Consider the following 57,596-nt stretch of genomic DNA (forward strand, 5'->3'; position numbering starts at 1 on the left):
TTTCAAACTCTGTCCAGTGTGGTGAAGTGGTTAAGAGTGGTAGACTCGTAATCTGGTGAACAGGGTTCGCGTCTCCACTCCTCCACATGCAGCTGCTGGGTGACCTTGGGCCAGTCACACTTCTTTGAAGTCTCTCAGCCCCACTCACCTCACAGAGTGTTTGTTGTGGGGGAGGAAGGGAAAGGAGAATGTTAGCCTCTTTGAGACGCCTTTGGGTGGTGATAAAGCAGGATATCAAATCCAAACTCTTCTTCTTCTTCCTGCCATGTGATGCCCAAAATGTTCCTGACGTAGCACATGTGGAAGGAGTTGAGGCATTGCTCCTGGCAGTTGTAAGCTGCCCATGACTCACTTCCATAAACCAGGGGGCTCAACACGCAAGTCTGGTAGACCTTATACAACAGGTGAAAGCGAAAAGATGAAATACAAAGCTATAAAATAGGCACATAGAATGAATACAGTTTATTAATATTAATTATTAATAATTGTGATGCTTTTATATTCCAACTTTCCCTCCAAGGAGCTCAAAGTGACAAGTCCATTGTTCTCCCCCTTCACATTTAATCTCCACAATAACCCTAGGCTGAAAGGCAATGACTGGCCCCCATTGTCACACCCAATGAACTTTGTGTCCAAATGGGGATCCAAACCCTGTTTTGACATTCTAACCACTATGCTGCACTGTATAGTTACATATGAGAGGAAGCAACAAAATCCAAGCAAATATGATCAGCATTATCTGATTATTCCAGATTTGCCAGGCTTGTGACAAGGGTTGTCTTGAAAATGATGTTCGGCTGCATTATATGCCAAAAAGGAATGCCAAATCATATGAAAAGTGTCTGGAGGTTTTAGTCCTCACTGAAATCTCAAATTATGTGTCATTTTCCCCCACCACAGCTCTGTTCTAGAGCAAGTGGTACCAAGTGTCCAGTGTAATATTTCCCATTGTTGCAATGGCTCTTTGAGGTACCCAGACGTCATATAAGACCTGTTCTTTTGACACAGGCATCATAACTAATATTCGGTTACATTAATTTTGGACAGCTATAGTTCAGGAATATTTATCATTCCCATCAATATTAAATCCCCCAAATCTTGCACACGTGTATGTCCCTACCATAAATTAGAATACCCACCAAGTTTATTGCATCCCCTCTGGCAATTAAGTGATATAGAAGAGAACATTTTGGACATTTTCAAAGAAGGGTGATGCCATCTGTATAGTAAGAACACCCACATCGATGGCTTGATCTCAGGCACCGTTGTGCCTGGCTAATCTTGGTGCTTGAGCCTGCTTCCTCAATCCCTGTAATCGTCTTCCCAAAGAAAACGTATTTATAGCCCACTCTGTTACTCAACCAGAGTCCCCTTAACTAATAGTCTAATAGGATTCTGGCCTCAAAAATAAGCACACACATTACACCCCCAATGAATGGAGGAGGGACCACAATGGGGTTATAAAAAGCCCTGGTGCAATAGTCAGAAGCCTTCCAGGATTGGTGCAAAGAGGTGTGTGGACCTCGAGAGACTCTCCTGATTTCAGGTAAGGCATCTTGGATGGACCTTCTTTTTCTTTTACTCCAGTGACCAGCAGAGCACAGAGGAATTTAGGGGGTGCCTCTCTCTGAGTACTAAAAGCTAAACTAGATGAATATATCTGGCACCAGAAAATTATTTTTTAAAAAAGTTTGATTGTTTCATTTTATAATGTCTATAAACAGAGAGAATAATTGTAACAATAGATGACAAATAAAAGATTAAATGGTAAAAGTTGAGAAAGGTAAAGGACCCCTGGACAGTCAAGTCCAGTCAAAGGTGACCCTGGGGTGCGGTGCTCATCTCGCTTTTCAGCTGGCATATAGGCACCAGAAGGTGATTGATTGATTCCTTGACTGATAGATAGATAGATAGATAGATGATAGATAGATAGATAGATAGATAGATAGATAGATAGATAGATAGATGATAGATAGAGGAAGATGATAAATGATAGATGATAGATAGATAGATTAGATAGATAGATAGATAGATAGATAGATAGATAGATAGATAGATACATGATAGATAGATGATTAATAGCTAGACTAGCTGACCAATAGACCAATAGATAGAAAGTGAGACAAATAGATAGACGAACAGGTGATAGATAGACTGACAAGATAGATACATAGAATGTCTGACAAATATGTATAGACAAACAGACATGCCTAACAGACAGTAGAGATAGATGATAGATAATGATAGATGATAGATGATAGATAGATAGATAGATAGATGATAGATAGATAGATAGATAGATAGATAGATAGATAGATAGATAGATACATGATAGATAGATAGATATAGATAGATAGATGATAGATGATAGATAGATGATAGATAGATAGATAGATAGATAGATAGATAGATATAGATGATAGATAGATGATGATAGATAGATAGATAGATAGATAGATAGATAGATAGATATAGATAGATAGATGATATAGATAGATAGATAGATAGATAGATAGATAGATAGATGATAGATAGATAGATAGATAGATAGATAGATAGATAGATAGCTATAGATAGATAGATAGATAGATAGATAGATAGATAGATAGATAGATAGATAGATGATAGATAGATATAGACTGACAGATAGATGATTGATTGGCAGACCGACAGACAGCCAGACAGCCAGACAGCCAGACAAAGGCTTATGAAAGTTTCTTTGTGAAAAGAAAATGAAAGTTCATTTGCACTCCAAGTCGCTGACATACTTTGGTCTATATTAAAGTTAGAAATATTTTTAAAAATCATTATTACTTTAGAGTTTTAAGGTTGATAGTATCCAAGCCCCTTGTGAGATGGTAGGACTGCCTTCTATAAAATAATGCTCACTATACCATCAATAACCGCATTGTAAGCTATTCATTTTTTCAGAGTTCGGAATTTCAGCGCAGACTACATTGAAATGGTCAATGGCAATGCACAGCTGCTTTGCCAGTGTTGAGGGATGTCTTTGTTGTAGCTGCATAAATGGGCCCCTCGTTGTGACACCTGCTAGTAGGCTCCCAGCTCGTTAGGATTGACCTGCTTAAAGAGCTGGGCTCATCCCTGTTAATCTTGCAGAAACTCTACTGATTAAAGATATATACTTACTCTTTAATTCCCAGGTTAAAGTTGGGCACCTCAAATACAGACACAACAGTCCATGTGAAAAGGATCTCAGGGTCTTAGCAGACTATAAACTTAGCATGAGCCAACCATGTGATGTAACCGTGCTAATGCAGTTCAAGGCTACATCAGCAGAACATTCTACACTTTGGCAGGAATAACCAAATGTGCAGCCAAATGTTAAGGGGCACCCCATAGGAAGAGATGAGTAAAGGATCTAGGGGTCTGAGTAGGCAGCAAGCTTAGCTTGAGGCAACAGTGTTGTGCAGCAGCAAAAAAAAAGTTAATGCCATTCTAGGCAGCATCAAGAAAAGTTGAGTGTCCAAATCAAGGGAAGTAATAGACCTGCTTTGCCTTGGTCAGACCTCAAATGAAGACCTGTGTCCAGTTTTGGGCACCACAATTTAAGAAGGATATTGGCCAGCTAGAGGGTGTGCAAAGGAGGGTGACCAAGATGATCAAGGGTCTGGAAACCAAACCTTGTGAGGAACGGTGAAGGGAATTGAGTATGTTTGGCCTGGAGAAGAGAAGACGGAGAGGAGATATGATACTCACCTTCAAATATCTGAAGGGCTTTCACATGGAAGATGGAGCAAACTTGTTTCCTTTTGGTCCAGAGGGAAGGACCCAAACCAATGGCTTCGAAGGACAAGAAAAGTGATTCCGGCTAAAACTTAGGAAGAACTTTCTGGTGGTAAGAACTTTTCAACAGTGGAATGAACAACCTCTGAAGGTGGCAGACTCTTCTTCACTGGAGATTTTAAAGCAGAGGTTGGATGGCCATCTCTAAGGGACTATTGAGCTGTGATTCCTGCATTGCAGTGGGTTGAACTAGATGACCCTTGGGGTCCCTTCCAACTCTACATTTCTATGATTCTATAACATAGGACTTTGCGGACAGGGAAGCAGGATGCAAGTGGAGGAGGCAAATCCCATTTTTTGTCCTGTGGCACTAAAAAGGCTAAGGGCAATCCTTCCTTTGCCATACAGCTAACTTAGCCTTTCAATTTCTTCCACAGTTCTGCTTCTGCTGCTTCTGCTACACTAATTGGATATGGCTGATGGGTCAAAGTAAGTCAACTTTTGCCTGCTAGATGTGAAAAGACCAAGCTCATTTGGGCTCATTTTCACCCCATCAGACTCACCTTGGACCCAGTAGGATGGTGGAGGGGGTGCCCCAACTTGGATCTCACCTATGTTTAGCTTTTCACTCAGGAGAAGATCCCAGGCTCAGTCCCTACCGGCATTTCCAGGTGGGGCTAGGCATTTCCAGGTGGGACTACCCCCCCCTGAAGCCCTGAATTGCTCCTGCCAGTCAATGTAGACAACACTAAGGTACATGTAGCGATGGGTGTTACTCACAGAAAGAAAGCAGCTTCTGATGTTGCTCTTTCAGTCAGGCCTTTTACACAGAGCCACAAGGACTGGAATCCTATGGCACTTTGAAGGAGAGGACTGTCGCTCAGTGGGAAAGAGAAACCCCAGGCAGGCCTAGGAAAATCCTTGGCCTGAAACTTTGGAGAGCCATTGCTGCCAGTCAGTGCAGACAATACTGAACCGGGTGGAGCAATAGTCTGAATCACTATAAGTCAGCTTCCCAGGGGCCCTTGCATGCAGAAGGCCTGAGGTTCAATCCCTGAAGGCATCTCCAGGGAGGGTTGGGATAGAGCCCTGCCTGAAACCCTGGAGAGGAGCTGCCGGTCAGTGTAGACAATAGTGAGCTAGATGGACCAATGGTGTAAGGCAGCGCCCTATGTTCTTTTTCCAAACAAAAAAACCAACAACCATTAATTTATTTATGCTATTCATCTTGAGCAGACATTTCTCAAGAAATCCCATGCAAACATACACACGCATACACACTCAGAGTATGTATTTCGGCAGCCTCCAAACAAAAGCACCCTATTGCACTTGCTCACATTCTTCTGGCCACAGAACCTTAGGGTTGCAAGGACTCCAGAGGGCCGTCTAGTCCAACCTCTGTTTGCTAGGTTTCATTTAAAATCAGGCAGACAAAAATGGTGTTGCGGGGGGGGTTGAGCTAGATGACCCCTTCGAACTCTATACTTCTAGGACTTCTAGAACTGTTGTTCTACCAAGGAAGTTGGTCTTCTGCTGTCTCCTTTCTGTTCATTAGCCTTAGAGAAATATATGCAGCACAGTATTTAATGGAATACTTTATTTTTAAAAAATGGTTTGAGTTCATTCCCTTCCCTATACTTTTGTTGGCAGAGTGTACAAGAAGACCTGCCCCAATGGAAAGGTAAGACCACCGTGCAAATATGTATTATTTTATTCTTGCATTGCAGGGGGTTGGGTCTTTTCCAACCAGGGGTGTCAACTTGAATAAAATATTGTGGGGGCCCAGGTGAGCCCCACCCCACCCTGCATAATCGATCACATGACACAGTGCCCACACACCATTTGAATGGGAATGCCCATCAACTTTGCGGGAGCCTGGCCCTCTCAAACATTTTATAGTGGGGGCTGACACCCCCATGGCCCCTAGGAGTTGGCTCCTATGCTTCCAACTCTCTGATTCACTGATTCTGAAATCGATGTGCCATAAACAAATATTTGAGCTTTGGAAGTCTTGGTAGGGGCCCTCTTGGTACCATCTCCACCCTCAGAGGCTGGGGGGGGGCCTTCTCTGTGTAGCCCCTGAGTCTCCTTCCCCCCAAGGGTACATCAGGCATCTTCATTGCGCAGCTTCTGGAGGATGCTAAAGACACACTTATTTGCCGTTGAGGTGTATGTTTTTAGGACCTGCCTTATTTTGATGGCTGTAAGATGCCATAAGACTAAATTTGCTAGCAGATCAAACACTTTCCCCCCTCCTCCTGCCCATCTAGCTATCCATCTACCTGGGGAAAAGAGATTTTGTGGACCATGTGGATTCTGTAGAACCTGTCGGTGAGTGGTTTTCTTTCTATCCCCTTGAGTCAGCTGGATTTCAGCTGGAAAGATGGTGGGGGTTGATGACATTGCCTGTCTACCTGATGACTGGGGGGGGGCATTAAGCTCCAACTTGAGTACCCATCTGTCAGGGCTTTTTTAGCTGTGATTCCTGCATTGCAGGCATGTACATGGCCCTTGGTTCCCTTCCCAATCTACAATTCTATTGCCTGTAGATCATAGAATTCTTGCCTTGTACAAGGTTGGGCTAAGGGACGCGGGTGGCGCTGTGGGTTAAACCACAGAGCCTAGGACTTGTCGATCAGAAGGTCGGCGGTTCAAATCCCCATGACGGGGTGAGCTCCCATTGCTTGGTCCCTGCTCCTGCCAATCTAGCAGTTTGAAAACACGTCAAGTGCAAGTAGATAAATAGGTACCACTCTGGCGGGAAGGTAAACGGTGTTTCCGTGCACTGCTCTGGTTCTCCAGAAGCGGCTCCCTCGGCCAATAAAGCAAGATGAGCGCTGCAACCCCAGAGTTGGCCACGACTGGACCTAATGGTCAGGGGTCCCTTTACCTTTACAAGGTTGGGCTAGACAACCCCTGGGGTCCCTTCCAACTCTACAATTCTATGATTCTATGAGGCTACAATCTACCTCTCCCTCCTTGTTGATCCGATTCTCTTTTACATGTATTTGCAGATGGGATTGTCTTGGTTGACCCAGAGTACCTGAAAGACCGGAAAGGTAATTTTCTCATTGTCTTGTTTTTCCAGTTTTATTTTTGGGGGATGGAGACAAAAATTTTGTAACAATTTTCATTGCAAACAAATGAATATTTGGGAAAGACTTTATTCCAGAAATCGCTGGCTTAGTTCAAGGCAACTCTGCTCAGCCATGAAACCACCTCTTCCTCCCTCTCACGCTTATTGCCTCTGCTGCTATTTAGAAGCTTAAAGCGGGCAAAATGATACAGATATCAGGCTTGTCTGCTGCTCCAGTAGGAAGGACCCAAATCAATAGCTTCAAGTGCCAGGAAAGGAGATTCCAACTAAACATCAGGAAAAGCTTTCTGACAGTAAGAGCCATTTGACAGTGGAACAGACTCCCCTTTATGGTGGTGGACTCTCCCTTCATTGGAGGTTTTAAACTGAGGTTGGATGCCCATTGGATGCCAGAGATTCTTGTAGCTCTGATTCCTGCATTGCATGAGGTTGGACTAGATGACTCTTGGGGTTCCTTCCAACTCTACATTTCTGTGGTTCTTCCTTTGTTAGATTGTATAGTTAATCTTCAAACGAAAACACACATACACATAGCACATTAGACCTGCTCATGTACGAATCCTGTTCTAGATTTAATTTACAATCTGAATTCAGAAACTTTCTCTAAACTAACCATCATCTCTCTTCCCTCTGCCCCTGCTGTCCTTTCTCAACTCCCATCTCCCCATGTCTTCCTTCTCTTTTCCTCTCTCCATCCTGCTGCCCCCTCCCCCACAGTGTACGTGACACTGACCTGTGCATTCCGCTATGGCCGCGATGATCTGGACGTTATTGGGCTCACCTTCCGGAAGGACATCTATGTCCTCACTGCCCAGATGTACCCACCTGTGCCTGACCAGGCCCCCAAGACACTTACTCCTTTGCAGGAAAAGCTGATGAAAAAGCTGGGGGAACATGCTTACCCCTTCACCTTTGAGGTACACCTTTGACGCATCTTCCTCTTCCCTGTGCAAGACCCCCATCTTTCCCCCCTCAATGGAGTCATTGTTTTTATATCCTAAAAACATGATTATATGTATACATAAATACATAAGAAGAGCACTGCTGGATCAGGCCAAAAGGGGCCCACCTGGTCTATCAACCTGTTGTCACATTGGTCTCTTTTGGGAAACCAGCACTGCCTCTTAGGCTAACAAACTTCACCTCACAGGGTTGTTGTGAGAAAGGTGGAGAACCATATATGCCAACATGGGTTCCTTGGGAGGAAAGGTGAATGTGGGAAAAGCCCTGCTGGGTCAGGCCAGGGGCCCACCTAGACTCCAGCCTCCTCTTCTCACAGTGGCCAACCAGGTGCCCCAAAGGGAATACCTCAAGCAGGATTTGAGCACAAGAGCCCTCTCCCCTCCTAGGGTTTCCAGCAACTGGCATTCAGAAGCATTGCTGCCTCCAACTGTGGTGGCAAAGCATAGCCATCGTGGCTAATTGCCATCAATAGCGCTCCATGAATTTGTCCAATTCAGGTTGGTGGCCATTGCTGTCACCTGCAGGAGGAAATTCCTTCCTTTAATCTGTCCTGAAACTTCCAACATTCAGCTTCATTGGATGCTCACGACTTCTAGCATTATGAGAGAGGGAGAAGAACTTTTCTCTATCCACTTTCTCCATGTCATGTACCAGTTTATAAAGTTCAATTATGTCCCCTATTACTTGCCTTTTTTTCTCCAAACTGAAAGGTCCCAAACACTGCAACCTTCCCTCATAAGGGAGTCACTCCACCCCCTTGATCAGCTGAGGTACCCTCTTTTGCACCTTTTTCAACTCTACGACCTCCTTTTTGAGGAGAGGCAACCAGGGTTGTACACAGTATATTCCAAATGTGGAATATTCCAAATGTTGATGGTAATCCTCGTACTGACTCCTACCCCAGCCAGCCCAACATGTCATTTGGGACAAGCAGCTCCAGAAGAAAAACTGCTTTTTAGAAAAGCGTAGACATTAAAAGGGAATAAAATATTATTTATTTTCTCTCTAGATGGCAACCAACCTCCCCTGCTCTGTCACCCTCCAGCCAGGACCAGATGATGCTGGAAAGGTGAGCTGTGTGTGAAAGCATCCAAGAAACCTGGAAAGCAAATGGAAATTAAAGCATATCTCAATTTAGCTGTGATACCTGCACTTCAGGGGGTTGGACTAGATGACCCTCAGGGATCCCTTCCAACTGTACGATCCTATGGTTGTACGAACCCTTTTCTATGAACCCCGATGGGATGGCTTTCTGTCCTCAAACCACGAGCCTTTTAAGGCACTTCAGGACTTGGTTGTGTTTGTATCAAGAATTGCAATTAGTAGTCCAGAGGAATGACCCACCCTTAATCTCTAACCAACTTTCTTCTGCATTTTCCTCAGTCTTGTGGGGTCGACTTTGAGGTCAAAGGATTCTGTGCTGAAAACCTGGAGGAGAAAATTCACAAGAGGTAACCCCAGCATAAGCTTCAACAGTTACTCATTTATTCAAAGCATTTTTAGTTTGCTCTTCAGCTGAAAATAAATGATGCAAAGAACAGAATGACTGGCTGGAGGGCCATTTAGCTAGGGGTTCCTGCATTGCAGGGGGCTGGATCAGAGGACCCTTGGTGTCCCTTCCAACATTGCAGTTCTATGATTCTAGGAAAAGGCTCTGGGATCCACTTATGTAAAACCAACAAGGAAAATAAGACAGTTTGCAATCTATTATTATTATTCACTGCATTTATATCCCAACTTTTTCTTCAGGGAGCTCAAGGTTGTGTCCATAGTTCTCCTCCCCGTCGCTCCCCTCCCCATTTTTATGCTCACAACAGCCCTATGAGGTAGATGAAGCTGAAAGACAGTGGCTGACTCCCAAGGTCACCCAGTGAGCTTCCTGGCCAAGTGGTGGGGGATTTGAACCTGGCTCTCCCAGGTCCTTATCCAACACACTAACCACTCCACCACACTGATTCTCTAGCAATATAGATAATATATATTTATATGTTTTGTGGGCAGGGAGCTGTGGGTTAAACCACAGAGCCTAGGACTTGCTGATCAGAAGGTCGGCGGTTTGAATCCCCACGACGGGGTGAGCTCCCGTTGCTCGGTCCCTGCTCCTGCCAGCCTAGCAGTTCAAAAGCAAGTCAAAGTGCAAGTAGATAAATAGGTACCACTCTGGCGGGAAGGTAAAAGGCGTTTCCGTGCGCTGCTCTGGTTCACCAGAAGCGGCTTAGTCATGCTGGCCACATGACCCGGAAGCTGTATGCTGGCTCCCTCGGCCAATAAAGCGAGATGAGCGCCGCAACCCCAGAGTCGGCCACGACTGGACCTGATGGTCAGGGGTCCCTTTACCCTTTACATATGTTAGGAACCCTTGCTGGAAGCCACAGGAAGGGAGAATTGCTCTTGTGCCTGGATCCTGTTTGGAGGCTTCCCACTGGGGCATCTGGTCAACCCCTGTGATGACAGGATACTGGGCCCCTTTTGGCCTGATCTTTGGCCTCTTCTTAATTTCTACTGAACTTGGAGGGAGGATTTCTGGAATTGATGAAAGCACCTGCCTCCCACTAGCTTCTCCTTGGAAGAGCTGGATGCAATTTCTGCATTGCAGAGAGTTGGCTTAGATGACCCTTGGAGTCTCTTCCAGCTCTGCAGTTCTATGGAAGAGGTAAATGCCTCTCTCAAATAACACACGTCTTCTCTGTGCAGAAATTCGGTGAGGCTGGTGATTCGGAAGGTCCAGTTTGCACCTGCCCAGACAGGCCCAGCCCCAAAGTCGGAGACAACCAGGCAGTTCATGATGTCGGATAAGCCTTTGCACCTGGAGGCCTCTCTGGATAAGGAGGTGCGTGTTGCGTGTTGGTCTTTTGAGGCATTCTCTCCCCTCCACCAAGTCTCTGTGCTCCGGGGGGCCCCACGCTTAGTGAGACATTATTGACCCTTTAAGTGAGCCAAAAATGTGAAGCAGCTGCAAAAACAAAACAAAAACAAAACCTAATGCAGTTCTAAGCTGCATCAACAGAAGTCTAAACCAAGGGAAGTCATAGTACCTTCCACTTCTACAAGTCCATTGCTTAACCACACCTTGATTTGCAGTCAGTTAATTTGGCCAAATGTGTGGCCTTTCTGCTCAATTTCGTCATTTATTTATTTATTTCAAAAAAAATTATACACCTCTGGGATGTTTTTTTTAAAAAACAACAACAGCACACCCTTCAGAGCAGTTCATGAAAAAGATAAAACAATAAATTTTAATCAGTAAAAGCAACTCTATAAAACATTCAGAAGATAAAACCAGCAATTAAGTAAAAACAGATTAAAGCAGACATCAACATTCTAAACATGTGGACAGGCTTGCCTAAGCAAAACGGTTTTTAGCAGGTGCTGAAAAGGGTACAGTGAAGGTGCTTTCATGATGTCAATAGGCAGGAAGTTCCAGAGTTAAAGTGCTGCCACACTAAAAGACCAATGTCTTACAAATGAAGAACAGGAATTAGGTGGCAACTCTAACAGTGTCAATTATGCAGACAGAAGCAGTTGAGTGGGCATATACATGAGGTAAAGTAGGCATCCCCAACCTTTGGCCCTCCAGATGTTTTGGACTACAGTTCCCATCATCCCGGACCACTGGTCCTGTTCATGGGAGTTGTAGGCCAAAACATCTGGAGGGCCACAGGCTGGGGATGCCTGAGGTAAAGTGATATTGCAGGTAAACTGGTTCCATGCTGTTAAGGGTTTTGCACATTAATAGCAACACCTTGAACTTGGCCCCATAGCAAATGAGCAGCCAGTGCAGATCTCTGAGCACAGGGGTTATATTCTGACAAGGCCTTGCTCTCATAAGCAATTGTATTGCATCATTCCACAATGACTTTAGCAATAATCCAGTCATCGCAAGATGTAATACACAAAATGGTGCAGGAGATAGTTGTGGAAATAGTTGTGGGTCCAGGAGAAGATTAGGATTTCCTTCCCTTTCCCCCCCTCTATCTTCAGCAACAACCCCCTGTCGTTTCAGATTTATTATCATGGAGATCCAATTGGCGTTAATGTCAACATCAACAACACCACCAACAAGATTGTGAAGAAGATCAAAATAACAGGTAAGGGCACCAATAGAACCCTGCTTTGCAGGGGGTTGGAAGGGTCATATTCCAGCTCTACAATTCTGTGAATCTGTTATCACCTCAGTAATTTCTTTCTCTCTCTCTCCGTTTAGTTGAGCAAGTCACAGATGTGGTTCTATATTCGCTGGACAAATACACCAAGGCTGTCTGTTCAGAGGAGTTCGTGTAAGCACACAGATCTCTAACCAGACCAGTGTGTCTTTGCACAGATGTCTTCAACTTGTGCAAGGCCTTGGGTCTTCGTGAGAAAAATCTGGATCAGTGCCCCCCCCCCCAAAAAAAAAGAATTGATGATGAGGCACAGAGGAAGTCAGTCTCTTCTTTTGTTTTAATTCTGTCCCAGGACCATTTTCACACCCATTGTGAAAATGCTAACTTCTCTCAGAAATGTTTGAGGAGTTCAACTTTTCCTGTGTTTAATTTGTGTACTTACACATGGATATGAGTCTAACACTTCACTCCACATAATGACGTTCCTTTTCACTGGAGGGGTGGGGTGGGAAGACAGATGAGCCTACCTTGCAAGAGGGTTGTACTAGAGCTGTGTGCAAAATGAGCTCTTGAAATTCTCCACCCTAATTCTTATTATTTTTGTGAGGGGAGAGAAAAATTCTTCTACAACTTCTTGGGGATGGGTCTCATTGTTCAGAATGTGGGATGGAAGGACACACCAATTTCAATTTTCCCCAACTCTCATCTTTTTCAATCTGAAATCTGACTTTCTGTATTTAAATACAGCGGTACCTCGGTTTAAGAACAGTCCTGTTTACGAACTGTTCAGTTTACGAACTCTGCAAAACCGAAAGTAGTGTCGCGGTTTGCGAACTTTACCTCGGTCTAAGAATGGAATCCGAATGGTGGAAGGGCACTGGCGGCAGGAGGCCTCATTAGGGAAAGCGCGCCTCTGTTTAAGAACGGATTCAGATCAAGAACGGACTTCTGGAAAGGATTAAGTTTGTAAACCACTGTAACAACAAAAAATCCTTAGATGTGATTCCTCCATTGGACTAGATGAGCCTTAGGGATCCTTTCCAACTCTACAGTTCTATGATTCCATGATTCTAAGTTTTTTGAGGTGTGGTGTGTGGTTTTAAATTGAGGAAAGGTAGGCTCCTTTAACCTCCTCCATTGCTCTCCTTCTGCAGGGAGAACGTGGCTGCCAACTCCACCTTCTCCAAAAAATACAGCATCACCCCCAGCTTGAACAACAACCGGGAGAAGCGGGGTCTGGCCCTGGATGGGAAGCTCAAGCATGAGGACACCAACCTGGCCTCTACCACCGTGTAAGTCTGGACCCTGAGGAGCATACTGGAAGCCAGAGAGGGGCAGGGAATTGAGAGAGAAACTGATTCCTTTTCTGTGTTGCCCATTCTCTGCAGTGTGAGGCTGTCACCAACCTTTTGGGGCCCAGAGAAACACTTGTGTGGTGGTTAGAGTGCCTGACAGGGGCCTGGGAGACCAGAGTTCAAATCCTCACTTGGCCATGCAGCTCACTGTGCGTCCTTAGGGAGGGGCAGTCACTACCTCTAAGCCCAGCTTCCCTCACAGGGTTGTTGGAGGGGGAATTAAATGAAAACGGGGAGAACTATGGTTGCCACCTTGAGTTCCTTAGAGAAAAAGGCAGAATAGAAATGCAACAGATAAATAAATAAATACAAAATATTGGTCAAAAAAGGCTTCTTCCAAGCCACATTTTAGCAGAGTGGCAGGGCCCTGAGAGCACCTTGAAAGGCCTCTGCAGATGCACCCGTGGGTGCCACATTGACAAACCATGCTCTTGATGACCACTAACCTGGGCAGCTTCAAAAGAGGAGTGTACAAATTCATGGGGAAAGGGCTACTGATGTTACTAGCCACAATGGCTATGTTCTACCTCTATAGTTGGAGGAAGAAATTTTTCTGGATTCGAGTTGTGGGAAGCCACAGGAGGGGAGAATTGCTCTTGTGCCCGGATCCTGCTTGTGGGTTTCCCATAGTGGACATCTGTTCCCCACTGTGAGAAGACAATGCTGGATTAGATGGGCCACTGGCCTGATCCTCCAGGCTCTTCTTATGTTCTGATATTCTTGTCTATGGTGACTCTTGTTTGAATGTCTCCTGTTTTTTCTCCCTTAGTCTGAGACCCGGGATGGACAAGGAGGTTCTCGGGATCCTGGTTTCCTACACAGTGAAAGTCAACCTGATGGTATCCAGAGGAGGGTGAGGATGTTTTCTATGGGAGAAACTATCATTTCTGGGTTATGTTGCCTTGTTATTCTGTCCTGCTCAGTCTTGGCCTAGCCTGGTCAGGGTGAATTTTTTTTTTGAAATTATTTGATTTCCTCTCTCCCTTTGGGAATGTTGCATTTCTGAAGAGATATGAGGATGCACCCTATAAAGGACACATTTTATTGGCTCAACCCTGTAAGGAAAGGCTGCGGCATTGGGGGCTTACTAGTTTATAGATAATGTGAGTGAGAGACAATATGATGTAAGTTTACAGAAATATGTCTGGCATGGAGAAAGCAGAGAGAGAAAGGTTTTTGTCCTTCTCTCAAAGCACCAGAACTCGTGGACATCCAGTGAAGCCAAATGCTGCAAGATTCAGGACAAAATAAAGTTCTTCTTAGCTAAACTCCCATAGGAGGCAATTCTGGCCACCAACTCTGGCCACCAACTCCCATAGGAGGCAATTCTGGCCACCAACTTGGATGGCTTTAAAAGAGGATTAGACAAATTCATGGCGGAAGAAAAGGGCTATTGATGGCTACTGGTCATAATGGCTATGCGCTTGCTTCACAGCTGGAAACAGCAATGCAGTGGCAGATCTTGGGGTCTCAAATTTCAGCAGCACCCTGTACAACACCAAAATTCAGTACCCCTCCCCTTTTCACACTCCATTATAAATAATAGGTGCAGGACCCCTGAGGCTCTGCACCCAGTGCAACCTAACCAGTCACACTCCCTTAAATCTGCCTCTGCAGCAATGCTTCTGAATGAGAGTTGCTGGAAACCACAGGAGGAAAGAAGGCCCTTGTGTTCAGATCCTGTTTGCAAGTTGCTCATTTGGGCATCTGTTTGACCGCTGTGAGAAGAGGATGCTCTTCTGTGTCTCTTGAAGTCTATATAGGTCCAAACGATAGGTCCAGGCTCTGCCTTTGGCCTGTGAGTTGACATGAAGCCCTAAGCGGTGGAAAACTGGAAGCCCAAGGGGCTCCCAACAGACCCTCTGAATTGGCCTGGGTGCCCTCACACTGGGACGGGAGGGATAGCCTTCCCAATGAATGTTTCCACCTTTGTGCAGTCCTCCACCTTGAATCTCCTCTTCTCTTTGCAGCATCCTGGGAGATCTCACATCAAGGTAAGCCCCAATTTATTGACCATCGGCATCACCTCATCTGTGTGCCACTTTTCCACACTGCGCTCCAAGCGTCTCACAGCATACAAAACGAACAACAATAATTATAACAATTTAAGGGAGGGAAACGTATTATGAACAATTAGAAATAATCACAGTGTGAACAAATAGCTGTGATTCCTGCACTGCCGGGCATTGCACTGAATGTCCTTGGATGCCCCTAGAATTCTCTGCTTCTAAGCTTCTGTTTGCTCTCTGAGGCATCTCCCATTCAGTCCTCTGTCCTCCTCTCTTTTTCAGCGATGTTGGTGTGGAGATGCCTGTGGTCCTGATGCATCCCAAACCTGATGATTGTGAGTAAAAGGCTTTGCGCAGGAGATTTGTGGGAGATATAAAACCATCCCCATGGCTTTGTCACCATTCAGAAATACTTCTCTAAGAGTCTTTCTGAATGGAAGTACTAAGGACCTATTCCCTGACCTTCCTCCTTCTCCCTAGAATTCTCTTAGGCAGGCACACACATGACCATCTCGAAACACAGCTGGGTTGTCCTTTTTCTTAATCCAGATTGAAGGTGGCTTTGGAGGCAACTGCATTAAAATGCATTATTTTTTATGAAACCACTGGATGGCTACTGGTGCGTGTGACCATTTGGGGTCCCTTCCAACTCTACAGTTCTATGATTCTATGATTCCCAGCCCAGCACACTGGTTGCTGAGTAAATGGAAGTGTATGCACAGCTACACATTTTGCACTCATTTCTATTTCAGGTTCTTTAGGAACAATAATAATAATTATCAATGTGACTAATCACCTCTCTTTTTTTCTTCCCTCCCTCTGATGTGTGAATCGTCAACAGCTACACCAAGGTAAGGAAAAATTAAACATTCCAGGGAGTGCCTGTTCAAGAGATATGAAATATCCATGAGTTCTCATATATGTGTGCCTGCAGTTCTTGACTACCGCTCAATGTATTTTGGCTGTGATTTCTGCATTGCAGTAGGTTGGAATAGATGATCCTTGGGGGACCCTTCCAATGCCATGATTCTATTATTCTACCACTGGCAGGAATAGTTGCTTTCCTCCTTCTGCATGCATTGAGCCTCAACTGACTGCACAAACTGCATTTCACTGCCACTGAACTTTTCACTGTAAATTTGATGTCTCTGAAGATGCCCCAAGACCCTTCCTTAGGCTTTGCATGTGGAGGATCTGAAAACTGACGGTTTGCCTTTTCCTTCTTTCCCCTCCCTCTTCTACCCTGCAAACGGCTCATCCTGGATATCTGCACTTACGTGTTCTGCTCTTCCAAGGAGGTAATTAGCTGTTCTTCTTTACTTCTTTGTGGGGTCACTTAAAGACAGATCCACCTGAAATGTCACCTTCTTCCCTAAAGACCCTCTTGGGTGCTGAAATCGGCAGAGGGGGCCTTCTTGATAGTCCCCTCCTCCATCAAAGATGGGGGAGTGGCCTGTCAGGTGGAGGGCCTTCTCTGTGGCAGCCCCTAAGTGAGGAACTCCCTCCCTGCAGAGGCGCATCTGGCATCTTCATTGCACAGTTTCCAGAGGATGCTAGAGATGCACCTCTTTGCCTTAGCTCTTGACACTCAAGCTGCATATTTTTAGGACACTCCTTATATTGTTATTGGAAGTTGCTTTAAACACTTTTCAACGATGTGTTTTGATTTTAGGATCTTAGGGTAAAGGATGGGCAATAAAATAAAAATATTAATATCTATCATTTATTATCAATATTAATTAATATTCTTAACAATACTATTTTATTTATATTACTAAATACAATAATATATTATTAATAATATATAATAAAGTAATATAAATTAATAACAACAACAATAGCATCCAGGAAGCTGATTGAGAGAGCCTCTGGGGAACATTAGATGGGGGCTGAGGACCATAGGTGGAATAACAGATCACCACAATTGCAGGGGGTGGGGTGGACTAGATGGCTCTTGGAGGTACCTTCCAAGCTACAATTCTATGTCCTCAAAGGCAATGGGGGGGGGGGGAGAGAGAGAAGGGCACCAACCTCTGCTCCCATTGGAAGTTTCACCTTTTTCTGGAGGCAGCAATCTTCTGCATCTCACTTGCTGGAAGCCACGGGGGGGGGGGGTTGGCATGGGTGTGTGTGTGTGTGTGTGTGTGCTGAGATCCTGCTTGGTGGATTCCACCAAAGAGTTACCTGGTTGGCTACTTTGAGAACAGGTTGACTGGACTAAGATGGGTCATTGGCCTGATTGAGGAAGGCTCTTCCTACATTGTTTCATTCTCTCATTTCTTCCAGTGAGGAAGATATTGTGATCGAGGAATTTGCTCGCCAAAAGCTCAAAGGGGAGAAGGATGACGAGGAAGAGAAGGAAGAAGAAGACAAAGAGAGCTAAGGGCACGACCCACCAGACCAGTGCAAGAAACCTTAGACAGCCTTCCCATGTGTCTTCCCCACCATCCCTGCAGAAACATGTTTTTTCTCTAGAGTACGTATTGCATTTGTGATGTGGTAGTTTTTGCTGAGCTTGCTGCTCTCACCTTTCAAAACAAAAACCCCAAACTGCTGTGGCACTGAGTCCTCAGTCTTGCTGCTCATCCACACTTTCGCTTGACCTGCATTTTGATCATGTCATGTACTTGAAGTCCTTCTTTATGCAGGGCATAGTTAACCTGTGGAACTCTCTTCCACAGAAGGCAGCGATAGCCACTAACTTGGATAGCTTCAAAAGAGGATTGAACAAATTCATTGGGGGAGAATATGGCTGTTGATAGCTACTAGCCATGACGACTATGCTCTGCCTCCACATCTGGAGGCAGATATGGTTCTGAATACCAGTTGCCGGAAACCACAGGGCTCTTGTGCTTGGATCCTGCTTGCTGCTTTCCCATTGGGGAATCTGGTTGGCCACTGTGAGGACAGGATAGTGGACTAGGTCGGCCACTGGCCTGATCTAGCAGGCTCTTCTGATATTCTTCTGATGATATCATGTACCAGTTTATTCTCTCAGATCCAAGAGCTTTTTACATCATTCTGGGCCTTACAAAACCCCAAGCTGACCTGCTGAACCAGATCTTCTGTAGACAAGCTGAAGAGAGGCTTTGCTTAATTCAGTGACAATTGGGTTTTTGCAAGGGCAACTAACTAGAAAATCTCTCAGACCCATAATTAACTTTTACACAATTAAAGGATTCCTACATTGCATGGCTTTGGAGTAGATGACTCCTGTAGGTCCCTTTTAGCTCCACAATTCTCCGAGCCTATGATTCTACAATCAGAATGCAGGTCAAGTGAAAGTGTGGCCAAGCCCTCAGACTGCCCTTGAAGGATGGAGGTTCCCGGTTTACCCATTGCAACTATTTGTTCTCTTTGTTTGTTTTTTTAAAACAATCAAGCAGTGTATAAATTTTGTGAAATTAAAATAAACACATAAATAAATAAATAAATAAATAAATAAATAAATAAATAAATAAACTATGTGTGTGGACATGTTTCTTTGTTGTCTAGAGAGCAGGACTGAGACACATGGGTTGAGATTGCAGTGGTGCCCGATTTTTGACTAAGTCAATCCTTCACAAATCACAACCACGAAAACATTTAACACTTTATCCTGGTACCCACATGATTTTTTTTAAGGAAACAAATTCTAAAGCACATGTAAAGTATCATTCTAGGCCCTCCCCCTAGAATTCATAGAAACTGTAGAGTTGGAAGGGTCCCCAAGGGTCATCCAATCCAACCCCCTGCACTGGAGGAATCACAGTGAAAAAATATCTGACCTAGGGCCATCCAACCTCTGCTTAAAAACCTGCAACGAAAGGGAGTCCACAACCTCCCAAGGGCATAGAGTCAAAGGACTGTAGGGTTGGAAGTGAGCTCTAAGAATAATTTAGTCCAATGTCCTGCAATTCATGGCTTTAACCAGCCTCTTTTGTTTCAGTCCACAATGGAGTTTTTTCTCTACTATACCAATAGTTCAGGAACTTTTACCATTTTGTAACTAAGCAACATTTTAACTGCCTGTGCAGCTTTTTCTGACTACTGTATGGAAAAGCATCTGCATCTGACTCTTGGCAAAGTAAACCACTTTATGACTTGCCAAATGTGTGGCCTCTTGTCTGCTAGAGTAGTAGAAAAGGCTGGAAAGAGCTTTTAAAAGGGGACATCCTGTATTTCCATGTTTTTCCTTGCTGCATGTTTTATGTTAGATCTCTGCAAGTGTTCTCTCACCATCTGAGATCTTTTAAACTGGAGATGCCATGGGAGTTTGAACCCAGGACCTTTTGTATGCCAAGAAGGGACTCTGCCACTGAGCTGCAGAGGCCCTTCTTAAAAGGATTCATCCAGCAAATGCTGCCCCATAATTCTGTATCCCCCTCAGCCAACAACAACAATAAGCAGAAGAATTTTATTATTTATACCCCGCCCATCTGGCTAGGTTTCTTCAACCATTCTGGGCAGCTTACAGCATATCTAAACACATAATAAAAAATAATAAGAAAAGCATCAAGCATTAAAAACCTCCCAATACAGGACTGCCTTTAGATCTCCTTGACATCTGAAGGGAGGGCGTTACACAGGGAAGAAGGCCACTACTGAGAAGGCCCTATGCCTGGTTTCCTGTAATTTTGCTACTCATGCTGAGTGAACCAGCAGGAGACTCTCAGAGGAGGACCTCAGTGTCTGGGCTGAGCAATGGAGGTGGAGAGGTTCCTGCATGTATACTGGGTAGAGGCCATTTAGGGCTTTAAAGGTCAGCACCAACACCCAGGCCCTGGGGGGCAGGGTTGCAAATGCTTCCTTGCTCTCCACAACAACTGCTGGACTCCCTGGGTAAAGAGAAAGGCCTTCAGCACATCACGAGCACTGTCAGCTAAGGATTGCAAAAGCTCTCAAATGTCCACTAGATGGCACCAGTCATCAGTTCTTAAGAGGAGCTGGGTAACCTGCAGAAGCATATTTCCCTAGACTACAACAGAGATGGTGATCCAGGCAGGCTTGCTGGCTTTTTTTGCCCCTGGAAAGCAACATGAGACATTGGTGATGAGTCTTATTCCGCTTTTCAGCAGGAAGGAGGCATTCTCAAAATCAGAAGGGAATAAAGTGCTACAAGCCTAGTTTGTGTGTGCCAGACCTTCTTTAATCCCTGGGTCCATCAAGTGCTAAAATTTAATCATACCACATCAGCTTCCTGGCAAGGGTGATGACCTATGCCAGTGGTTTTCAGCCAGTGTGCCGTGGCACCATGGGGTACCTTGAATGATGGTCAGGGGTGCCGCAGGCAACACTGGTCTCTGTCCCTATTTCCTTTCCTCCCTCTTCTGATGACCTCTCATGTCTCTACCTCCCAAAGGCTTGCACAGCTGTTTTGTTGCAGCAGCCCTGGCTACATGCTCCCCAGGAGAATGGTGCCTCTGGGGCTGGCCAGGGGTGCTTCCCAGGTCCCTGTGAGGAGGCACCTCTCTTTGGGGCAGGGGGCACAGCTCAGAGACCAGGGGCAGCAGCTGCGGCTGCCCAGAGGGCTCCCAAGGAGAGGAGGCTGAGGGAACACTCCACAAGGGAGGGTGAGGGGCTGCTGGCTCTGCAGGCAAGGGGTGACATAATGGCTCCTGAGCCTCACAGCTGTGCTGCGGAAAGAATATAGTTGTCCAAGGGAGCCGTGGACTCAAAAAGGTTGAAAATCTCTGGTGACGTGTAAGGAGAACTAAAAAAGGGCTCTGTGAGAGATGGCAAATCTCCACCCCTGGCTGCTGACATTGGGAAATGAAGGTGCTGGAACAGCTCCGGCAATTGACTGCCTAGCCCAGGGGTCAGCAATCTTTTCAGCTGTGGACCGGTCCACTGTCCCTCAGACCATATGGTGGGCTGGACTAAATTTTGAAGGGGGGGAAATGAACGAATTCCTATGCCCCACAAATAACCCAGAGATGCATTTTAAATAAAAACACACATTCTACTCATGTAAAAACAAGCTGATTCCCGGACCATCCGCGGGCCAGATTTAGAAGGTGATTGGGCCGCATCCAGCCTCTGGGTCTTAGGTTGCCTACCCCTGGCCTAGCCTGTACTTGGATACCTGTAGTCAAGGAGAGACCAGCCTGCTTCCAAATAATTGGCTCCGTTGCTAAATTGTCCCAGGCCTCAAAACATTGCAGTGTTTGACCGGAGATGTGTGAGAGCATGGCTATTGAGGCTGAAGGGGGCTGCAGTTTCACAGCAGCTAGAAGGCAGCAAGATCCCCAGTCAATAGTCTCTCTGCAATCCCACCAGGCTATGCAGGTGATCAGTGACATTCTGCCCTGGGTGGGCAGGTGAAGCCAGGCCCCATCACTTGCAGGGAGAAGCAGGACAGGCCACAGGCTTTTGTTGATGGAGCTGCACAGTAGCCCAGAAGGCAGACAGGCAAAATAGCAGGAAGTGTCTTGTGCTGAGAGGCTCAGGTCCAAGCAGTCTGGCCAGAAGAGAAGGGAGGATGAGAGCCCCCCAAAATCTATTTTCCAGGACCTGGTCCCATTCAACTGAAAGGACACTCTGCATGCATCCGTCACCCCAAATATGGGACCACCCATTGGTCTCTGCTGAGAAAAGGGGTGCCACAAGCCCAAGAAGGCTGCTAACAAGGTGCAGTTGAATACACTTTATTAACTTCTGTCTTTTCCTACAAAACCTGATCTTTAGCAAAAGTGATATGTTTTATTTCCCCCCACTACCCACCATACATTTTTTAAATATATTTTTTTAAATTGCAATTTATGTTACAAAAAGAGGAGGGGTTCTCTAGGGCTAATAGTACATGTCTATTTACAGGTCATCTACAGTGAAACAGCATTGCAGCACCTCAGCACAAGAATGTCCAAGGCACCTCCTTGGGTCCTGCCAAGGAAGAGCTAGCTCTGCAAGGCTTCCTCCAGCTTCCGCATGTTGATGGGGGGTATCTTGGCCACCTCAAAGAAGACCCTGTAAGGGAGAGGGAGGGAGAGAGGGAGAGGGAGAGGGAGAGGGAGAGGGAGAGGGAGAGGGAGAGGGAGAGAGAGAGAGAGAGAGAGAGAGAGAACTGTTAGGAGGCTCCACCTCACAGCAGCAGTTTCAACACTCAAAACTTGAAGTTACAGCTTCAGAATTGAGAAGGAAATTCACCTTCCAAGTCTTTTTTTTTTACAGCCACATTTTTATGTTACTGAGCCAGCTCCAGTATTTCACAGCTTAGCTCACAGGCTATTTGAAAGACTGTATTCCCTCATATGAACCTGCCTGGGCTTTGAGATATTCGGGAGAGGCCCTTCTCTCCATCCCACAACCCGCCCAGGCATGCTTGGTGTGGGAGAGGGCCTTCTTGGTGGTGGCTGCTCCCAGACACCTCAGGGAGCTGTCTCCTGTCATGAGTATGTAGTATGAATGTTAGGCCCAAAAGAAAATGGAGAATTCGCAGAGCATGATATGCCGGCAAGCGAAGTGAGGAACTAGATTTATCAAAGAAGAATGTATGATGGTGGTGTTGTTTACTGAAAGCAAAAAGCCTCAAACAAAAACAGGGAGGAATTGGCAGTGGGCCACAGACATGAGATAAAGGTCCGGAACATACTGTCTGCCTGCTCTGAAGTATGACTAAGAAGGTTTTTTTTTATGATGGTCCAGGAGGAGAACATGAGAAGAGCGGTGCAGACAACCCATGGACGGCAATGGGAAAGAAGACTATAAAAAGGACCCCTTTGAATGCCCTCAGTGTTGCTGGACAATCACTACAACCCCAAACCCACAGCTCTTGTGAAGGCATGAATAACCTACATGAAGAGCCGTGTGAGTATGGATGAATGTGTGTGTGCTTGAACCTCTTGGTACCAAGATATTCATGTATACTTGATTATATGAAATAAATGTTACATGAAAGGTGTGTAAACCCAGATCTGGTCTCCAACGTGTCTTACTGAAAGTCCTATAGAACACGGAATATCACTTCTCTCTCCAGATTTTAAAAGAACAAAGTCACCACAGTTTTGTGACAGTCCCTCCCTAGAGAAGCCAGACTGGTTCCTTCCTTGCTCTCCTTCCACTGGCAGGTGAAGACTTCTTTGTTCCAACAGGCTTTGGGGAACTCACTGCTTTTAAGGAAAGGGTGTACATATTTTATACATCTATATAGTTTTAATCCTATTATTGTTTAGTTGTTTTCTAACAATTGCCCCCAAACACACTTCCATGTTTTTAGCTTTTTAAAAAAATCTGTAAGCTACCTTGAGGCCCTATCAGAAAAGGTGACATGTACAATAACAATATTTCTACAACCTGCCTTTTCCAAGCCCATCCTCCTTCCTCCAACAGTTCTCCTTCCTTGGAGACAAAGCAAAAGTGGGATAATGGCCCTGGTTGCCAGCACTGAGAGTAGCCAAGTAAGGATTCTGCTTAAGCACAGATTTTTTTTGCAGCTCAGGGGCAGAAAGAAAAAGCCCTACCGGTGGGAGTACTTGCTGTGCACAGTATTGAGTCGTTCATCGTGCTTGTAGGTCAGCATGAAGTTGAGTTTCTTCACCAGAGGGTAAAGCTCTTTATCTTTGTAGCCACTGTAACGTTCTAGTGTGGGACCCTGTTGGGAGAGAGTGAGCGAGTAAGGGGCCTCTTTGCCCTACCCTGATCTGCCTGAGGATCCACACAACTGGAGGCTCCTCTAGCAGCTTTCTGACATGGTTCTGGCTGCTCCACCCAAAGGGAGCCCTGCTTCGAGGGCCTCAGCCTCTTTGCCAGGTTCAGGAGCCACCAGCTGCAAGACCCCGCCCTCCCTGCCACTGCTCCAAGGCCACTCACTCACCCAGCCCCCGAGCTCTTTCATCCTGAGTGCCAAAAAGAGGCAGGCGGAAGCCAGCTGAGAGGCGCTTTCCTGTACGAAGTCGTAATCCTGTAGGGTGAGTTCGCAGATGAAGCGAGCCAGCGTCAGAGTCTCCATGTTGACCTGTGCGCACTGCAGAGATGGAGAGTGAGAAGGAGGAAGCCATTGTGAGAAGAGGTCTGACGCAGAGTCTGCAGCGGTCAGAAGGGACTGTCAAATGTGCCTTTGGTAGTTGTCACTGTTATGAGCCATGGAACAGGAAACTGCCTTATGCCGACCCTCAGTCAATCTAACACAGTACTGCTTACACTTACCTTACCAGATGCTAGCGGGGATTGAACCTGGGAACCTCTGCATGCAAAGCAGACACTCCACCACTGAGCTATGGCCTGCATAGCCTAGATTCACAGCAACCTGTGGGGCTTAGCCAACCCTTCATGTGCCCCCAACTAGGAGGCTGCCTGAGGTGGATCTCTCCAGCCTGTGCGCCGGAGGAACAAGACCTGCCAGCTCTAGCAGCCACAGAAGCCCAATTCCTTTCCCTTGCAGATTCTATTTTTTTTTTTAAATAATATTTATTAAAGTTTCAAAAAAGTTACAAGAATAAAAGAAAAAAAAGAAAGAGAAGCAAAAAATACAAAATACAAAAAAGTTAAAAAAAAACCAATTAAAAACAAATCAACCTTTCCATATCTTGACTTTCATTTACTTGTTTCCCTGACCTCCTTGCACCTCCCTTTTTTGTATTCTAGTTCAATTAGTTATTTCAGCAAATCCTTTCCAGCCCTTGCAGACTCTAGCACCCTGATCAAAGACAGAAAGAAACCACCCAAGACAAACTAAGGCCATTATTATTATTATTTAAACTTGTCACTTTATTTTTACTTTTTAAATAAAAGTAACTCAAAGTGACTTACCTTAAAACCAGCATGAAGCCAACAAAACCTAAAACCCACTAATATTCTTTAAAAGGAGGGACTAAAACATCCCACCCATGGAAGGAGGGGTGGCCATCTGGAGCTCCGAGGTCACATGGACCTTGGAGCCAGCGCGGAAACAGGAGGGGAAGGAGAGAAAGGAGCCTAGGCCCCACCACTTCTGCCTCCACCGACATAAGTGTGGAAGCCGGGGGCACCCGGCGTGCCTACTGAGGGAGCCACAGTCTCCCTCCTCCCCAACAACCCAGCGGAGCTCCAAGGCCGGAGGGACCTCGGGACCAAAGCGACAAAGGGAGGAAAAAAGGAGAAAGAGAGAGGAGCCCCGACCTTGCTACCACTACTGCCGCCACGGAAGAAGAACAGGAGAGGGAGGAGAGAGCCGGGAAGGCAAGGGAGGCCGTGAAGGAACACGCAGCTGAACCCAGGCCCGACTGAAGCCTACCTCCCAGGCGGCTGGCGCGCTGAGAACAGGCAGGGAGCCAGAGGGAAACCACACAAAGAGAGCGCTGCATGGTCGCCACCCTCCCACTGAGAAAGGAAAAAAATACCCTTTCTTAAAAAATACTATCATCACTATTTTTAATCTATTTTCAAATATTTTTTAATTCCCCCCCTTAGTATTCTCTCTCTCTCCTTTTAAAGACAACCCCCTTTTTCTTCCCCACTTTTTCCACCCCTCAATTTTTATTTTTACATTTATTTAAAAAAACAACTTTATCTTTATTTTTATTTCTACCTCAAACCCTTCCTTTAAAAATAAAAATGGTGGTGCCCAGAAGAGAGCCCTGATCCATCGCAGGCCGCTCCCTGGGATTCCCACTCCAACCCAATCTGCCCCTCTAATTTATTTTCCCCTATTTTCTGCATTTCGTTTTTATTTTTATCTCATTTTCTATTTTCCACCCTCACTTGTATTTTTTGAAAAGAAAGGGGTACAGATTTTTTTTCGTCCCTTTTAGTTTTTAAACCTGGACGTAATCCAAAATAGTCTCCATCCCAAAACCTCTGAAAGACAGCCTCAAAGTAGAATTATATCGCCCAATCTCATTAATAAACTAAGACTACAAGATACTCACATCAATCTTGGCCAACCGCCTAAAAATCTTCCTACACAAGTTAATAGCCCCAGAACTTTGTCCCTGGTTGTAATATAACAGACCCCATCATGAAATTACTGAACCTGATTGAACACAGCAAAGCAACTAAACTCTCACTGACAGTTATGTCCCTTGACATCCTCAAAGCTTTTGATTGCTTAGACTTACCTAACTTAACTAACATGAAGTTTGGCCCCAACTTCCTACAAATTCTCAAACAGATATACTCCCAAGCCTCAGCAAAATGCAGGACTAACAATATGGACTCTAATACTACAGTGGTATCTCGGGATAAGAACTTAATTAGTTCTGGAGGTCCGTTCTTAACCTGAAACTGTTCTTAACCTGAAGCACCACTTTAGTTAATGGGGCCTCCCGCTGTCACCGCGCCGCCAGAGCACAATTTCTGTTCTCACCCCGAAGCAAAGTTCTTAACCCGAGGTACTATTTCTGGGTTAGCGGAGTCTGTAACCTGAAGCATATGTAACCTGAAGTGTATGTAACCCGAGGTACTACTGTATAGCAATCCAAAGAGGCACAAAACAAGGATGCCCATGGTCTCCCTTCTTATTTATCCTGGCCCTGGAACCTCTAGTAATCCGAATCTGAGCAGCCGCAGACATCAAGGGAGTGGAAATAAAAGGCAGAATCTATAAATTAGGGCTCTTCGCAGATGACCTAATGGTCATAACACCAGACGCCATAAGCACAGCAACATCCCTAATCAGGAACTCAACACATTTGCAACAGTATCGGGCCTACAGGTAAATTTTGCAAAGTCAGAAGCTATGTGCTTCAATACCCCTCCTCACACCCAAAAAGAACTCACCAACGCCACCAAGATAAAACTACTCCAAGTTTGTACCTTGGGATACAAATAACCAGAAACCTCAATAAATATACCTCCACCACTACAAGCCCCTGTGGCGACAATTAACAAAGAGCTAAAGAGATGGAACAACATGAACTTCACTCTCTCAGACAAAATAGCCATGATCAAAATGATCACCCTCCCAAAACTAACCTACCTATTTCAAACCCTCCCAATCTGGATCCCCCCAACCCAACTATACAAATGGCAGACAAAAACTACACTCATTTATATTCTCACATAAAAAACCAAGAATAAGCCCCAAATACCTGCACCTCCCCTCCTCAGAAGGATGGAGAATCCCCAACATAGAAGCATATTACACTCCAAACCAAGTACGCTATTTAATCCCATATATACCAGAAGATGAGACAAAACAATGGATACACCTAGAGAGGGACACAACTGAAAATACCTGCACCACAGCATACCCACTCCTCCCAAACAAACTAAGGAAAATTCCCACAACATTCAACAGGTGCACACAGATCATGCTCAAAGCATGGAAAGAAGAAATAGGCAAACTATCCCCAACCCCATCCTAACAAATTCCCCTGGCACACCACCCATTATTCGACCATGCAGGACAAAACCTCCAGATAAAAACCTGGCAAATCAAAGGCTTATATCACTTAATAAACTTCTATAAAAATAACAAACCTTTGTCAACACAAGAAATACAAGACAAACTTGAAGACACCCAGATGCACTGGCTAACACACCACCAATTACCATACATGTCCTCTTAAACAATCCAGTAGTAAAATCAGCAGCAACTAGGCCCCTGACAACCTTCGGAAACCTCCTCCCCTAACAACAAAGGGACATGGCAAAGGGATGGTATCTGCAATATACAAAATACCACTCCAAAATCTTCAGACACAATTAAAAAACAATGGGAGGACGACATAGGCTATGAGATTAACTCCACCCAGTGGAGTAGAATATGGTCTAAACCCCCCTTTAAATCCATATCCACAAAAAGGAAAGAACTCACTCTGAAATTCACCTACAGATGGTATCTAACACCAAGAAAACTAGTGCTAATATGCCCAAGAACCTCACCTAAGTGCTGGAGAGGGTGCACCTCCACAGGCACATACGTCTACATGTGGTGGGAATGCCCCCAAATTCAACTATTCTGGACAACAGCCATATGAGACATATGTAAGATAGCTAAGCAAGTATTAGAAATCACCCCAGAATTGGCCCTACTAAACATCTTCCAAGACAATAATGCCCATTTACACCACAAAGAACTCATAACACACCTACTTTCAGCAGCCAAAAACACCATAACCAGACACTGGAGAGACCTGTCAGAAGTAAGCATGGACCAATGGTACCAAATAGTATGGGAAACAGCCCTACTAGAAAAATTAACCAATAAATTGAAACTGACACGGGGACAAATAGAAGATGACGCCTTCACCCCGGTATGACTCCGCTTTATCACATACACAGCCCAACAAGACAACGACAAAAATCCACCAACAGCATACAAATCAATACGGCTAACCTGATCCAAAACACCCACCCACTCACATATGAAAACGAAGATCACCACAGCCAATCACAAATGAACAACTGCTCCCTAGGCCAACCCAACTTCTCTCACAACCAAAGGAACACAAGCGAATAGCAGAGAACCTGCACAAGCGAAGCTGACACAAACCCACACACATACATTAAGTAAAATAGAAATATCGCCACCCGACCCCACCCCAACTCTCCTTTTTCCCCTCCACCTCTTTCTCTTTTCTTCCTAATGTAACACTAATGTCTCAACAAATGAAAGACACTGCTCATACTTTTGTAACCAAGAATTCTTTAAATAAAAATACATTGAGAAAACTATCTATCTATCTATCTATCTATCTATCTATCTATCTATCTATCTATCTCAAAGGAGGACTCAGATCATTCAAATCCAAATGGGATCCTAACAGCAAATACACCTTTTCTGTCAGTCGCTGTTATGAGCCTCATATAGGAAGCTGCCTTACGAGCCAGACCATCGGTCTATCTAGCTCAGTACTACCTGCACTGAATGGCAGCAGCTCTCCTGGGCTTCAGGCAGGGGACATTCATACCCCTACCAGGGGTATGATGCCACTGGGGATTGAACCTAGGATCTTCTGATGATGGCCTAGCCGACAAGAAAAGGCCCAGGTAATGTTTCACAAACACAGGGGCCAAACCCGAGGGTTGCTACTGACCTTGGCATATTGCCGGAGGAAGCGGTAAGCAATGGGGATGTTGATGTCATACTTGAGTGCTATCAGGATACTCTTTTCAGTGCAGAGGAGCATCTTTCTATCGTATGCATCATCACAGATGTACAGAAAGTCATCCACGCAGGGTGGGCAGCGCTCCTGCAGGGAGAGAGGAGAAGGATTGGGTGGGGAATACAAAACTATTAAAACTCTACAAAAAACCAACACAGTGCCAGACCTTTCCTTAAAAGCAGTCAGTTCCCCAAAGCTTGTTGGAACAAGAAGGTCTTCACCTGCCTGTGGAAGGAAAGCAAGGAAGGAGCCAGTCTGGCTTCTCCAGGGAGAGAGTTTCTAAGTTGTCTGAGAGGAGCCACCACCCAGAAGGCCCCATCCCGCATCCCCAACATGGGCTAGCTGATGTTTCCAAGCACTTTTCAAAGGCAGCCCTACAGTGGGTATGCTACAGTAGTTCAGAAGGGAGGTGACTAAGGCATGCATCATGGTGGCTTGCTGCTTGGGCTAACCTCAAACTTGGAGGCAATGAGGATGGCTGTGGAGCCAATGAGCTGCAGTCTGTCTCGCATGGTGGTCTCTTTTGCCAAAAAGTGGTCCAACAGCTTGACCGCCAAGTAAAGTGTCTCATGATTGAGCTCGAAGTTCTCCTGAAGAGGGAGGCAAAATAAGCCAGGTTACACATTGCTCAAAGACTTCCTAAACCTAACTGAAGTCCTAAAGAATAGAAACTTGAGGGCTGTGTTATTTTTAAAGGCAAGCTGGTCCTGCCAGGATGTTAAGAGGCAAAAAACAAAAGCAGGCAGCTGGTCTATACCCAGCATGGCTCTTGGGCAGAAAAGGGTTTCTTTCAGTTTGGGCCCCTTATATGCTGTAGCAGTAGCAGTAGCAGTAGCAGCAGCAGCAGCTCTGCCCCTGAGCTGCCACCCCCTGTATAGTATTTCCCACCAGGAACAGGATTTGAACTTGCTCCCACCTTCTGTTCCACATTGCAGTGCTCCAATCCAATGACCAAGAACTTCAGGGTCAACAGACAATGTTGCAGGAAGAGTGCCAAAGGATGGACTAGCTCCCATCCTACACTGCAGCTGCAGACAACGCCCTCCATGGAAAATGAATCACTGAGTCCCAAACAGACCTTTTGCTATTTCCTTTCTTCCTTGCCCAACGAGGCTCAGTCACAAGCAGGGGGACATGAACTGTGTCGCTTGGATGGGTGGATGGATGCCACCTACATAGGCAGCATTGCAAGGGGTTGGACTAATAATAATTTATTATTTACACCCCGCCCTTCTGGCTCAGTTTCCCCAGCCACTCTGGGCGGCTCCCAATCGAGTGTTAAAAACAATACGGCATTAAATATTAAAAACTTCCCTAAACTATGACTAGAGGGCTCTTGGAGAACCCTTCCAACTCTACCATTCTGACACCCACCTGCACTTCCACCATCCAGTCCACCAAGATGGCCCGCATTTCTGTGGTGATGTCAGGCTGATCCTTCATGTAGTCTGGGAGCAAGTACCTCTCCTGCAAAGGAGGGAATAGGTGAGAAGGAGCTGTGCCAGCAAGGTGCCCCTGCCCACCCCCAGCAGCCACCCAAAACTTCCACAGGGAAGAGGACTACCGAAGAACAGCCCTTGTTCTAGGACCAAGCAAAAGGTCAAAGCATCTGGCACATGGGTGGTGCCAGAATTTGCACCGACTATGGCTTCTCTTTGGATTCGCAGAAAATGGAATTACACAGAGGCACACTGCCTTTGACAGTATAACCCCCCAATATTGGCAGTTTCAACTCACACACACCCTGGTCAGCTTCCTTTGCTCCAGGGGGCTGAGTTGTGGAATAAAGGAAGCACACCCACCACCCCAGAGCTCATCCCCACACTACCTCACGTTCCCGCATGTACATAAAGATGTCCAAGGCATATTCACAGTTGGCATAAGGGTCGCCCGGCTGGCCATTGTTGTCGACTGGCACGACCTGCACATCAAAGTATGACTGTATGAATATAGATACAGATAAAGGGGGAGAGAAACACATTCCAGGCTTCAAACTGCTTTATTTTCTACTTAGAGGAAATAAAACCAGCTTCAGAGAACTTAGTTCAGCTCTACCCTTTGGATGTACACAGAAGCTTTACTCCTGGAGCTACAGCCCTTCACCAGTCTTCCCCCCTAAGTGCTCATAGCAGTGTGGGACTGGTGGGGTTCTAATTGCAGTAACTTGCAGCTGGGTCTGTAGACATGGGCTTAAATGCAGGGGAAGTCCACGGGCTCTGGATGCAGGCAGAACTGCACAGAGGTGTGGAGTGCATAGAGCCACAAGGCCCATTGCATGACCTTTGTTATGTGACAAGCTTCTGAGCAGATGCCTAAAGCCATCCAGCAGACAGGAAAGGATAGCAGCTCAGGGGAAGAGCATCTGCCTGGCATGCATATGGTCCCAGGTTCAATCCCTAATGGCATCTCAGAATAGGGCTGTGAATGTCCCCTGCCTGAAACCTACAAAAGCTGCTGCCAGTCAGTGTAGAAAATACTGAGCTGAATGGACCAATGGTTGGTTTGACTCATTATAAGGCAACTTCCTGTGTTCTGATGTAGATCCATCAATGTCTGCAAACCATGAAAGCTGCAGAGAAGTGGACTTCCTGGTTTCCGCAAAATGGCAACTGGACTGAGAATCTGATGGCCCCGTCAGATTTGGCTTTGTACAGCGAGGGGAAGAGCGCGAGGGTGACACACCTCCCTCCAAAACCCCAAGAGGAGCATTGGGGTGCCTCGGTGTCCTGCAGCCTCACGGAGGCCCCACAGATTGTCCGTTCTCTGCCTCTGTCCCAAAAGGAATGGGGAGTTTGGGGGGGGGGGAGCCAAAGGAGCCGACGGGCTAAGTACTAGCGCAGCTCTATGGAATGCAAAACCACTGAATCTAGCCACAAGCTGCCAACATTCCAGACACTGAACCGCTTGGAAGGTGAAGAAAAACTGATTAATTTGGACAATCTGGCAAAAAACTGGGAGTGAAAAAAAGAAGTCCGCTCCCATTACTTGTGCTATAGGCACAAAATATATGCAAGTGAAGTGTGAATGAAACTCATTTTGGAAGATAACTAATGAATTATTAGAACTAAAAGAATGCATGTTGCTTTTGCTTACATCAATCTCAAAGATTGGACTTATCCTCTAAACCTACGCTATCTTTGGTAAAGAAGTCTTTGAGCCCTCAGAGTGTTGAAGACATCTAACCTAACAGAATAATTGTGGATTTGTTTAAGAAAATAAAAAAGGACTGTAATATTCATTGCAAATACTGGCCTGAATTATTTTTTAGAATGAATCAGTTTTATGTACCTTGGTAATTCAAAACTATTTTGATATGAATGGATATTAAGGAGATATATAATTGTTAAATCTCCTAAAATTCATTTTTGAGACTAAAGTGGAAGGCGGGGGGAGGAGGCTGAATGTACTGGGCTATTTTACTGAATCTAGTTAAATGGCCTTGACAAAGTACTGACAAATAAAAGAATACTGTCCTTGGTGGGAAAGAACTTTTTGTTTTGGAATTTAATCTCGGAAAGGAAGCTGGGATAAGGGGAAAGAACTCACCCCGCCCCCATCTTGAACCAGAAATGCCAGAAGCAAAAATTTCAATGCTGAAACTAAACAGCGTAGCTGACTTGCTTTTAGAATTTAAGAATTTAGGCAGCTTTTCAAGTTTGGGAGAATACTAAATTACTGTCAGAGGCTGTGGGACAACTTAGGTGAATGCCCAAACTATTAAGGTTGGAAAGGCTGGGGTGCGAGGTTTGAAGAAAATACAAGGGAAAGTAAGGTTGGTCTATAATAAAAATGATACCTTGTGTGAATTGATTAGGGAAGTTTTGACGGTGATGGAGATGAAGCAGAAAAGGCTGGTAAAGCGTATGAGAGGCTACCATATGTGGTGGCAATGTAAAATTATTAAGAAAGCCTGGGATGTGATACCTAAGGATTTGAAGAAAATGTTGAAAATGATTTTTGTTAAAATTGAAGCTGTGATTCTGGAAGCTACAGGACTTAATGGATTTACCATGCAAAAGACTTTGTTCCTGCATCTGAGAACATTAATTGAATTAAAACAGCCAGTTGGAGTTCCTGAACCCTTTTCAAAGGCAGCCCCATAGGGAGTGTTACAGTAGACCAGAAGGGATATAGCTAAGGCATGTGTCACTGTGGCCAAATCAGACTTCTCCAGGATTGGGCGCAGCTGGTGCACTAGTGCAAATGCACTCCTGTCCACCCCAGAGACATGAGCAGACATGCTCAGGGCTGAGTCTTGGAGCACACCCAAAGTGCAAGCCTGCATCTTCAGGGGGAGTGTGACCCCAATCCAGGACAAGCTGAACCCCTATTCCCTGTTCTGCCTTCTGACTGACCAAGAGCACCTCTGTCCTGAGTTTTAAGTTCCTGTTCTCAGTGGTCAACCAGTTGCCCTAAAGGCAGGACCAACCAGTTGCCCTCAGGCAGAACCAAAGCACAAGAGCAACACTCTCCCCCCCTGCAATTTCCAGAAGCTGGGATTTGGAAGTCTTGCTGCCTCCAGCCATGGACACAGAGCACAGCCATTGTGGCTAGTTGCCATTGATCAAGACACACCTCCATTGTCTCAGAGCAAGTGGGGTTCAGTGCCAACGCCATTTGATCCACCGATGTCAGGGAATGGTCCATCTCCTCTTCTTGAATCTCCTGAATCGCACCCTTCTTAGCAAATTGGTCAGAGTTTGGTGGTGCTTCCTCAGAGGCAGCTTTGCTTAGAGACCTGAAAGGGGACAGAGGGATAGTTCAGAGTTGTAATGGGACATTAGGACTGCTTGGCTGGGGTGGAATGCCTCACCCCAAGCACCTCAGTTAGCCACGAGGGACAGGCATGACTCCCAGTATTAAAAGAGCCTTCTGCATGGGCAGCGAGTGCTCTAACCACTTATCCCTCCCTTACCTGGATAGGATAATGATTCCAATAGAGAGATTGTGGGAGATGGGAAATGAAACCCCAATATTTGTAGGCATCTGTGATGGAACAGGGAGGAAAGCTGCTATATATTCTTCAGTAAACATAGACCAGCCTAGCAGAGGCAGAGAGAAGCCTCTCCTAAGCAGGTGGTACATGCAGCCATCAATGCGATCCATTCTCCTTGTTAGAGACAGGCAAAAAGCCACTGACATGTGAGAGGCTGGTGCCACAGTTTGGTTCGACGCCTGGCTAGGTGCCACCAGCTCCAGACCACTTAGTAGGGTTTTTTGTGCTTTCATGACACAGGGGTAGATCCCAGAAGTGGTGGGAGGGGAGATGGGGGCACCCCAACCCAACATGTGCTCAACCTCTCACTTTTTCATGAGGTGTCCGCCGCTCTCTGTGACTTGCGGCAGAGTTGTTATCTCTGAGGCTTTCTTGGCCACCTCCTTCTTCCCTTGCTTCTGTAATGACGTGTGGGCCTGCAGGGGAGAGGCAGAGAGGCCGTTACCTGCACACATCCACTTTGATGAAGGCTGCAACCTCCTGGTTTTAGAAAAGCTGCCCCACATTCTTAGCCCTGGACAACAGTGGGAAAGGATCCATTCTTCCCAGACAAGTTAAGAGGGGTGGAGAGGCAGGCAGGTTGCTAATGGCACCATCACAACACAGGCAGTGGGTCACCCCAACCCTACCCCCAGGAAGAAGAGCACATACTTACATTGGTCATATCCCCAAATGCAGGACGCTTTCGGCAAGCCCCGAGGGGTTGGGGTCGCTTTGCCAGAGAGTTCAGCTCCTAAGATAAAGAGAGGTTAGCCAAAACAGGCCTGTGTTCAACAAGGGCCCTCACCTGAACTGCCTCAAACCACCCCTTCCCCTAAACCCAAAGCCTTGTCCTTGCAGACACAGACCAGGCAGGCAGGGCTGTGCAGTTCTCTGGAACAGAGCTAAGAGTATCAGTAGAAGGGCACATTGCTGTGTTCCTAAGCAGATGCCCCTATAAAGTCCACAAGCCAGGCTTTGAGCGGAGAGCCTTCTCCTGCTGCCCACCGGTGGTACACTGCCTTTGAACATGGAGGTTCTACCTATCCCTTCATAACTCACAACCACTCCATGAACTTGCTTGATATCTTTTTAGACCTCTGAGGTTTCCCCTCTCAACACATGGATAGCCAGCAATATGAGAATGGTTAGTGTCAGATTGGGACCAGGGTCCAGATCCTGCCTCTCAGGCTATCCTACCCTACAGGGTGGTTGTGGGGATTAAATGAGGAAGGAGAGAATCATGGACGCCACCTAGCACTCCTTGGAGAAAAATGTGAGATAGAGATGCAATTAAAACACACACACACACAAAAACAACAACACTGCAGAAATGGCCCAGAAGGGTGCTGCCCAGGAGCAGCCCCAGACAGACATCGCTTGATACAGCAACCTGCCCTCAAGCAAGAGGTTGGGGTGGTAGGATGTTCATCACAGGGAGAGCACCTCAGCATGGGGTGTGGGGAGAGTGGATGACGAGGCATCCCTCCTCCTAAACTCACCTGCTCCGCTTCAGCATTATCCGCACCCGCAGTTGCTCCGTCCACTTGGGACGGCACGAAGTTGCGCGGACGTGGCATCTTCCCAACTAGAAGCCAATCTCTCCAAAGAAACCTGGGGATGCGGAAGAATGGAGGTTGAAATGCTAACCTCTTGGAGGGCAACATCCCAGAGGGGACTTCCCGCCGCCGCCCCGCCCCCCCCCCGGCCCAGGAGCGCAGAGCCCCCCAGCAAGCCTAGTTTTGCCCCACGGGTGCAAGGACGAGCAACAGCGACTGAGCGACTGCTCGGCTTACAGGGCAGGGGAGTCCCGATAGGAAAGACCTGGCAACAGCTGGGCACCCTGAAACAATGCGTAGTCAAGAAGGACGCTGAAGAGTTCAAGGGGGTTTGCCCGCAGAGCCGCAAGGGCAAGGCGTGCCTTGGGCATCCAGAGGCAGCGGCGGTGGGGGAGGACTCATATCCAACTCCCAGGGTGAAAATCGGACGGGGATCCTTGCCCCCGCAGGCATCCAGCGGGGAAAGACTTACCTCCCGGGGGACCCAGACCAGATCACCTGGTTACGTACCTGCTTTTGCTTTTTTTGCTGCTTCTTCCACTGCACAAAAATGCGTTTTTAAACATGCGACGTAGGTGGAATGGCGGCCTCCGATTGGCCCCCACAGCAACCAATCTGAGAGCCGAAAATGCCCGCGGACGTTATCCAGAGTGGGCGGGGCGTGCAGGATTATTTTAGAATTTTTTAAAAATCCGGCTCTGGCAACCAATAGGAACGAGCGGAGCTTCGTCTTCGTGGGGCGGGGATGAATGGAAACGGGGCGGGCATGAGCTCCGCTTTCTTCCTCACTTCCTGATTGGCTAGAGGGAAGTCAGGAGCAATTTCGCCTTAAAGGGATAGAGGCGCGGAATTTGACGGAGAGCGAGTTTGCTCAGAGTAAGCGGGATCGGGGATCGGGGGCAGGGAGGGGCAGGGCAGGATCGAAACTATGCTTTCTGTCACCCTGGTCAGAGACCCAGTTTGGCACCCCACCCCTCCCCGGATGCGTGTTCGCGTACATACACAAACAAACAAATGAACGAACACCCCCCCAACACATTTATTCATAAAGGGCATAAAAAGCAGGCAATATATAATTTGAATACAAAGGAATCCTAAGAAGTATTATGACTGTATGACCAAAGGGAAAATGAGGATCCCTTCCAGTAAAAGCAAATTGTTTGTCAAAAGTAGAACTTCCATGTGCAGCAATTTATCTGTGGTCAGGTTTTTAATTGGATTTATTTGGTCACAGGATCATTAAAAGATTATATTTCCATAAGGTCATCCAAGACCCTCTGGTTTGCTTTTAAAATGTTTTCCCTCCCCTCTTTGAGGTTTTTTTCCATCCACTCCTTGTGCAAACCCTTGCAATGAGTTTTGACGTGTAAATTTACTCCCGAGTAAGCTTCAAAAAGATTCATTTCAATTTTATTTTTGTTTTATTACTCATTTTAGGAAATTATCATTTTGTAGTCATTTTAGGTTCCATGTAAGGTGAAAGAGGGACGCAGGTGGTCCTGTGGCTTAAACCACAGAGCCTAGGACTTGCCGATCAGAAGGTCGGCGGTTCGAATCCCTGTGATGGGGTGAGCTCCCGTTGCTCGGTCCCTGCTCCTGCCAACCTAGCAGTTCGAAAGCACATCAAAGTGCAAGTAGATAAATAGGTACCGCTCCGGCGGGAAGGTAAACGGTGTTTCCATGCGCTGCTCTGGTTCACCAGAAGCGGCTTAGTCATGCTGGCCGCATGACCCAGAAGCTGTACGCCGGCTCCCTCGGCCAATAAAGCGAGATGAGCACCGCAACCCCAGAGTCGGCCATGGCTGGACCTACTGATCAGGGGTCCCTTTACCTTTACTTAAAGTAAAAGAGGGACGCGGGTGGCGCTGTGGGTTAAACCGCAGAGCCTAGGACTTGCCAATCAGAATGCTGGCCACATAAGGCTTTTAAAAACCATATTGTCAGAAAAGCACTGTTTAATGTATGGTCGAGGTATAAAGATCTTTTGGAAAGGAAAACCCCAAGGTGGCTCTCACCCATGGAGGCCAAAGCATTGAAAAAACTTAATATGGAGACAAAATGGCCAAAGTATTGGGAAATCTTGGAAGAGGAAGGTGGTAAATTGAAACTGCAGAGTTATGAGAAACTTAAAGATAAGGTGCGAGACTGGTTACATTACTTTCAAATAAGAGAAGCATATAACCAGGATAAGAAAGTGGGTTTCCAGGTGGAAAAATCAAAGTTAGAGACAGAGTTGTTAGAACCCAATGTTAAGGTATTGTCAAAAATGTATAACTTGCTGTTGAAATGGAACACGGAGGAAGAAACGGTAAACTCAGCTATGATAAAATGGGCACAAGATATAGGATACAATATTATGTTTGCTGACTGGGAAAAGTTATGGACCACCGGGATTAAATTCACGGCATGTAATGCCTTAAGAGAGAATATTATGAAAATGATGTATAGGTGGTACATGACCCCAGTCAAGCTTGCAAAAATTTATCATTTGCCCGATAACAAATGTTGGAAATGTAAAGAAACTGAAGGTACATTCTTTCACCTTTGGTGGACGTGCCCAAGGATTAAGGCTTTCTGGGAGATGATATATAATGAACTAAAAAAGGTACTTAAGTACACTTTCCCTAAGAAACCAGAGGCTTTTCTCCTGGGCATAGTCGGCCAATTGGTGTTAAAGAAGGATAGAACTTTCTTTATGTACGCAACAGCAGCAGCAAGAATTCTTATCGCAAAACATTGGAAGACACAAGATCTACCCACGCTGGAAGATTGGCAGATGCAATTGATGGAGTATATGGAAATGGCGGAAATGACTGGCAGAATCCGAGATCAGGGAGAAGAGTCGGTGGAAGAAGACTGGAAGAAATTTAAGATGTATTTACAGAAATATTGTAAATTTTTTGAATGCGAATGATGTTGGAATGAAATGAAGGGGTTTTAGCAATATGATTAGAAGCTAAAATTCGTGAGGATAATTAATTAAGGGTAAAATTAAGAAGTTATGAATTTGCTGTTTAAATTTTTAAATGGGATACAAAAAAGGGAGATGTGAGGAAGTCATGAAAATAAGTTAATGAATGGTATGATATTTGAAAAAGGGATTTTTCTTTTTAAAATTTTCTTTTTAAGTTTTGGTTTTGCTTTTGCTTTTCTATGTATGTATGTGTCTTTTCATTTTTGTTTTGTTTTTGTGAACCTTTTTTCTGTAAAACTCAATAAATATTATTATTTTAAAAAAAACAAAAACAGAATGCTGGCCACATGACCCAGAAACTGTACGCCGGCTCCCATGTCCAATAAAGCGAGATGAGCGCCACAACCCCAGAGTTGGCCACAACTGGACATAATCGTCAGGGGTCCCTTTACCTTTACTTAAGGTGAAAGAGGGACGCCGGTGGCGCTGTGGGTTAAACCACAGAGCCTAGAACTTGCCAATCAGAATGCTGGCCACATGACCCAGAAGCTGTATGCCGGCTCCCATGTCCAATAAAGCGAGATGAGCGCCACAACCCCAGAGTTGGCCACGACTGGACATAATGGTCAGGGGTCCTTTACCTTTAATGTGAAAGAAATGGTTTTTGCGAGTCTAAAGTAGAAAGTGCCCTTCCATTACAATCCTAATGCAGCCAGGCTGAACAGAGCTTGCGAGGGAACTGCCTCTGGCAGGAAAAATACTCACATACACCTTACTTTTCTGTGTGTAGATCATGTATTACAGTGGTACCTCGGATTAAGAACTTAATTCGTTCCCTTGGTCCATTCTTAACCTGAAACTGTTCTTAACATGAGGTACCACTTTAGCTAATGGGGCCTCCCGCTGCCACCACGCCGCCACCACACAATTTCTGTTCTCATCCTGAAGCAAAGTTCTTAAGCTGAGGTACTATTTCTGGGTTAGCGGAGTCTGTAACCTGAAGCGTCTGTAACCTAAAGCGTCTGTAACCTGAGGTACCACTGTATCTGTAAATGACTCAGCCATAGTTATTTAAAACACATTCAAAGTTCTGAAGGGATCATAGAATTGTGGAAGGGATCCCAAGGATCATCTAGTTCAACTGATTCTCTTCCTCAGCTTCTCGCCCCTCCATCGTCCCTCCAGAATTTCTTTCTCACTTAGTAGGTTGTGTGGCTTGTGGCAGGCCAGGCCCTGTGGTAAGTGCCCACCCCTGCGGTGTGGCGCCCCCTCTGCCCCCCTAGCTATGCCTCTGAGGCTGAGAGCCTCCATGGTGCCCTTCTGGAGGCTTCACCCAGGGCAGAAACCCTGGCTAGACACCCCACCCCACCCCAGCTATGGCTGCAGAATGAGCCATGGTGTTTCCCATTTGGGTGTTTTTCCAGGAGAAAGTCGATAGAAAAAGCATTTCTCCCTATTTCTTAACACTGGAATTTCGGGACATCCAATGAAATGGAATGTTGGAAGATTCAGGACAGATCAAAGGAAGGACTTCTTTGTGCAGTGCAGTGTTAAACTGTGAAACTTGCTTCTACAGGAGGCAATGATGGCCGCTAACTTGGATGGCTTGAAAAGTGCATTGGGAAAATACATGGAGGAGAGGAACTCTTTTTAATAGCTCTTAGACATCATGGTAAGTATGTGTGTGTGTGTGTGTGTGTGTGCGCCCCTCTGACCAGCAACCACTGCCGAATAAAGCTGACTAATGTGCCTGTTCCTTTAAGTTTTAAATAGCAAATACAGTCATACCTCATGTTACGTCCGCTTCATGTTACGCTCTTTCAGGTTACGTCCCGCAGCGACCCAGAAGTACCAGAAAGGGTTACTCCCAGGTTTTGCCACTTGCGCATGCGCAGAAGCGCAAAATGACGTCACGCGCATGTGCAGAAGTGGCGAATCGCAACCCTTGCGTGTGCAGATGCGCCGCTGTGGGTTGCACTCTTTTCATGTTGCGAACAGGCCTCCGGAATGGATTCCGTTCGCAACCAAACGTACCACTGTATAATGGGGAGAGGGTAAATCAGGACCACAACCCAGGAGGGGCTAAATCATTTCTCCTCCTGCTGCTGCCCCAAAGAAAATTGATCTCCTGAGGCTATTCCTGGACACAGCACCTACTTCACCACTCCCTCTACCGCACCTAGTCCTAAAGCCCCTTCCCCAGCACCTCTTATTTACGTTTTTAATCTGAGACACCTTAGTTGCAAGTACTGTATGCAGTTAACTTCATGAACAGATTTGCCCTTTACGAGGAGCTACAAGCCCAGTGATGAGGTTCAGCCAACCAACCAACCAACCAATCAGTTTATTACAGCCAGCAATGATGAGATTCCTGACACTGCAGTCCTGAGGTTGCATGTTTTCTTTCCTGGCTGATTTATGTAGCAGTGGCCTGGTCCACACTTCTGTCACTGGAGAAGCATGACTAAGGAAATACTGTATTGTAAACACAGTGAGAGGGATGACAAGGGCATCCCTCTCACTGGGTTTTAAGCTCACTGTGGATGGCAATGTGACCTAGAATCATAAAATTGGAAGGTACCGCCAAAGGTCATCCAGGCCAACCCCCTGCAGGAATCACAGGGAAAATCCATCACAGATGGCCAGCCTCTAAAAGATATGCATTTAATGTGCATGAAGTGCTCTGTTTGTGTGCATTGTGTATGAAACTTAGTGCAGCTTTGTACTTGCAGAATGTCTGTTTTGCAGGGAGCTGTATCAAGTGCAAAGGAAGTGGAGAAAGATGCTTGTGTAGCTTAAAGCTGTAACAAGAGAGTGGAATATTTGTTTCTGTGCTACTGATGTTAAATTGATGGCTCATCCCTGGGAGTTGAAAGCAGAAACATTTATCCCAACAATTACATCTGTGGGTGGCTAAAAACTTGATGACTTAAAGAAAAAACATGAATCCCTTTGAATATGCTTGATAGTGAAAGATTCTGCATGTTTCTTTTCTTTTCTTTTCTTTTTATATTTCATTCTCATCCCGTACTTCTACCTGTTAACTTACTCTGATAAAGACTCTGGGCATATTGCCAGTACAAGAGGTTTGGGCACTCTTCCAGCATGTATATCAATCCACCACAATTCTGTTTTAATGAATTATTTTCATGGTTTTAATAGATTTTTATGTGTATACATTCAGTTTTAATTATATAGATGTCTAATTGTTTTTTTAATTATTCCCCTCCCCCATGTTTTTAGCTTTCTTATTTTTATCTGTAAGCCCTGTCAGGGAAAAAGGTGAGGTATGTATGAATAAATAAGAAAATAAATAAATGTTCCATTTCCAGTCTGAAAGCTTGTTTCATGCTTCCTTGCAATGTGACATTTTCCAAAAGTCCCTTTTATTTATACACCCTGATTCTGGCATCACTTCCTGGGTGTGCGATGCTGGTACAGTGCCCATGTTTAAAGAGGAACACATCAGAATTGTAAAAATAAACCTGGCTGCCCTTGTTCACTAGGCATGATCCCAAAGAGGGAGGGAGGGAGAAAATCAAGAGTGGAAGCTGTTCTGGCATGGTCCTTCCTGAGGGTTAAAAAGTAAACTCAGAAGTGCAGGATACAGAGGACTCGTTGTTTGTAGCTCAGCTTCTGGAAGGGATTCCATGCAAATGAGTAAACACCTCTTTCTGTAGCCTGTTTTAAGCAACCACACATGGAATGGAATAGCTTGTTGATGCTGGAACTTGGAACATAGCAGGGAGCTTTGCTGTAACCTTGCCATTGGTCTATCTTGCTTCATAGGTCTCCTCCCCTGATTACGGCAATAGCCCATGAGGATTTCAGGCAGGTGGTATTCTCAGCCCTGCCTGGAGATGCTGCCGGGGCGGAACCTGGGACCTTCTGCATGCAAAGCAGGTGTTCTGCCCCTGAGCTACATAGGCCCTTTCCCAGCCCACTGAGATTGCTCTCAAGGGAAGGGTGGCAGCATACAACACACAGACCTCCTCTGAGCCTTTGGAGTTGAGGAAGGTGCAGGAGATCGCCAGGGCAACCCCATCTCTGCTGCACCTAGGTTGGCAGGAGGGCCGGGTTCCAGAGGGCAATGGTGTCACTTGGACTGTCGCGAGTGCAGATGCAAAAGGCTGGTGATGACAATGATTTGCCCCTGCTGGATCAGACCCTCTTACTCCAGTGTGTCATTCATTGGCAGAGCCAGGGGGCAGGCAGCGAAGCCATAGTGGTGTCTTTGCTAGTGGAGCCATAGGAGGGGTTGATTGCCAATCACGCACTACGCCCTGGGCCAAGTGTCCCCATGCCCTTCAGCTCAGCCTCCTCCCTTTCCACAAGACTGCAGCAAGCACATCGTTGTGAAGATCCCTGCTCTTGCCAGGCCTCCTCTGCTGAGCCTATGATCTTGATTTGCCCAGGAGCCCAATGGGCAGATGACACTGGCAAAGGCAGTCCTGATGGCTTGGTGGGCTTGGCACCTCCCCCATCTCCCCCCCCCCCCGCTTCTGAGAAGGAGGAGTGTAGGCATCTACTCTGCCCTTGGCATTGGACAGAAGTCCCCCCCTCCGGGGACAGGGGGCGGCAGTGAGAAGAGCTTAGCTGAAAATCTGATTAAAGCAGGAGTTTGAGGGCACTTCCTCTACTTTCCTTTTTTAACTCCAGCCCTTAAACTTTCTTCTTCGCCTCGGAGAGGGGAATGGCAAGCATTTGGATTAAGGGATTGCAGGGCTGTCTGCTTTAATTACAGCTGCCACCCGTGACTCTGGCGTCCTCTGCTGAACTCTTGCACAGAGTAGAAGGAAAAGGCCAGGTTTCCAAGGGTAAGTTAATGCATGAGCCTGTTTCCTTGGTGCATCCATGTCTCCAGGCCCAGGGCTTACACATGACCAGGGGCACGGGAGCGGCTTTTCAACCGTGTATCAAGCATAACTGTCAAGTCCTTTCCCTAGGGGAGCACAAAGCCGCCTTCTCTCTTGTTCAGGTGAGCTGAGCAAAGAGGCTCGAGGAGGCTATATGGTCAGGAATTGTACCAGGGTGTGCAGGAGATCACAGCCTTCCAGGGTCAAGCCTGGAAGTGCCCCAGAAACTCTGATGTGAGAGCAGGGAAGTTCAGAGGGAAGAGAAGAAGGAAGGCGGCTTCTCTGCTCCGATGCTACTCACTCTTTGTCCTCCTGTCAGCTCATACCCAGTCACCAAATTCTAAGCACAACAAACACCCACCCACTATCAAAGATGGTGAAGTTTCCTCCTTTGCTGCTGCCCAGGCCCCCTGAAGCTTGGGAGTCTGTGCGGAAGCTGTGCCATGGTCAGATCACTTCCTGGTGCAACTGGACTTCTCCGCAACCCTTCCCCTCCGCAGGGAGGTGGGACCGATTCGGATGGTCCGCCCCCGCCACTTAATGGATCCAATTGGCTTCCAGAGAGTGGTAGGGGATGCTTTATCCCAACTTGATGGCCTTTCAGCTGATTCCCTGGTGGCCCGCTGGAATGCGGAGTTAACCAGGGCTATTGACTGTCTGGCTCCGAAGCGCCCTCTCCGATTGCATGGAGCCCGGACAGCCCCGTGGTTTTCCCCGGAGCTGAGGGTGATGAAACAATCGTTGAGACGGCTAGAGTGTCGGTGGCGGAAAACTCATTCTGAATCAGACCGGACACGGGTTAGAGCTCAACGTCGAGCCTACCAAGTGGCAATGGCGACGGCGAAGAGGGCCTTCTTCACCGCCTCCATTGCATCTGCAGAAAACAGCAGCAGGAGACTTTTTCAGGTGGTTCGCAATCTATCAGAACCACCTGTACCACCGGGGCCTGGTAGGGACCCCAAGATCTCCTGCAATGCTTTTGCAAAGTTTTTTGCAGATAAAATCGCTCAGATTCAGAAGGAGGTAGACTCCACCGTGGGAGCAGGGCCAGGGCGGGAGAGTGCTAGAGTTCTGTCTGGTCCTGTTACATGGGATCAATTCCAATCTGTTACCTCCGAGGATGTGGACAGGCTGCTTGGACAAGTGAAACCGACCACCTGTCTCTTTGATCCTTGCCCATCCTGGCTGATAAAAGCGAGCCGGGAAGGGCTGGGCGATGGGATCTGCGGGGTGGTGAATGCTTCCCTCTGTGAGGGAGCCTTCCCAGACCCGCTGAAAGAGGCGGTCATTAAACCGCTTCTTAAAAAAACATCTTTAGACCCGGCCAATTTGGCCAACTATCGCCCAGTCTCAAATCTGCCATTCTTGGGCAAGGTGATTGAGCGGGTGGTTGCTGAACAACTCCAAGCACGCCTGGAGGAAACGGACCATTTGGATCCCTTCCAATCGGGATTCAGGCCTCACCATGGGACTGAAACTGCCTTGGTCGCGCTGGTTGATGATCTCCGGCGGGCTAGGGACAAAGGTGAGAGCTGTTTCCTAGTTCTGCTGGATCTCTCAGCGGCCTTTGACACCATCGACCATAATATCCTTCTGGACCGTCTAGAGGGGCTGGGAGCTGGGGGCACTGTTATACAGTGGTTCCGCTCCTTCCTCCTGGGCCGTGTCCAGAAGGTGGTGGTGGTGGGTGAGTGTTCAGACCCCTGGGCTCTCACTTGTGGGGTGCCTCAGGGCTCTGTCCTCTCCCCCATGCTTTTTAATATCTATATGAAGCCGCTGGGAGAGATCATCAGGGGGTTTGGACTGGGTGTTCATCAGTATGCAGATGACACCCAGCTCTACCTCTCCTTTAAATCAGAACCAGTGAAGTTGGTGAAGGTCCTGTGTGAGTGCCTGGAGGCGGTTGGAGGTTGGATGGCGGCTAACAGATTGAGGTTGAATCCTGACAAGACAGAAGTACTGTTTTTGGGGGACAGGAGGCGGGCAGGTGTGGAGGATTCCCTGGTCCTGAATGGGGTAACTGTGCCCCTGAAGGACCAGGTGCGCAGCCTGGGAGTCATTTTGGACTCACAGCTGTCCATGGAGGCGCAGATTAACTCTGTGTCCAGGGCAGCTGTCTACCAGCTCCACCTGGTACGCAGGCTAAGACCCTACCTCCCCGCGGACTGTCTCGCCAGAGTGGTGCATGCTCTAGTTATCTCACGCTTGGACTACTGCAATGCGCTCTACGTGGGGCTACCTTTGAAGGTGACCCGGAAACTGCAATTAATCCAGAATGCGGCAGCTAGACTGGTGACTGGGAGTGGCCGCCGGGACCACATAACACCGGTTCTGAGAGATCTGCATTGGCTCCCAGTACGTTTCCGAGCACGATTCAAAGTGTTGGTGCTGACCTTTAAAGCCCTAAACGGCCTCGGTCCTGTATACCTGAAGGAGCGTCTCCACCCCCATCGTTCAGCCCGGACACTGAGATCCAGCGCCGAGGGCCTTCTGGCGGTTCCCTCATTGCGAGAAGTGAGGCTACAGGGAACCAGACAGAGGGCCTTCTCGGTAGTGGCGCCCGCCCTGTGGAACGCCCTCCCATCAGATGTCAAAGAGATAAAGAATTACCTGACGTTCAGAAGACATCTTAAGGCAGCCCTGTTCAGGGATGTTTTTAATATGTAATGCTGTATTGTTTTTAATACTGATTGGGAGCCGCCCAGAGTGGCTGGGGAAACTCAGCCAGATGGGCGGGGTATAAATAATAAATTATTATTATTATAATATTATTATTATATGTGTCTGCCCAGCTCCCGTTAAAGCTGCCCACCTGGACCACCTTGTGCTGTTCTATGCACTTTTGTCTCTACTGTTGCTCTTTGTGGGCCTTACCTCTTCTGTCTCTTCTGCCCCACTTCTGCCTGCAGGTAAGCAGGCCCCCACGGTGCCCACCAGCAAAAATAGGCAAATTGGTACCAAATGCATCTCTCATTGCCCTCACCTGGACCAGCCCTTTTAACAAATTCTTGGCGGAGAGAAATAAGGGCAAACGAAGGTGTGAAATATGCTTTATGAACAGCCTCCGGTAGCTGAAAGTGAGGTGGGGTGGGGGAGCGTTTTGCTAGGAGCTCCCTGATAAAAACAGCATCTTCATGTTCCAGCTTTTGGGGAGCTGCAGTACTTGCGTCTCTCCACTGGGTGACACCCTATACCCACATTGGCTACAAGAGCTTTTCAGGTGAAAATGTGTGCGTGGTTTTCAATTGTGCCTTACACGAGGTTCTCTCTCTCCCCGCTCCCCACATCTCCACCCCACTGCTACCCAAACTCTCACACTACCCACCATTACTGCTTCTTCCACATCATGGCAGGGTCTGGTTCTTGTCTTTCTCTGGAGGAACAGCAGCCAGCTTGACCAAGGGAGTGAGGATGCCTGCTTCTTCTGCTGCTGCAACATCTGGAGGGTTATTGTGTTGCAGTAAGAAGAAACAAAGCAATTTGAAGCTGGCGTTCAGCAGGGTTTGTAGGCAGAGGAAGGGCTGGTGTTGCCTTCCCGGAGTGAGATGCAATTACAGGGTGTTCAGGTAGCAGGCCACAGAAACGCCCCCCTAGCTCTGACACATGCGGCTTCCAGGGAACCCCCAACTTTGTGCTGTTCGGCCCAGCTCTGCCCTGAGAGCTAAGGGCAGAGTTGCACACAGTCTGAACTCCTGGAATTAAACTGAAAGCTTTGTGGACACTCTGTAGGTCAAGCCGACAACTCCCGCCCCTAAAGGGCCTTGTCAACTGGAGTGCCCCTAAAGGGCCTTGTCTTCCAGAGAGGCACAGCCCCTGCTCCCCACAACTGGTGGGGCTGATGTAGCCCAGTCCGAGTGTGTGTTCAGCATGGCCCATGTGTTCCTCTTCCTCCTCCTCCAGAGAGAGAAGGGGTTGTCTCAACTAAAGATAAGGGCCTGCTACTCTTTTCTGATTGGAGGCATCACTGCCCATTTAATGACACTTAATGACGTCTGATTTCCCAGATAAAAACGTATTTGTTTATAACGGGGCTCAGGGATCAAAGCTCAGGGATCAAAGCAGAGCTGTGTTGGCTTTTGCCCTTCCTGTTGCTGGGGAGGGGAAGAGAAGGTGCCCCCTCACACTCAAGGATCCTTTGGTTGTGTTCCCTTGAACAGTGGCAACGTGGTTGGAGCCACCCTAGGCAGCAGCTGCTTGGACTCTGCTCCTTGCTTGGAGCGGAACGTGTAGAAGACCCAGAAGAGAGATGTTTAACTTGTCTTGTGTGCCACCTTGGGATTCTCCTGGTTCCTCAAATGTTCCTGCAATCCCAGACAATGACCCCCATTCCAGACACTCCAGGCCAGCCTAGTGCAAAGTTCCTTGATGGAAGGGAGAGCAGGGAAGGAGAGCAGAGCAGAGCAGAGCAGAGCAGGGGGAGAGAGAGAGAGAGAGATCTAAAAGGTTATTCTTAGCAGCCCAGATGGGTGAATGTCGCCAGGTAGCTTTTGCTGCTGCTGATCTGCCCCCTTCCTTCCACCCACCCCACCTCTTATGAGATGTTTCTGCCCTTCCAGCTCATTGATCACAGCCCCTCTCTCAGCACCATCCTGTTCCCTTCTGGCATGGCTAATATTTGGCTCCAGGGACTCCAGCCAAAACACTCTTATGGGCTGATGCTGCCTATTGCCCAAAGTGAAGGGGGGGGTGATGGTGGGCCAGAGAACAGCCCTTTCCCTCCCAGAGAGACACTCTCAGGAAGTGACCGGGGCCTTCTTGGACTCTGTTGTCAGCCTGGTTCCAAGGAGTCCACCCAGTCTTTCCCTGTGCTTGTTTTTTGCCTTCTGCTCAGGCTCGGAGTGATCCTGATTGGTGCCAGGACTTGTCACACAAGAGCCCGTTCCCATCATTGCAGAGGAATGGTGAAACCTCCAGAGCACCAGTGATGCTGCGGCATGTGGGGGACCTTCCCACTGGCTGCAGTATTTACATAGAATCATAGTTGTAAGGGACCCTGAGGATAATCTAGAGGATCATCTTTTCTGCTTTCTCAGAAAGTCAGAAAGGGCTGTAGCTTCGTGGCAAGCGTGAACCCCTTCTGCCTGTTATTTCAGGCCACTGTGAGTTAGGTGGCCTGTTGGTCTGACTCAGAAGAAGGCAGCTCCCTTCCCATTTCTGCCTGCAAAGGAATCTGACCTCAGCACAAGCCATGGGGCAGCCTTCTCCATACAGCACCTGAAGGCAGCAGGCCAGTGCTCAGGGTGAAGGTCAGGCAGGGTGGCACCTGCAGCTGCACCTGCTCAATTCCCATCAGCACCTGCCACTTCAGACTGCCTGATGGCAGGGGTGGCCCTTTGTTGTAAGGGAAACAGAGGAGGGATGTCTTCCATGCCTTACACTCCCTAAGGGAGCATCTTGGCCACTGCTGTCTCTGCTTCAGGCAACATGGGCTACAAAGTCCCCTGGAGCCAGCTTTCAAGTCCCTGCTTGGCCATGGAACTCACGGGGGGGGCACCTTAGTCCCATCACACTCTTTTGTGTGAGACTGAAACACAAGCAATGAACATAAGAACGTAAGAAGAGCCTGCTGGATCAGGCCAATGGCCCATTGGAGCACAGGAGCCCTCTCCCCTCCTGTGGTTTCCAGCAACTGGAATTCAGAAGCATTACTTGTCCCATCCTCTTAAAGTAAGGTTACCAGATTTTTTCAGTGAATCTGGGAACACTTTTCAACTTCAATGGATTTTGTATGGGGACTGATTTGTAAATCCGGGGACTGTCCCCAGGAAACAGGGATGTCTGGTAACCTTATTTTAAAGCCATCCATACTGATGACCCTCACTGCCTCCTGTGGGAGGCAGTTCCATAGGTTAATGAAGAAGGACTTTCTTTTCTCTGTCCTGCATCTTCCAGCACTCAGCTTCCCTGGAGGCCAACCAGTCCTAGTGTTAGGAGATAGGAAGAGGTCAAGGGCAGCAAGTGACCCACCAACAACCACTTTCAAGCTGTCTCCCCTCTTGCCTCTTCCGGGAGCAGCAGAGGGTCTATGCATTGTCTTGCATAGGTCTATGTATTGGGGCAGGGCCTCACCCTCTGCCCCAGTGGGATTCAAGCACCTTGGTCTCTGTTTACTCTGTTATGCCCCTATTATCTGGGGCATTCCGGAGGCAGCTTTGACTGTTATCAAGGTTGGTGCGGGAGTCATGGCAGTGAACTTCATGCCCCCTCACCTTCTTATGTTATTTTATGGTTGGGAATCTTTGAAATCAGCCGACTCCTGTGTGTCATTAGGAAGCCTGGAAGGGAGAGGCTTTGGGAAGTGGCTGCCTGCCTGGCATAGAGGGGTCACACAGTTCGTGGCAGTGCCAGGCAATTGCTGCAAACCACCCGCCACCCGCCTGCTTCCTTTTGCACAATGGTTCATAGAAAGCAACGAATTTAAGTAGAATACTAGTAGCCCCAACAGATAATACCAGCGCAATGCAACATTTGACAGTTTGCCAATTAGCAGTTCATTGTAAAGCATATCATACATTCAAAGCACATGGCTTTCCCCCAAAGAATTCAGGGAACTGTGATGTACTGCTCAGTGCTGCAATTCCCAGCACCCTGAACAAACCACAGTTCCTAGAATTCTCTGGGGGGAAGCTGTGCGCATTGAGTGTGTGGCGCATGCACCATCTGCTGCACTTCTTGACAAGTCTGACCACCGTTAAGTTTACTGATGATTTTCTCTGCTGCTCTAGACCTTGGCAAGACTTGTTACTAAATGCCAGAGGCATAAGCTAGAGGCTGGCGAAACTGGCAACTGGTGGTGGTGGGGGAAATGCAGACCCAAAAATCACCGTTGGAGATTGACTGGGAGAGATCCTGCAACAATTGGCAGGAGAGGAGAGAAAGTGCTTTCAGGATATGAGTCTATCCTGCTGGGAGATCTGAGAGTAAACCCTATTGAACTCCATGGGGCTTCTTTCTGAGTAGGCTTGCAGAGGATTGCGTCGTTGGCATTGCTGATGCAACGCTTTGCGAGCCTTGCCCAATATATAGGTCGAGGTGCACAGGGGCGGGTTGTTACTTTGCAAGTATTTTGGACTGATGCACACTGGAAAACTTGCTTTCAGAAAATAAACTGCACCCCAAAATAGTTCAGTTAGCAAAGAACTCTGCTTGTGTGCCAGTCTACAGGGCTTGCCAGATTTTCAAGTACTTGGGCCACCTAAACTGTAGTAATTTCTAATGTGGCTACTGTGGTAAAGGTCCCCCCCCCCCCGATGGGGGGCACCGATACCCCTCTTTGTCAAGGAAGCAAAGGACTCCAGGAACACCTCTGCCAGTCAGTGTAGGCAGTACTAAGTTTGATGTACTAAGAGTTCGACATTCCCTGTCCCAGGTGGCAGGGGTAGGGGTGGAATGCAATGAGCTCTGGCATAGGTGCCAACGCCATAGGGCCCTGGTCCATTTGGCACCCCAATAAAATATTTAGGGACACTGCCCCTCAGTATTTTCTGCAAATTGATGCCTCCCTCCCTCCCTTGGCAGCCACCTCCCCCCCCCCCCAGCCAGCCACTGCCCTCTTTTCCTGGCTTGCCCTCCTCCAATATTTTGTTCAAATTGGCACCTATGAGCTCTGAGCAGCTGGCTAGCCTTGCACCTGTGCTCTTCCTTGGGAGATTCCAAGAGGTCCCAGGAGGCCTGGTTTTCATGCACCTCCCTATCAAATTGGGCCCTTAATGTGTGTGTGTGTTCAGTTCTGAACTCTACCCCTCCCTGCCACCACCCAAAGCCTCAAGTCCCCCCTGGGCCCCCCTTCGTGTCCTGGTTTTTGCTCCCTCCTCTTGCCCCATTGATTCAGTGCTGCCTGTCTTGACACTGATGCTTCTTTGAAGCCCACAGACCAGGTCTCTCTGGCCCAACCACAAGGACTGGCATTTTTGCTGCCCCAAATCAGAAGCACCCAATCAGCCAGTCTCTCTCCTGTCAGGTTCTTTATTGTGAAGCCAGCCCCTCTGCCAAAGCCACGCTGCACCCACCCACCCACCCGCGGATGAGAGGCACAGCTCTTCAAAGGCAGAAGCCCAAATGGACATCATGAGATCTTGCTATGAGCACGCTGTGGTCCTCTTCAAAATACTCCAACAAGGGAGACATTCTTCCCACTTCATGGGCAGCCTGGTCTGGCCACGATGGGCTGTGATATGTGTCAGAGAACAGCTGCTAAGCAGCGCAAGGGCCCATCTGAGGCAGCCTCAGCCCCATACACTGTGTGACCTGGTATTTGGTTTTCTGTTGTGCCATCATTAGTCCCCGGTGAACTTCCCCTGGTTCCTGAAGCCAGCAGCCATGCAGGTCCCAAGAGGCACAACATTTCCCTCCCCCACAACTTTCCAAGTTCCCTAGGTATCCCTCAGGTACAGTGTCCTCTGCGGGGGCATCCAAGACTCCACAGATCCGCATACATTTGGAAGACGGCCACTGAGTTTTTGGCAGGTGCCGTAGCCATGTCCTCATCTGCTCCATGTTCAGCACCAGCAACTTGATGCTTCAGAGATGTGGACTATGGACACCTTGCTTGGTTCTTCAGGGTGCAGAGAGGCTTTTACCAAAGAAGATTCAGCTCTGAGTTCCTCAAAGAGGCTGCAGCTACCAGGCCGTTTGCAAGCTGCACCCATGAGAAGTGCCTCTGGTGAGTTAGGGAGGAAATAGGTCCTTAAGGAAGAAGCTGTGTCCAGGGAAGAACAGCAAGGGTGGGAAAGATGAGCCCAACTGCCTGCCTCCTTACCTGGCCAGTCCATCCAAGCGGGCAACAGGATCCGTGCCCAGGGGCCCCCAGGAAGGTGTGCAGCACCCCAGCACCCTTAGACGTAGCCTGTCAGGTTATAAGCGTTGAACTCGCTCTTAGCCTTTGGAGAGGTAGCTGGCACTGGTTGGCTCCTGCCCACCATGGTTCGAGAACGGTAAGGGCTGTAATAGGTGGCATGTGGGTCTCGGGGTGGGCAGGAAGCGCAGAGGATGAAGCCCCCAATGAGAGACACCAGGGAGGAGAGGACGCCCAGGTACAGGGACTCCCCAAGCTCAAACTTCATGCTGTCAGGAACGATGGGGTTGTAGAAGTCACGGAGCACCACGTGGATGTTCCACACCACAGGGATGAAGCAGAGGAGCCCCCCGAGGACAAAGGCTACCCCACCTGCCACCGCCACCTTGTCCTTGGCCGGGGAGCCTTGCGAGAAGATGGTGCACCTCATCCCCACCACGCAGATGATGGAGGCCAGCAAGGAGACAGCGATGGAGGAGGACATCATCGCCTGGGCTGCCTGGATGTCAGTGGGCAGGTTGAGCAGTGAGCTGTAGACGTCACACTGGGTGATGCCTGTGCTGTAAGTGGCGCACTCCATCCAGAGGCCTTTGGAGAAGCCGACCGCCGTGACGATGCTGGAGCCGATGTAGGAGCTGGTCCTCCAGCTAGGCAGCAGGGTAGCCACGAAGGCACACAGCAAGCCCAAGAGCCCCAGGGCATAGCCCACCAGCTGGAGGCCCACAGAGACCATTTCCTCTCCCTCTCTTGCTGGGAGCTGCCTTTTCTGTGCCTGCCTGGCCTTTGGTGAGAGGCTGGCGTTGGCTGCCGTCTCCTTAGTCTCTCTTCTGCTGCTGGGGCTGCCAGGAGGTCCGTGTCTGCTGGTCTTCTTGTGGGGGAGAAAAGGTTATCTAGGAGGGAGGGAGGGAGGAAACCACATTTGGTTAATGATTGACTGGTAGCTTCTGAGAAATGCCAAACGCCCTCTTGATCCCTGTTATTGGTAGAAATCACATTTGGAAAACCCCAATAATACTAATAATAAGCAGGGTGAAGGGAGAGAGAACAGCAGCCAGCTATGATGGTTCCTAAAAGTAAGAGATGCAGATAATGGGAGAGGGGTGGGGTCTCACAGAACCCTCCCCACCCTCCCATTTCTGCTTTATCCCGGGCTGCTGGGTCAGCATCTGACAACCGAAGGGGGTGGGATGGGGGACAAGTGGTGGGGGAGCAGGGAATGCAACCAGCCTGTGAGGAGGAATTGCTCCCTTCCTGCGCCTCTTCAAGAAGCCCCATTTTGACACTGCTGCCTTCTTTCCCAAGAAGAGCCCTGCTGTAGCTGGATCAAGCAAAAGAGAGCCCATATAGTCCAGCATCATGTTCTGACAGTTGCCAACCAGATGCCCCTGCACAGGACCTGAGCACAGCAGCTACACTCTGCCCATATGTGCTCCCCAGCAACTGGTCTCTGACACTGGAGGGAGAAGGTAGCCATTGTGGCTCGTAGCCACTGATAGTCATGTTGCCTGCTTCTCCTCATGGGAGATAAAGTTTTGTGCTCAGGTTCCAGACCTTCCTCACTTTATTTTCAGCCATTGTTGCATCAATGGAGTTTTATTAGGCAAAGGCAGTTGATTTTTGGGGTGGGGCGGGGCTGAGGGGCTTTGCTGACTGCAGGGTGGGAGGGGGAGTTTTGCTGCTCCACTGCTGACATGTTTCCCTCCCCAAATCTGCTGTTTGCATTTCAGTGGGGTTTTCCACTTGGCACCAGTGGAGGCTTCCTAACAGCTCCAGTGGGTATGTTTTGTCCAGACCATCAGGTGAACTCAAGGAGCTCTCTAATAATGTGACTCAGACCATCAGTCCATCCAGATTCTAGGATAGTCTTGTCTATACCAGCAGTGACCAACACCCTGCCAACCTGATGTTTTGAACTAGGACTCCGATCAAGTCAGGATGGCCCAAAGGGGAGGGGGGCTGAGAATTGTAGCATCATGCTGGCAGACGAGTCTTTCCCAGCCAGTGGCATAGCGTGGGGGGTGCAGGGGGGGCGGCCGCACCGGGTGCAACATCTGGGGGTTAGGGTTAGGGGGCGCAATCCACGGGTTAGGGGGCGCAAATCCATGGGTTAGGGGCGCAAATTACTTGCCTTGCCCCGGGTGCTGACAACCCACCCTACGCCACTGTTCCCAGCCCCACCTGGGGACTAAACCTGGGACCTTCTGCATACAGAGTAGCACTGGCCCCAAGGTGGCTCAGCTATTTACAGAGCAAAAAGAAATGTGCACAGCAGGTCATTGCCTTCACACAGTAAACATCATGCTTAGTTTGCTCCTGAGAACTGCAGTATTGGTGGGGTTGGCATTGTATGGAGCACTGTGGCAAATGCGCTGTTTTCTAGGGTACCAAAACAACAGAAACATGAATTTTCATGGTGGTACGTAAGAATCTAAGAGGAGCCCTGTGAAGTCAGATGCAGTAATGGGAAGTCCACAAGCAGGGCATGAGGTGCTTCTGATCATGAAAGCATACCCTCCAAGTGTCCCGATTCTCCAGGGACAGTCCTGGAATTGCAGACGCCACCCTAGTTTTTTATTTGATCCCAGAGTGTTCCAGTTTTCCTCCCCCTGTTCCACGTCTCAGAGAACGAAAGTGGTGGAGTGATCTGGAACACACACACACCATTTTTGGAAACAGGAGCCGTCCCCCCCTCTGTGTATGTAGGTGCAAAGCGGACTTTTGCTTATACTGAAAATAAAATACCTGCACAAAATGAAGGAAATGGTGAAGCTGGCAAAAGAAACCCTTCCTATAATTTTGAAGGAAAATGTAACCAATCCACTTTTAATGCTTCTGATGCATTAAAAAATATACATGCTACTCTTAATGTAGTTTCATTAACTTTTTCTGGGCATCAGCGTCTCCCAGCACCAACCATTCTCTGAAGTCATGTTCTGGTTTGGGGCCTCACAGGGCTCCAGCTTTTGTCCCAGAAATCCTCTTAGACTCCTAGCCTCCCCGCCCCTGCGCACACTCTCTCTCTCATGCTCTCTCTCTCTCTCTCTCTCTCTCTCTCATGCCTCCCACATCCCCCAGCTTTCCTTGCCTGCCTCTTCAGGTCTGGGGGTTGGTCCCTGAGCAACGGGGAAATGTCTGCAGGGCTCAGCCCCCTTGGAGCTTTGCCCTTCCTAAGAGACAGATTATCCCTTTTTCTCCACACTTTCTCCAGGCTGCTCTGGCCTGCTACAGGTGACTCACATGATAGTTGCCTCCAGGTACCTGAAGGGTTGTCAGTCATGCAGGTGACAGGTCAGCATCCTCTTTCTTCTGTTGCCCCAGAGGGCAAGGGCAGAACCAGTAGGAAGGAAATGGCAGGGGAGCAGATTTCAGCAGAATGTTTGGAGAAAGTTTTTAGCACCAAGTGCTGTGCTGGGACGGAGGCTGCCTGTCTCAGAGATGCTAAGCTCTTCTTTCTGCTGCAAGCATTTTAGCAGCGCTTGTGTAGCTGCCTGTCAGGGATGCTGTAGCTGCACTGAGCAGGTGGAGTGTGGAAATACATTAGATGGCTTCTAAAGGACCTTCCAACTTATAAATAAAGGTTCAAACTGCCTGGCTGGATCAGACCAGTTTCTGCCTTGTCCAGCATCCAACCATGGTGTTTTTAGGAAGCCCACAATTGGTGGGTGTGAAGGCAAGCCAGTGGCTAGCCACCATGCCTAATAACCTCATCCTCCCCCTTCCCTCACCAAGTCATTGTTCTAACTCCCTTTAGGAGGCATCTAAGCCACAGCCCATCATCATGTCTCAGGGCAGCAGCCACTCTCATTGCTGGCCACCTGAGGAAGTGAGATTCTCCTCGTTGGCACAGACAGGATCCCTGTAGGCCAGAGGGTGGCCCAGGAGGGAAATGAGAGCTATTTCTGGAGGGTCCCTCATAGCCCCTGCCTCCAACTCACTTGAAAACTTCAGTGGAGTGAGGAATGAGGAATAAGGAAGTGGGGGGGGGGTGTCGGGTCTCAGGGGAGACAGACAAGGAGGTGGGCGACACATGGCTCTGGGAGACTTACCAAGGGAGCACCAGAGCTGCAGCCCCCAAGACGCCTGGGTGCCCACGGTCGGACATCGGCTGTGGCAGCTGAGGGAGGGTGCCTCAGTGGATGAGGGAGGAGAGGGCTGGGCCCAGAGGGTTAAGGGCTGCCTGATTGTTCACTGCTGCTTTGCCAAATCCATCTGCAAATCGTTGCCTGGGTCAGAGGCTTAGTCCAGATCAGAATTAAACCCTTTAAGGGCTATAAAAATCGAGGAGCCACCAGACCTCCCCTCCCCTCCCCATTACTTGTGTTTAGCTGCAGTGAATTTTCCTAGACTTCCTGGGGGACGGGAAAGAGGAGGCACCATCTAACTTTCTTGTGAAAAGACAGGCACGAACAGCCCATGATCAGGGGAAGGGGCCCCTCCATTGTTGGGTTGAGTTGTTGGGTTTGAGTACATTGCCCATAGCTGTTAAATCTCCAGGAACAGGGAGTGATGTTTGTTATTTACAGAGGGGGTTCTTGCTCTGTGCCAGTAGAGTGGGCCCAGCAGTCTGGGAGGAGAATTCACAGAGGGGGAGCAATTTTCCCTGGTATCATTCTTCTTAGGCTAGTGAAGAAGCCAAGAGGCATGCATCTTTGTTCCCAAAAGGCAGAGTCCATTTTCTCCCAGACGTGAAGGGAGGAGGGAAGCCAGAGAGAAAGAGATGGAAAGACAGTGTTCTGTGTATCACAAGTTGCCACATTTGCCTCGCCAAAAATTGGCAGCATGGCAGGGAATCTAGCAATTCTAAAGTAACAGTCAGGAATAGCTGTGGAAAGGTTGCACAAGTGTTTTCATGGTTCTTTGACCATGGGCTGTGAACAGTTGTCTCTGGAGGTGTCTTTGAGGTTCTTTGGAGCCAGGTAGTAGTTCCACATTGTCAGTGTCAGGAAGTTTGACCTGCAACTGTGTGTGCAGCCAGTGATGTCAAGACTTGAGGGGGATAGCTCAGAGCCAGTGGATTCTGATCCATATCCCTCTGGTATTGGAAGTTTGCTATATATTTCTCAATAGAGTAGACCAGATTAAGTTACTCTGTTAGAATCTTGAGTAGGGTTTGTAAGTAGTAGCCTGGAGGGGGGCTGACACAAGTTTTTGTTATTTGTAAGGTAAAGGGACCCCTGACTATTAGGTCCAGTCGTGGCTGACTCTGGGGTTGCGGCGCTCA

At 47.6% G+C, this 57,596-nt stretch overlaps 3 protein-coding genes and 1 long non-coding RNA gene across 5 annotated transcripts; 2 read left to right on the forward strand and 2 right to left on the reverse strand.

The window, feature by feature from the left end:
* The first annotated feature begins 1,476 nt into the window (after positions 1–1,476).
* On the forward strand, positions 1,477–18,427 carry ARR3 (arrestin 3). Its single transcript, XM_081847343.1, has 16 exons — positions 1,477–1,546; positions 4,185–4,236; positions 5,398–5,428; positions 6,018–6,078; positions 6,762–6,806; positions 7,562–7,761; positions 8,817–8,876; positions 9,191–9,258; positions 10,502–10,637; positions 11,811–11,895; positions 12,012–12,084; positions 13,065–13,202; positions 14,035–14,118; positions 15,236–15,259; positions 15,557–15,613; positions 17,561–18,427. The coding sequence occupies exons 2-16, from the start codon at positions 4,220–4,222 to the stop codon at positions 17,655–17,657; spliced, it is 1,176 nt and encodes a 391-aa protein (XP_081703469.1). The 5' UTR covers positions 1,477–1,546; positions 4,185–4,219; the 3' UTR covers positions 17,658–18,427.
* Positions 18,428–21,884: 3,457 nt separating this feature from the next.
* Positions 21,885–36,398, reverse strand: CCNB3 (cyclin B3). 2 transcript variants are annotated; one of them, XM_081848436.1, is made up of 12 exons: positions 36,322–36,398; positions 35,755–35,866; positions 34,929–35,006; positions 34,583–34,689; positions 33,853–34,015; positions 31,106–31,198; positions 30,652–30,744; positions 29,730–29,867; positions 29,209–29,364; positions 24,066–24,215; positions 23,713–23,843; positions 21,885–22,219 (listed from the first exon to the last, which is right to left on the reverse strand). In XM_081848436.1, the coding sequence occupies exons 1-12, from the start codon at positions 36,375–36,377 to the stop codon at positions 22,150–22,152; spliced, it is 1,347 nt and encodes a 448-aa protein (XP_081704562.1). In that variant the 5' UTR covers positions 36,378–36,398; the 3' UTR covers positions 21,885–22,149. The 2 variants fall into 2 exon arrangements, with proteins under 2 accessions (XP_081704562.1, XP_081704561.1); XM_081848435.1 differs by lacking the exon at positions 36,322–36,398 and adding an exon at positions 36,049–36,197.
* A 169-nt stretch (positions 36,399–36,567) lies between these two features.
* LOC309333312 lies at positions 36,568–41,992 on the forward strand. The gene is made up of 3 exons (XR_014152464.1): positions 36,568–36,687; positions 40,302–40,397; positions 41,474–41,992. It is a non-coding gene; the product is annotated as an uncharacterized lncRNA (long non-coding RNA).
* Positions 41,993–51,526: 9,534 nt separating this feature from the next.
* CLDN2 (claudin 2) lies at positions 51,527–53,265 on the reverse strand. The gene has a single exon (XM_081847284.1). It carries the CDS (start codon positions 53,106–53,108, stop codon positions 52,416–52,418), a length of 693 nt encoding a protein of 230 aa, XP_081703410.1. The 5' UTR covers positions 53,109–53,265; the 3' UTR covers positions 51,527–52,415.
* Positions 53,266–57,596: the final 4,331 nt, after the last annotated feature.

This window comes from Podarcis erhardii (assembly GCF_964252035.2).
Source record: "Podarcis erhardii genome assembly, chromosome: Z".
NCBI classification, from domain to species: domain Eukaryota; kingdom Metazoa; phylum Chordata; class Lepidosauria; order Squamata; family Lacertidae; genus Podarcis; species Podarcis erhardii.

Coding starts and splice junctions, on each gene's coding strand:
- ARR3 (XM_081847343.1), top strand. Junction 6,079..6,761: donor GGATTCTGTAGAACCTGTCG/GTGAGTGGTTTT, acceptor ATGTATTTGCAG/ATGGGATTGTCTTGGTTGAC. Junction 8,877..9,190: donor GACCAGATGATGCTGGAAAG/GTGAGCTGTGTG, acceptor CATTTTCCTCAG/TCTTGTGGGGTCGACTTTGA.
- CLDN2 (XM_081847284.1), bottom strand. CDS start 53,108: ATGGTCTCTGTGGGCCTCCAGCTGGTGGGCTATGCCCTGGGGCTCTTG.
- CCNB3 (XM_081848435.1), bottom strand. CDS start 36,182: ATGCCCAAGGCACGCCTTGCCCTTGCGGCTCTGCGGGCAAACCCCCTT. Junction 35,867..36,048: donor TATCGGGACTCCCCTGCCCT/GTAAGCCGAGCA, acceptor CCGCATCCCCAG/GTTTCTTTGGAGAGATTGGC. Junction 24,216..29,208: donor TCCTCCGGCAATATGCCAAG/GTCAGTAGCAAC, acceptor CCATCTCTGCAG/TGCGCACAGGTCAACATGGA.